Source organism: Salmo salar, chromosome ssa04 (assembly GCF_905237065.1).
Source record: "Salmo salar chromosome ssa04, Ssal_v3.1, whole genome shotgun sequence".
Lineage (NCBI taxonomy): Eukaryota > Metazoa > Chordata > Actinopteri > Salmoniformes > Salmonidae > Salmo > Salmo salar.
In genome coordinates, this window is record NC_059445.1 from 50448998 (window position 1) to 50503234 (window position 54237).

At 42.7% G+C, this 54237-nt stretch overlaps 2 protein-coding genes and 2 long non-coding RNA genes across 10 annotated transcripts; 3 read left to right on the forward strand and 1 right to left on the reverse strand.

Annotated features, from left to right (window-relative positions):
* Positions 1 to 10044: 10044 nt before the first annotated feature.
* Positions 10045 to 22006, forward strand: tagl2 (Transgelin-2). Of its 2 annotated transcripts, none has more exons than XM_014196595.2 (5): positions 10045 to 10328; positions 20473 to 20660; positions 20793 to 20964; positions 21213 to 21315; positions 21435 to 22006. In XM_014196595.2, the coding sequence occupies exons 2-5, from the start codon at positions 20481 to 20483 to the stop codon at positions 21586 to 21588; spliced, it is 609 nt and encodes a 202-aa protein (XP_014052070.1). In that variant the 5' UTR covers positions 10045 to 10328; positions 20473 to 20480; the 3' UTR covers positions 21589 to 22006.
* Positions 22007 to 35591: 13585 nt separating this feature from the next.
* Positions 35592 to 38346, forward strand: LOC106603361 (uncharacterized). Its single transcript, XR_001328407.2, has 3 exons — positions 35592 to 36486; positions 36570 to 36682; positions 37968 to 38346. It is a non-coding gene; the product is annotated as an uncharacterized lncRNA (long non-coding RNA).
* Positions 38347 to 38351: 5 nt separating this feature from the next.
* LOC106603360 (uncharacterized) lies at positions 38352 to 40585 on the reverse strand. 4 transcript variants are annotated; one of them, XR_001328404.2, is made up of 5 exons: positions 40488 to 40585; positions 39739 to 39809; positions 39334 to 39498; positions 38674 to 38737; positions 38352 to 38375 (listed from the first exon to the last, which is right to left on the reverse strand). It is a non-coding gene; the product is annotated as an uncharacterized lncRNA (long non-coding RNA). The 4 variants fall into 4 exon arrangements; XR_001328403.2 differs by lacking the exon at positions 38352 to 38375 and adding an exon at positions 38382 to 38579; XR_001328402.2 differs by lacking the exon at positions 38352 to 38375 and adding an exon at positions 38960 to 39016 and having other exon boundaries at positions 38673 to 38737.
* A 2-nt stretch (positions 40586 to 40587) lies between these two features.
* On the forward strand, positions 40588 to 48204 carry LOC106603359 (RING finger protein 214). 3 transcript variants are annotated; one of them, XM_014196933.2, is made up of 15 exons: positions 40588 to 40856; positions 40973 to 41147; positions 41242 to 41301; positions 41563 to 41703; positions 43357 to 43490; positions 43580 to 43648; positions 43759 to 43855; positions 44016 to 44104; positions 44215 to 44305; positions 44423 to 44518; positions 44635 to 44903; positions 46272 to 46389; positions 46836 to 46985; positions 47113 to 47214; positions 47431 to 48204. In XM_014196933.2, exons 1-15 carry the CDS (start codon positions 40810 to 40812, stop codon positions 47491 to 47493), a joined length of 1701 nt encoding a protein of 566 aa, XP_014052408.1. In that variant the 5' UTR covers positions 40588 to 40809; the 3' UTR covers positions 47494 to 48204. The 3 variants fall into 3 exon arrangements, with proteins under 3 accessions (XP_014052408.1, XP_014052409.1, XP_045573004.1); XM_014196934.2 differs by having other exon boundaries at positions 44423 to 44509; XM_045717048.1 differs by lacking the exon at positions 44423 to 44518.
* Positions 48205 to 54237: the final 6033 nt, after the last annotated feature.

Genomic DNA, 54237 nt, shown 5'->3' on the forward strand with positions numbered 1-54237 from the left:
TCTGTCCCTAATACCTTTACAAAGCCAGTCTGCTTCCTCTGTTATTAAGTCCCATACTGGTGCAACAAGGCTATAAAGTGAATGAGGACCTCCCCAAGACATAGTCACCCCCTGTCTATCTGAGACCTGTGCTGAGCTGAAAGATGTGAGGTGAGACACATGGAATGGTGTTTATTGTAGTTGACTGTCCTCTGTAGTATGTTGCTATGGGTGGAACATCCCTCTGGGATAGGTGATGAATGATGCTCTGCTTGCATGTGACATTCTATGTCATGTTCAGTGGGAGTGTGCTTTGGTGAATGTTCAGATCAGTTCAGAATAGTTCAATTCACTATTGTGTTATGAATGCACGTAACAATGCACTTAAAAAGAAATGCCTTTGTGTGTGAGGGTGTGTCTGTGTTGTGTTCTGTCCTCCCAGGTATCATGCTGCTGTGTGTGTTGTAGACAGGACCTACTCCTGGAACAGCCCGGGACAACACTCTGAGAGACAAAGAACACAGAGAAAGTGTCCGTACTGTATATAAGTGTTTATAATAATCTGGTTTGAGTCTCAATAAGGATGTGTGTTAGTGTGTGCAGGTGTACAGAGTGTGTGACAGACCCAGCGTCCTGTGGCTGCGGTGTGATGCAGAGACAGGTGGGGCAGCTGCAGAACTACTACTACTCTGACCCAGCTAAAGACATGCCTAGAGACAGCCCAGACTGCACTGGCTGACATTAAGGGTGAGAGTCTTATCTATGCCTGCATATCTGTGTGTTTTACAATCAGATTATTAACGATCCATGTGAAAGTAAACCCAGCACAGGACACAAAACTCCATCTGAGTTGTTTATTCTGTCAAAGCTTGAATTTAAAATAGGATCATGTACTGTAGGAGGGAAATCACCATGAAGTAAAGTTCAGTCTAAATCACAATCAAGGGAAATAAATCTGTTAGTAAAGTGCATAAAAACAATCTGAGTACAATAAGTACAAAGTGAAATGCATAAACAGTAGTGCTTTCTATTAAAAAACAAAAAGTAGATATAAATAAATACAGCTATGTACTTTTACCACCTGGCTACACATCTCTTTAGATGAGACTAGCTCCTATTGTACTTGCTCTAGTAGAAAGTAGAAACTATGAATCAACTTAACTACTTCAATAGGCATCTGACTAACTGCCATGTACTGTAGCTCCTCTAGCTACACTAATTTCACAACTCCTCTTTCCCTGTGTATCTCTGACCATCATTCCACCCCCCTACTGTGTAGATAGCCGTAAAAGCGTTCTCTGTGGCCTTGGCCCGCTGGAGTCGGTGTGTGGGTTCGGTGAGGGAGCAGATCACCGTAGCTTACTAGCACCTGTTCATCACCTTGGCAGGCCTACAATGTGTCGTCAGGGCTGTTCACCGCGCCCCGCTCTGGGGTTTACAGCCTGGCCCTGACAGTGTGGAGTGATGAAGGCTCCCCTCGGACCCTACTGGCAGGCTGCGCCAGCCTGTACCACAACACCCAGAGTGGAGTGATGCAGGCTCCCCTCGAACCCTACTGGCAGGCTGCGCCAGCCTGTACCACAACACCCAGAGTGGAGTGATGCAGGCTCCCCTCGGGCCCTTCGTCCCCAGAGTGGAGTGATGCAGGCTCCCCTCGGGCCCTACTGGCAGGCTGCGCCAGCCTGTACCACAACACCCAGAGCCTGGCCACGCTGTAGGAGAGGAACCACGAGGACCAGGAGGACATGGCCAGCACCGTGCTGTCCCCCTGCCCTCTGCCCCCTGGCTGCTTCCCCTGTGATGACCAGAGCCACTACACCACTGACTGACCGCTAGGGGCTCACTCCTCTTCATGAGTCTCTGTCTCTATCCTTCCCTCTCTCATGTAGTTCAACTAGTAATTCAACTACATTTTACAGTAGCTTGGTGGTATTTTAACTAAATGCAAATGCTGGTAGTGTTTTCAGTAGTTAATCATTTTTTGCCATTTAGCGGTGTAGCTAACTACTGAAACTACCCACTACTTTTTTGCAAATGAAATATGGGTGGTTGTCACGTTCATCATAATAATGATTGGACCAAGGCGCAGCGTGAGTAGCGTTCCACATAATTTATTAGAAAGTGAAACTTAGAAAAAATACAAAACAATAAAGGATAAACGAACCGTGACGACAATGCAACTAACTACACATAAACAATATCCCATAACCCCCAAGTGAAAAACAACCTACTTAAGTATGATCCCCAATTAGAGACAACGATTACCAGCTGCCTCTAATTGGGAATCATACAAATCAACCAAACATAGAAAAACTAAACCTGAACCCCATTTGGAAAATAATAACTAGAAAACCCCCCCAGTCACCTCCTGACCTACTCTATCATAGAAAATAAGAGCTTTCTATGGTCAGGACGTGACAGTGGTAGGCAAGTAGGCAATAATTAAATTTTTGTTTTCAGCATCAGACCTGCCTAATTCTCACTTCAAACATAGTTTTTGTGTTTAATAGGCTAAATTGCACATTATGTTAACATCACAAAGTAGTTGTGAACTAGTTTTCCAAAGTAACTTTAGTTAATCAGTGTCCCCCCGTGGGACGGTTGAGCTAACGTGTGCTAATGTGATTAGCATGACGTTGTAAGTAACAAAAAAAATCCCAGGACATAGGCATGTCTGATATGGGCAGGAAGCTTACATTCTTGTTAATCTAACTGCACTGTCCAATTTAAGGTAGCTATTACAGTGAAAAAATACCATGCTATTGTTTGAGAGTGCACAACAACAACAAAAACGTTTGATACATTCACCTCTGAAGGTAAATAATGTACTTACATTCAGTAATCTTGCTCTGATTTGTCATCCTGCGGGTCCCAGAGATAAAATGTAGCATAGTTTTGTTTGATAAAATCCATTTTTATATTCAAATGTAGGAACTGGGTTCTACAGTTTGAACTCTTGCTGTGTGTGCCGACCCACCCACAGTGGAATTGTACACCTACTGTCATGTACTGAATGTACACTGTGTGGCCATGGTTTCAACTTTCCAACAATAAATTGCAGTGATGAGAAATATCAGACTGATTGCTTCATTATTGTCTCTGTTTCACTTACAAACACTCATAATGGCAGAACCATCAATCAAATTCAATCAAATGTATTTATAAAGCCCTTCTTACATCAGCTGATGTCACAATGGCCAGAGTGATTCATTATTATCTGTAAAATGTCAGCATCAACGGTGTCAAAAATGTGTGTTTATTTCAGATAGATGTCAATGATATGCTTTTTATATTGTTCTGGGAATATGATTAAATTATGAAATACCAAGTGTTAACCACATATGTATACCTAAGACACCCGAAACCAGGCACAATATCCTGAAATTGAACCCTGAGTATGAACCAGAACTAGCCTACTTATAGACTCAAAAACACTTTCATTGCAGCATTGTGTCCTCCAAAACAACACAACCAGCCAGGTAGCAAGCATATTCAGGCCTTGTATTTTTGCCTCATATTTAGGGCTCATATTTAGTAATGGGGTGTGATCTCTCAGTTACCTGATCAGTGATCAGATATGGTAATAAGTTATTGGAAAACCACAGGACTGTGATAGAGGAATATTAACAATCTTTACTGCCTTTTTCTCAGGCTTAGATGAAGCTGATATCAAGTTGTGTTGGCGCTTTTGACCTGGGGGTTATAAAATACATCATTAGTTAAATGGATTACTGTACAGCAAGAGGACAATGGAGGAAGGAATGTTTATAAATGATCAGATTTATCATCAGTTTAGTTCCAACGGTTAACCACCCAGTTACCTACAGTACCAGTCAAAAGTTTGGATACACCTACTCATTCAAGGGTTTTTCTTTATTTTGACTATTTTCTACTCTATAGAACAACAATAGAAGACATCAAAACTATGAAATAACACAAATGGAATCATGCAGTAACCAAAAAAGTGTTAAACAAATCAAAATATGTTTTTTTTCCTTCAAAGTAGCCACCCTTTGCCTTGATGACAGCTTTGCACATTCTGGCATTCTCTTGGCATGGTTTTGATGTCTTCACTATTATTCTACAATGTACAACATAGTAAAATAAAGAAAAACCCTTGAATGAGTAGGTGTGTCCAAACTTTGGACTGGTACTGTATGTGAGCATGGATGTCTGTATTTTCTTCATAAGTGTAATGTACACTCTTCTAAAACGGTTGAGTTTAGTCAGGAGACAATTCGCCAGAATAGCAGCACTTTGCACAGTGATCATATTACATGGGAGTGTAACTCCTCCATTTCCTCCTCTCTCTCTAATATGGTTATTATGAGAGGTAGTGACTGAGGTGATTAGTGAAGATAATAACCGTTCCTCAGGTCCATCAACTCTCTGTCCTGTGTTCTCAGGGAAAGGTAGGGGGATCATAGCACAGAGAGCTTGGTGTCCATAACTTTAGCTTTCCCCCAGAAATCTTCGTTCAAGTGCAGCCTGTGCCAGCTTTCAGAAGATCCTAATCTCAGAACAATGTGCCCCTCAGAACCATTTTGATGTGAATTGGATGCGGTGACACTGATTACGACAGTGAGCTAGGATAAGATGTCAATAGATAGATTACCTGCCCAGTGCATTATTCACACAAACCATGACACCTTCACTGTCAGATTCACTACTTATGTCACCACACGAATGAACCCTGGGAATGAGTGAGTAGGACAGGAAAGGGGAAGGACAATCCCCTAAACTAGGCCCACCTTGATCAGCCATTATCAGTGTCCTATTGAAACCCAAGAACACTGGGACTGAGACACAACCAGGAGGAACCCCCTCACAGATCATAATCAACAACCTCACTGATGCTATCAGTCCACCTGCTACCAGTGACCTAATAATACTAATACACACAGACAGCTACAGTAGCTGTACACATTACACACTGCCTGATAATCTAAGTGGACCCTGCAGGTTCCTGCCTTCACACCTTGTTTGGGTGTCCTGTCCAGGGACCTGAGATTGGAAGTGTGTGTGGAAAGGGATTTAGGGGATTGTGCTGGCAGTGGGGTGTGTCAGAAAGGAAAATAACTTGCAATACTGTTTTTGCTGTGTTGTGCATGTTAAATGGATGTTGTGTTTGTAGATTTTGTACTCTATATTATAAGCAAGATTACATTGTATTCTAGGGCTATAAAAATTATGTTCTCCCCACATTATCCAGTGCCGTCTGTGTCCTTAGGGTCTCAGATGAGTGTCCACTCTGTTCCTCTTGGGGGCGCTGTATCTCAATGTGAGAGTCCAGACCTGCTTCCTGAAGGAAGCAGCAGGTAAAGCATTCATCATCATCATGCCTATGAGAGTTTATGAACTCTGGGACTTTACACTCTGTAAAACAGTACTAAAATCCCTGTATATGTTTACAAAAAAGTACAAATCAACACATTTGTTAAAGTAGCTACTTTACATCATACAACATCAGTTACAGTAGGCTACATTAATGTCTCAACCCTCCTCTCTCCCTCCATCTCGTCTCTCTCTGCTGTGGTCAGTGGCGTGGGAGGGTGCGCTGCCGTGCGGCCGCTGGGACTGTAAATGTACGTTTCAGCGCCAGTGGGGGTGCTGCTGTGCTGCGGCGCAAACTCCAAGCGGACCGCTATGTGCCTTTTACTGAGGAGTGGCTTCCGTCTGGCCACTCTACCATAAAGGCCTGATTGGTGGAGAGCTGCAGAGATGGTTGTCCTTCTGGAAGTTTCTTCCATCTCCACAGAGGAACTCTGGAGCTCTTTCAGAGTGACAATCGGGTTCTTGGTCACCTCCCGGATCAAGGCCTTTCTCCCCTGATTGCTCAGTTTGGCCAGCAGCTCTAGGAAGAGCCTTGGTGGTTCCAAACTTCTTCCATTTAAGAATGATGGAGGCCACAGTATTTTTGGGGACCTTCAATGCTGCAGAATTTTTTTGGTACTCTCCCCAGATTTCTGCCTCGACACAATCCTGTCTCGGAGCTCTACGGACAACTCCTTCGACCTCATGGCTTGGTTTTTGCTCTGACATGCACTGTCAACTGTGAGACCTTATATAGACAGGTGTGTGCCTTTCCAAATCACGTCCAATCAATTGAATTTACCACAGGTGGACTCCAATCAAGTTGTAGAAACATCTCAAGGAAGATCAATGGAAATAGGATGTACCTGAAGTCAATTTCGAGTTTCATAGCAAAGGGTCTGAATACTTATGTAAATAAGGTGTTTCTGTTTTCGCTGTGTAGATTTTTTTGTGTAGATTTTGTTTATTTAATACATTTTACTATAAGGCTGTAACGTAACAAAACGTGGAAAAAGTCAAGGGGTCTGAATCATTTCCGATGGCACTGTAAGTGCAGTTATTGTGAAGTGGAAACGTCTAGGAGCAACAACGGTTCAGCCGTGAAGTGGTAAGCCACACAGGCTGAAGCGTATAACACATAAAAATCATCTGTCCTTGGTTGCAACACTCCCTACCGAGTTCCAAACTGCATCTGGAAGCAACGGCTGCACAAGAACTGTTCATCATGAGCTTCATGTATTGAGTTTCCATGGCCAAGCAGCCACACAGAAGCCTAAGATCACCATGTACAATGTCAAACGTCGGCTGGAGCGGTGTAAAGCTCGCCACCATTGGACTCTGGAGCAGTTGAAACGCATTCTCTGGAGTGATGAATCATGCTTCACCATCGGGCAGTCCAACAGACAAATCTGGGTTTGGTGGATGCCAGGAAAACGCTACCTGCCCGAATATATAGTCCCAACTGTAAAGTTTGGTGGAAGAAGTATGATGGTCTGGGACTGTTTTTCATGGTTCAGACTAGGCCCCTTAGTTCCAGTGAAGGGAAATCTTAACACTACAGCATACAGTGACATTCTAGATCATTCTGTGCTTCTAACTTTGTGGCAACAGTTTGGGGAAGACCCTTTCCTGTTTCAGCATGGCAGTGCCCCCGTGCACAAAGCGAGGTCCATACAGATAGTGTTTATCGGGATCGGTGTGGAAAAACTTGACTGGCCTGCACAGAGCCATGACTTCAACTCCATCGAACACCTTTGAGATGAATTGGAATGCGAGCCAGGCCTAATCACCCAACATCAGTGCCAACCTCACTAATGCTCTTGTGTCTGAATGGAAGCAAGTCCCCTTAGCAATATTCCAACATCTAGTGGAAAGCTTTCCCAGAAGAGTTTAACATATAGATTTTTTTCTTCCTTTATTTAACTAGGCAAGTCAGTTAAGAACAAATTCCTATTTTCAATGATGGCCTAGGAACAGTGGGTTAACTGCCTTGTTCAGGGGCAGAACAACAGATTTGTACCTTGTCAGCTCGGGGATTTGATCTTGCAACCTTTCAGTTACTAGTCCAACGCTCCAACCACTAGGCTACGCTGCCGCCCCAAAGAGCGGAGGCTGTTAAAGTAGAAAAGGGGGGGTCCAACTCCATATTCGTGCCCATGATTCTGGAATGAGATGTTCAACAAGCAGAGGTCCATATACTTCTGGTCATGTAGTGTACACTCCCACATACAACAGTACTTCACAGTTAATACCAACATGTAAATTGCAGTCGACTGATCATACTCCTTAAAAAAACACTTTCTATGTATTATTTAGAAAAATTTAATAAAAATTATTACTGATGCAGAATCCAGCTGTTAATTTAGTTTAATTTCACATCACCAAAGCAACAAGGTTGCTGTGATTTAGCATGATATACAGTGTAAAATGGAAATCATTAAACATAGTCATTAACTTTAGCTTCAGTGCTGCTGGTTGCTAAACGTATCGACGGTCATGAATAAATACTAAATCAGCAGAAGAACTCTTCTACCACCAGCTCAGGGACTCAGGTCTCATACACACGTGGTATTTCTCATCGGTGTGCACTGAGACCATTCACAGCTTGGCTGGCCATGTTCACACACACGGTTTGCTTATATTTCCTCTACCTGTGCATTTTCCCACTTCCCCCATCCCCCTATCCCTCAATCTGTCTGTCTGTCATCCTCTGCCTTATATTGGATCATTTCAATCAATCAATCAAATGTATTCATAAAACCCTTTTTACATAAGCAGATGGTACAAAGTGCTATACAGAAACCCAGCCTAAAACCCCAAACAGAAAGAAATGCAGATGTAGAAGCACGGTGGCTAGGAAAAACTCTCTCGGAAGGCAGGATGCTAGGAAGAAACCTAAAGAGGAACCAGGCTCTGAGGGGTGGCCCGTCCTCTTCTGGCTGTGCCGGGTGGAGATTATAACAGTACATGGCCATTTAAGGACAGATTGTTCTTCAAGATGTTAAAACATTCATAGATGACCAGCAGGGTCAAATAATAATCACAGTGGTTGTAGAGGGTGCAACAGGTCAGTACCTCAGGAGTTTGGCTTCCAGAACAATGCATACAAATGTCCATCAGTAACCTTTGTTTTGCCAATGCAATAAGCTACATTCACAAATGCACTGTAAATAGATCAAGGCTATGCCCTGAGCCAACCCAGGAAAGCTGGAATATCTAATCTGAATAATTAGGGTCTTCAGTGGACCAATTCAGTTTAGGATGGGGTAAGGACTTCCATTAAACAATTTGGTAGTTTTACTAGCTCAGTAGCCCAAGGCCTGGTGGCTAAAGAGATATATTTCAGTCTGGTGCCCTTGAATGGAGAACAATAGACAATATAGACAAATCACACATGGCACCTCTACACAGAATAGCCTAGAGGCTAATGTGGCACTGATACAACATTACCCAATAACTTTCCTTGGAATGACCGTTGGGGTCAGACAGTAACTTCATACTAATGCTGACTCTTCTCAGTGATGCACTCTGTGATGTCAATGTTTAACCTAAATGGCCTCTCAAGCTATAGAATGCCCCACCAAGGCTGTTGAGGGTGTGATTGTGTGTGTCAAATCAAATTTTATTGGTCACATACACATGGTTAGCAGATGTTAATGCGAGTGTAGTGAAATTCTTGTGCTTCTAGTTCTGACAGTGCAGTAATATCAAAAGTAATCTAACAATTTCAGAACAACTACCTTATACACACAAGTGTAAAGGAATGAATAAAAATATGTACATATAAATATATGGATTCGTGATGGCCGTGCGTCCTAGGCAAGATGCAGTAGATGGTATAGAGTACAGTATATACATATGAGATGAGTAATGTAGGGTATGTAATCATTATATAAAGTGGCATTGTTTAAAGTGACTAGTGATACATTTATTACATCCAATTATTCATTATTAAAGTGGCTAGAGATTTGAGTCAGTATGTTGGCAGCAGCCACTCAATGTTAGTGATGGCTGTTTAACAGTCTGATGGCCTTGAGATAGAGGCTGTTTTTCAGTCTCTCGGTCCCAGCTCTGATGCTTTCAGTAATTAGAGTGTGTCTGTAATGCTGTCATATACCACTGGCATGGGTGTGTTTATATGTGATTGGGGTTTATGTTCTTTAGAACCAGGGAAACGTTGAAAAAAGGATAAGGAATTTAACTAAACACCCAACAAAGCAAAACAAATCAGCAGTATTTGCACTTTGACTGACAGGCTGACATTATGGTTCCTCTCATTTGCTCAAGCCCTCACTTACGTACTTATCGTACTGTACTTCTCTCATGGAACAAAAGTACATTCCATGGCTACCAGACGTTTTCTTTTACGAAAGACTTCATAAACCACAAATAACAAAATATTAATATAGAGGCAATAAAGTCAACTTCCCCCTAGAAGCGCCTCCTTCCTTATGCTCTCTAATTACGGAAAGCATCTCCCTCCCCCTGGTCCCCCTAAACCACCGTACTCTCTACTTTATTCCTCATTCATCCCTCCTTCCCTCTCTCCCTCCCTCCGTCTGTTCTCTAGACAAAGTGGTAGATGGAGATATTTGGAGAATTCCTCAAGCTGACCAAACCAACCCCTTTGGTAGCGGCCCTCTCACTCCCTGTCCTTCTCCCAAATAAGGAGGTACACTTACAGGGGTGAAAAGATAAGAGAAAATAAAAAGATGTGTCATAGAATGAAATAAGAGTACTAGAAGCTCATAGAAAAATCTAGAGAAAAAAGTCCATATCCTTTTAAGGCTGTGGTTTCCTCCTCCCCTTCTGTCCTCTCCTCCCTCTTTCTCTCTCACTCGCTTTTTCTCTTGAATGTGGTGAAGTCATTTAAGACAAACGTGTTTGTTCTTTTTAAGCCGGCACTCCCTGAGAGCAGACTCTGTACTCTGTTGCAAAGGAGAAGAGAGGAACTATTTTACACCAGCTCACAGAAACACAGGCCCAAAGCCACTTGCACGCATCAGAACAACTAAAGCTGCTCCCAACTAAACACTGTAAGTACATACCTGGCTCCTTCTTAACACATTCGTCTCTTATTCATACTGTTACATTTCCTGGTGTATCAGACATTGTCAAAATGGTGTCTAGTACTTTCTCTAGCATGCTTGGTAAGTTGCTACTGACAGCGTTCTATAGTTTTGGACAGTCTATTTTAGGATTACATGGATGAGAGAGAGGGCGAAAAGGCTGTAGACATACTCACATGGGGTACACCTTCATCTTTTTTATATTCAGCCTCTAAACACACACACACACACACACACACACACACACACACACACACACACACACACACACACACACACACACACACACACACACACACACACACACACACACACACACACACACACCAGTGGCGGTCGGTACCGTTTAAGATGAGCGAGGATTTTTCTTTTAATGAGTATGGCCTTATTTCTATTACAGCATATTGGATGACTGTCATTCATATTCCATTCACCCAGCTCAATGTAACATTGATTAGTTTAGGCTACTACATGATACTAAACTTTTCCCTAATTCCATCACGAGGTTGCTACAACCTAGCTTATGAATGAAAGTTTACAACATACAGCAGGTGCACACATTTCGAGAGAAAGATTTGAGGTGACAGACAGTGACACATTCAATACTGCCTTGTACACTCTTGCCTGCATCTAGCTTGTCTAGGGTGTAACCATTAGTCCAACAGTTGCAAACAAGAGTTTCTATTGGACAAATTCAGGTATGTTTATCCCCGTTTTTTTCCGTTTGCTTCCATTTAGAAACATTTTTCAACAGAATTAGCAGAATGAATACACCCCTGATCACATGTAAACACATATCACTTTCATGGCAGCCACGTTGTATTCCTTCTCACATCTACGCGCTCTCCTCCTCTCACCCTTTCCCTTCACCTGTGGACTTCAATGAATGTGACCAGGCGAAAAAACCTTTCCAAGACAAACCATCTCATAACCGCTACACACAGCCTACATTGTTGTCACCATATTACCTAAAGTAAAATCATAGTCAACATAGCTAATAGAACTAACGAGTTAGTAAGCCTACTACAATCATGCAGTACAGTCGGTAAGCAGATACACCAGCGGGCTGCTTCTCCTTCATTTTTGAAGGCATTAAGTTGTTCAAAACTGTTCAACTATTGTCTTTCTCTCTCTTTGAGTCAACTACTCACCACATGCTATGCACTGCAGTGCTAGCTAGCTGTAGCTTATGCTTTCAGTACTAGATTCATTCGCTGATCCTTTGATTGGATGGACAACATGTCAGTTACATTTACATTTACGTCATTTAGCAGACGCTCTTATCCAGAGCGACTTACAAATTGGGTTCATGCTGCAAGAGCTTTGATAGGTTGGAGGACGTCCCCTTGAAGTTGTCATAATTTCTGTGTAAGCCTATGGAAGGGGGTGAGAACCATGAGCCTCCTAGGTTTTGTATTGAAGTCAATGTACCCAGAGGAGGATGGAAGCTAGCTGTCCTCCGGCTACACCATGGTGCTACCCTACAGAGTGCTGTTGAGGCTACTGTAGACTTTCATTGCAAAAAAGTGTGTTTTAATCCATTATTTGGTGACGTGAATATATTTAGCATAGTTTTATCTAAAAATTATAACTTTTTAATGTTTCAATATTATTATTTTTATGAAATTCACTGAGGAAGATGGTCTTCCCTGACTCACGCACATCCTGCCCTCTCTCACTCCGTCTCTGCATGGCATGTATCTAATTAATTAATTAATTCCACAATAACAGAATGATGCTGTGACTCAGATTTTTCACTTTAAAATGAATGTCAAACAGAAACCAATGCTCACTGTTGGCCCTAGTGGCCAGTTTCCACGTCATCTCCCAACGTCCTCAGACATGGATTGACGTTGAATACTGACTTGTATCACGGGTGACCTGGCTGCACACACTAGCTACACCCCTTTTTAAAACGGGCAGCTCCATGCAAGACAAATTCATGGAATGATATAGGGGCTTTCTTTCTCATGATGTATGTACTGTATCTTTGAGATGGAGAAAGGGTTATCTATCTCAACATGCGGTCAGAGAGTGTTCTGTAATACATGGTTCCTCTTAATTTCCTGTCTATCTGCCGGTACCAGACATTAGTGTAGCTGTGGTGTGGGAGTCAAACCTTATATGTGAGGGATGTTTAAGTGTATTCCCTGAAAACACTGTGACATGACATTTACAAGTTGCTTTGGAAACATTGAATGATGGCTCTTGTGTGCAGTAACCCCAGTAGCTTTCACACTCTGTTTCACATCACTGTAATAAAGTCACCTGTAACGGCAATGAATGAGCCATGTTTGAATGAGGACACAGAACACATATTGGGTAATAGGAAGTACAAATGGCTTTACAGGCTGAGTAAGGGCAGACTGTTGTTTTGAGAAGCCTGGTCTGAGCCTGTAGCAGAAGGCTTGGCCTTGTCAGGAGCCAACAGCTCTATCCTGTCCCCCTCCTCCCACTCCATGAGTATACAATAGCAGACTATGCTAGCAGCCCTCCTCTCCTTCCTCTTTTCCCTTCCTGGGGAAAAGTGCAGTAAACAAATTTATGAACTCTCAATCACACATGGATGTATTCCGGTTCTTTGACGCAGCACACAGGTTTAACCCAAGGCTTTTCACACAGTTTATAGAACCTGATAGAAACTTTCTATAAGGTTTGAGTGAGGTTTGGGAAGGTTAGGGGTATCTGTAGTAATCTAACTGCCCCTGCCCTTAACCCATAACAGCCAATAACATCAGCCAATCAAGAGCCTCCATGTTGAGAAGGCCTGATCCAGCCAGTGATGTGTGCCTGTACGCCTGTACTAGTGATGCGTCAATCGCAAACAAGCGGTTCTTTTTGAACGTCGGGAACCGAATTGCATGAAAAGTCGTTCATTTGGCTCCCTGATTTGCATTCTGTTACTACAGCTTTTTGAGGTCCAGATAACGATTATCTGCAGATAAGTTATAAAAATATTATCTGACGAATGTCATTCCTCACTGCAGGAACAATAGATAGTGAGGAGAGAGCCTTTTTCTGGTCCAAACACATTTTTGGAGTGTGTAGAAAGAATGGCAGGCCATCTAATAATTTGGTCAGGTAAAAATGTGTATGAACTCACATCACAACCTGACATAATGGCAGGCAACTATGTAGGCTTTACATTTGCAGTTTTTTCATGGTTTCAGGTACATGTTTAAGTGCTACTGAACGAAGACCCGGTTAGGAGCCAAATTAACGTCTCTTTTTGAACGGAGACAAATGAGCCGGCTCACTGAAAATACTCGGAATGTCCATCACTACTGTACTGAGCTGAAGGCGGATCGTCTCTGGGCATGCTAAAACAGTGCTCTGAGGCAGATCATCAGATTGAGAAACAGCCCTTCAGATTGGCTAGAGCAGAATCTGGTATTTATGATGATATTTACAAGAGTTGTTGTTGTGCAATTCCATGGTAAGAGAATGACATGGAGACTCCGACTTTTCACTTTAAATTTATGCCAAACAAAAACCATTGATTGCAAAGTTAAACAAACCATACAACTCTATGCAAAAGGACAACTTTTAACAATTTCCACAGAAAATTTTCCAAAAACACATTTACTCGAAGAACAGCGCGGATGTACAGTTTGGCAACAGAGTGACGGTAAAATCTCCCTCAGTTTTTTATGTGATCACATTTTCCAAAAACTCTCTCTGAATTAAGATTCAACGATGTCTGCAGACAGAATTGGGTGTCAGCTATGATACTACACCTTGAATTTGAGAAAAATCTATTCTGGTTATTGAACTACTGTAAGTGAAGTGGATAAACACCCGTTAACAGAATGACATCATGGGTCCCTGACCTGTACTATACAGAATTATGAATGTCATTGTCTTCATGGTGATGTATCCTGAATCAAATGTTATTTATCACATGCTCCGAATGCAACGGGTGCAGACTGTACCGTGAAATGCTTGATTACAAGCCCTTCCCAACGATGCAGAGTAAAAAATAAATAAATAAGAGGAATACAATACACAAGAATGAAGCTATATACAGGGAGTACCAGATCTATGTGCAGGGGTACGAGGTATTTGTGATAGATATGTACATAAAGTCAGGTTAAAGTGACTAGGCATCAGGATAGATAATAATAAGGTATTTGAGGTAGATATGTACATGAAGTCAGGGTAAAGTGACTAGGCATCAGGATAGATAATAATAAGGTATTTGAGGCAGATATGTACATAAAGTCAGGGTAAAGTGACTAGGCATCAGGATAGATAATAATAAGGTATTTGAGGTAGATATGTACATAAAGTCAGGTTAAAGTGACTAGGCATCAGGATAGATAATAATAAGGTATTTGAGGTAGATATGTACATAAAGTCAGGGTAAAGTGACTAGGCATCAGGATATATAAAAATACGAGTAAGAATAAAGAACAGATCAGCAGCAGCATATGATGAGTGTGAAAGTGTGTATGTGTGTGTATTTGCATGTGTCGGTATGCGCGTCTGTCCATATGTAGTGTACAGTATGTGAATGTGTGTGGTTTTTGTGTGAGAGTGTCAGTGTAGTGTGTGTGAGTGAGTGTGTATACTGTATAGTGTGTATATATAGTCTTGTGAGTGTGCATATAGTCAGTGCAAGATAGAGTCAATGCAGATAGTCCGGGTAACCATTGAATTAACTACAGTGCCTTCCTAAAGTATTCACATCCCTTGACTTTTTCCACATTTTGTTGTGTTACAGCATGAATTTAAAATGGATTACATTGAGATGTTTTTGTCGCTGGCCTACACGCAATAATGTTGAAGTGGAATTATGTTTTTAGAAATGGTTTTAAATTCATTAAAAATGAAAAGCTGAAAGGTCTTGAGTCAATAAATATTCAACCCCTTTGTTATGACAAGCCTAAATAAATTCAGGAGTATAAATTTGCTTAACAAGTCACAAAATAAGTTACATGGACTCTATGTGCAATAATAGTGTTTAAAATGATTTTTGAATGACTACCTCATCTCTGTACCCCACACATGCAATTATATGTAAGGTCCCTCAGTCGAGCAGTGAATTTCAAACACAGATTCAACCACAAAGACCAGGAAGGTTTTCCAATGCCTCGCAAAGAAGGTCCCCTATTGGTAGATGGATTTTAAAAAACAGACATTGAATATCCTTTTAAGCATGGTGAAGTTATTAATGACACTTTGGATGGTGTAGCAATACACCCAGTCTCTACAAAGATACAGATGTAGAAAACTCTTAGAGACTTACCCAGAAAGACTCACAGCTGCCAAAAGTGCCTCTTCAAAGTATTGACTCAGGTGTGTGAATATTTATGTAAATTAGATATTTCTGAATTTCATGTTCAATACATTTGCAAACATTTCTAAAAACAGGTTTCCACTTTGTCATTATGGGCTATAGTGTGTAGATGGGTGAGAAAACAAATATTGAATCTATTTTGAATTCAGGCTGTAACACAAGAATGTGGAATAAGTCAAGGGGTATGAATACTTTTCGAAGGCACTGTATTTAGCAGTTTTATGTCTATTTAGCATTCTTATGGCTTGGGGTAGAAGCTATCTCTGTTGATCTGAAAGCCGATGCTCCGGTACCGTTTGCTGGACGGTAGCAGAGTGAACAGTATGGCTTAGGTGGCTGAATAAGTACACAAAGTTAGAAAAATGTAAAATAATCCGTTGCATGTTTGGGTATTATTCTACACACTGCCTAGTATTCTAATGAGCTCCGCCACCAAGCAAAACCAAACCTGAACCAATCATAGACGTCTATGTTTCACAAGTTTGGACATCACAGTAGAGCACAGTAGAGTAGAGTACAGCACAGCAAAGCATAGTACAGTACACTACAGTAAAGGTACAGTACACTACACCCCAGTCAATTATACTGCACTCTACTCTGGTGTGCTCTACTGTACTGTACTAAACTCTACTAATGTACTGATCTATACTTTACTTTTCTTTACTGTGCTGTCCAAACTTGTGAAACAGATTGGTTCAGATTTGGACTGACCAAATTTTAACTAGCACTACTTTTCAACTTCCATGGACTCCTGGTGTCGGTCGGTGCTGAGAGGGTGATTACAGTGTGGGCTGGTCACAGTAAATGGAAAGAGAGGGGGCTCATGGGTAGGTGTCAGTAAGAGCCAGGAGAGGTGATGTTAACTGCAGAGAAAGAGAGAGACAAGAGAGAATTAAAGAGGGAGGGAGGGGTTGTCCAGACTGTTTTCACACTCTTGCTTGGACCACCAGACGACAGAAAGAGACAGAAAACAGTTATGAGCTGAACATAACAGTATGCCAGTGGAAGGGAGGACAGTAGCAGGTCACCCAACTGTGGTTTGTAACTACTATGAACTTCCCTTGTAGCCATTTCAGTTGCAGTCATTCTGTTACTGATGTTTGATTTGATAACAGAATGATGTGTTTTAATCACTTAATAAATCATAAACCAAATGTTATCAGTAAAAATACTAAGGAATTAGTAGGTCTACCTATACTTGTTAATTATGTTTAACTTCATTACCCTCCCTCATCATGAGGGAGAAATATTAGAAAACATTTTAAAGACATCTGGGTTTTTGGTAACAGAATGACAAGACATTAGGCAATATTTCTTAAACTTACAGAAGGCGAAAAAATTCAGCAAAACTAAATATAATCGCTCCTCCATTTCCTGGTTGCTACAATTCTAATAGTTTACCTAATTTCAGTTTATGTGACAAAACAAGCAAGTATAGTATAGAGAATCATTGTACCATCTAAACCACTGTGAAATATATTTCCCATGACCTGAAAATATTGTATTTTCAGCTGTTTGAAGCTGGTGTACAAAACCCGAAGGTAAAAGATGCAAAAATAAACTAGAAAAAGGGAAGCATAGAAATAGAGCACATAGAACCAATCTACCGCTTCTTAGACTTGTTTTCAATGAGAATGACAGATCTAATACTCATATCGCCCCAAAAGTTACATATTACAGCTTTAAGTAACCTTTCGTCTTATCTAACCAGACCAAACGTAACATATCATACTCATTTGAGTGTCGCATCCTGTTACAAACTCTGGTTGTGACATAACTAGGCTGACAGATAAGAGAACAACAGGTCCTTCCTCTACATCCCATATAACATATGTAGTAATAACCCTACACTGCTCTGCTTTTCTCTGGGTGAGGAGAGACACTGACATGGAACTATTAGCTATTAGCTCTAATAGCTCTGGTCTGGGAGTCATTAGCTACTGGATGACAGCTAGTGAATTAGGATTAGGAAGTAATGCTTTCTCTGTGTTAGAGCTGACCAACATCAATAAATGCTAACAACTGTCACAAACAGTACGGCAGTGCACGCAACCACTCATATTGAGTAACATTGTCAAACCTCTTGTGAAAGAACCAAGATAGTTGTGGCCCGGCCAAAACAGAATTATTAACACAATGGATTGCACAAATAATATGCAAGCATGGCCAATCTGAAATTCTGTCTTGGATTCTATTTTAGACACAATCAATCTTTGTGTTTGTGTGTGTGTGTCGTTGCTAAGGCCAGAGAGATCATAGAGGATCTCTCACAGATGTTTCTCTCACTCTGCACAAAAACAGGAAGCAGAGCATTGAGGTGCTTAAGGAAGAGAATGTGCTCTCCAGTTTCACTGTAGTCTGTCTTGCCAGTGCCATTTCAAACATCACTTACAAGATCTATGAAAAAACAGACGTGTACCTGCATGCTACAGTGTCCTATTGGGCCTGTCTTCATATACAACTATGCTCCTACACACACACACTGACATTGACACATGCAGTCAAGCAGTGCCTCCACCTCCTTTCCAAACACAGTATTAAGCCAGTATTAAATTGCTTGTCCTTTTCTTTTGCACGTTGATACCCCTATACAGCACAGGAGGTTGGTGGCACCTTAATTGGGGAGGACGTACTTCTGGTAATGGCTGGAGCGGAATAAGTGGAATGGTATCAAACACGTGGTTTATATTGTATGTGTTCGCCATTCCATTTGATCCATTCTAGCCATTCTTATGAGCCGTCCCCCTCTTAGCAGCCTCCACTGCTATACAGCCACAAGACCTGATTGAATACTATTGTGATAGCATGAATCAATGTGGATTGATAACTCAACCTGAATGTTTACTTTTGAGGCAAGTAAAGAGGAGAGGGGAGGAGCATGTTGCTGTTAATTCTAGCTGCTCCTGATAATATCTCTTACTAATATCTCTTATATGTTTTACTCACCATGCAGCAACATGAGTCATCTTTTGAACAATGTCCTGTTCAGAGGGGATATTTAGTATGCCTCACTTTGAGACATACAGTAAGAGCATAAGGTAATTGTGGATGTAGACATTTAGCCCAACAATCTCATCTAGCTAGCATTATGCTCTGTGCATTTACAGACGTTGCATAGTATGGACTGGGCCATAGGGTTTGCCGCTTGCCACAGTGTCCTTTGTTGGGCACTAATACGCAGAAGAGTCAAAACACATAACAGAGTGAGCACGTCTATGAAGGTTAACTGTAACAGCTACCCCAGTGAGAAAGGAAGGAAGTGACAGAGGAGAGCCAGCTGGGAGGACTAAGCCAAACAGGATGTAGACAGCAGGGTGTGGCCGGGGAGGACAGGAAGCAGCTAGGAGCCAATGAGAGCAGCAGGCTCACAGAGAGATGACATTAACCTTTGACCCTCAGCTCTGAGATGTTCAGCGATAGTTATGATTCAAGATACCAGCACAGGCACTGAGACTTTTCGATTCTACAGTCCAAGAATTAGGTCTAGATTTGAAGTCTCCATCTTGTGGTCTGTACTATGGCCATGTTTATTTTTTATTTTATTTTTATTTAACCAGGCAAAATCAGTTAAGAACAAATCCTTATTCACAATGACAACCTACCCAATTCTGCGCCGTCCTATGGAACTCCCGATCATGGCCGGTTGTGATACAGCCCGGGATCGAACCAGGGTCTGTGGTGACGCCTCTAGCACTGAGATGCAGTGCCTTAGACCGCTGCGCCACTCAGAAGACCCCACTACTATGTGCCTCCCTAGCATAGTAGTCTTCAAGTTGGTAGGCATTTAGGCTCTCTGTTATAAGTTCTAAACTCCAGATCAGATCAGAGTGCCTGACAAATATATTTGCACACAGACACACACAGACAGAGAAAGAGATCATCAGACTCTGATTACGGACCTATTTGTGTTGGTTCAGGGCCAGTTTTGAGGGTGTCGGCAGGGCAGGGACATGAATGTGAGTGCTGTTCCATCTATTAAGTGTCCCTGTTGAGCCAAGACAAAACCAAAAATAGTTACACTGCCACTGTTACACATATAGACAACCTATCACTGTATTCATGGAATTCTCTATGTGAGGAAGTTGCTCCTCACCTACAAACATTTCTGGTTTATCATATTTACTCAGAGTATATATATTTCTTCAAGTTATTTATTTAAGAGCAAGTTGTGTTTTGTGTATGTATTTATTCAGTCACTTCCACAGTTCTACGTTTACTTGTCCACCATATCAAACCTCTACAGCAAATTGTGGTCATGTGTTTAATTATTTCTTTATTTCTAATGGCTAAGCAGTAATGATGTGGCTAACTGACACAGCTGATTTTATCCCTGGTAATTAGGTCACCTGCCATTTCAAATAGGTGTGCCCCAATTGTTTTCAGTTGGTTGTATTGTAACCCAGGTGAGCCATGGTTTTAAGCTGCCAATGTATTAGGGTTTTAACTCGTTCTGGAAATGCGTGTTTAATGTATATATGATACCTTTGAACAGTTTATACATTTTTAAAGCTGTTTAAGAAGTAAAATCTTGAACGATTGATTGATAGATGTTATTTATTATGTAGGCTGTTGTTTTGTTGTGATTGTTTGGACCCCAGGAATTAAGCAGCAGCTAATGGGGATCCTAATAAATCATACCACTATGGGTTAGAGTAAGGCCAATTATTTTACACTATGTCTTAGATACTTTGTCTTTACCTTTTATGTTAGCTTCTATATAAGTCAAGTGTATGGGATGGTCAATACCACCTACAACAAAGAAAACACACCAATGTTTGCCTGCCCTATCTGAAACAATATCTCTCCTTGCAGGAACAGTCATGGCAAACAAAGGTCCCTCCTACGGTCTGAGCCGTGAGGTGCAGAGTAAGATCGATAAGAAGTATGACCAGGATCTGGAGGAGAGGCTGACCGAGTGGATCATCGCCCAGTGTGGAGCCGGAGTGGGCCAACCTGAGGCAGGAAAGACCGGTTGGCAGAACTGGCTCAAGGACGGATGTGTGAGTGCCTCTTTCTCATACCTTGTGGGGGGAGTATATCTGTGTGTGAAGGTAGATGTCTGCTTGAATTTGTCTGCCAGTCTTGCACAGGTAGTGAATACTTTTACCCTCTCCCTGTCTCCCCCTCTCCAGGTACTGTGTGAGCTGATCAACAGCCTGTCCAGTGGGAACAAGCCCATCAGGAAGATCCAGAGCTCAGGCATGGCCTTCAAACAGATGGAGCAGATCTCCCAGTTCCTCAATGCGGCTGAGAAGTACGGCATCACCAAGACTGACATGTTCCAGACAGTCGACCTCTGGGAGGGTATGTACATCCAGCCAGCTGCCGTCAGCTGTACCCTCCCACATTACACCAAATACACAAATCACTTCTATCCTCAGTTCAACTAGCATGCTATTTAGAGCATTTAAAATACTATTGCTGCTTATTCACCATGTCTAAAGGAGCTACATTCATTGTATCATAGAATATGCTAGACAGTAGTTGCAGTCCCTCTTACTAAAGTGTCTTGATGTGTTGTATTAATGTCTACTGTGTATTCATGTCTGTAGGGAAAGACCTGGCTGCTGTCCAGAGGACCCTAATGGCCCTGGGAAACCTGGCTGTCACCAGGGACGATGGGACTTACCGTGGCGACCCCAACTGGTTCCATAAGTGAGTCAGAACCTCATTTTTGTCCTGTCATTAAACTGATCTCAAAGGGAAACATTTGCTTACAATATGAACAGTGACTATAAATGTAGTGTGGTGTACATGATGGTTTCTGTCTGCAGGAAATCAATGGAGAACAGACGTGATTTCTCAGAGGACCAGCTGAATGAAGGCAAGAGCGTCATCGGCCTGCAGATGGGCACCAATAAGGGGGCATCTCAGGCTGGCATGACAGGGTATGGGCGACCCAGGCAGATCCTAAACAACAACCCCTAAAACCATGACAATGCCCTGTCATCCCACACCTCAGTACATTCCTCCCTCTCTGGGCCAGTCACTGAAGACAGAAGCTCTCTAACTCAAACAGGAGAGACTAAACCAAAAAAATGTAAGGCCAAACTGGACTAAAACGGGGACTATAAAACATACTCCTACACACAAACCTAGTGACAAGTCTGTAAAATCATGTTTTATTGAATATGTCGACTAGACATGGCTACATAAAGAACCAGACATTTCATTTAGATACTGCTTTTAAAACTGCACTCTGATGGTAATAAGTCTAAATGTTTGGTTTGTACTGGGAAAGATGCAGTAAGATGCTGTCAATAATAAAGATGTTAGGCCACCTTTCAAGAGCTCTTTAATTCTTGTATGTTGATTCTGAAATAAAGTTCAGTTTAATTTGAAAAAATGCTTCTCATTCTTTACAACACGTTGATACCAAAGATCTACACTGCAAAATGACTACAACGACCAATATAAACTCAACATTGTAAAGTGTTGGTCCAATGTTTCATGAGCTGAAATAAAAGCTCACAGAAATTTTCAAAGCTTATTTCTTATTTTGTGCACAAATTTGTTGACAGCACTGTTAGCATTTCTACTTTGCCAAGATAATCCTTCCACCTGACAGGTGTGGCATATAAAGGAGCTGATTACACAGGTGCACCTTGTGCTGGAGACAAGGCCACTTTAAAATGTGCAGTTTTGTCACAACACAATGCCACAAGTCAAGTTTTGAGGGAGTGTGCAACTGTCATGCTGACTGCAGGAATGTCCATCAGCACCGTTGCCAGAATTTAATATTCATTTCTCTACCATGAGCTGCCTCCAATGCTGTTTTTAGAGGATTTGGCAGTATGGCCTCAAACACAGACGTGTAACCATGCCAGTCCAGAACCTCATCTGGCTTTACCTGTGGGATTGTCTGAAACAAGCCACCTGGACAGGAGTACTTCTGTCTGTAATAATGCCCTTTTGTGGGGGAAAACTCATTCTGATTGGCTGGGCCTCTGCCCAGTCATGTGAAATCCATAGATTAGGGCCTGAAGAATTTATTTCAATTGATTGATTTCCTTATGAACTGTAACTCAGTAAAATCTTTGAAATTGTTGCATGTTTTATATTTTTGTTCAGTATAGTTAGACTGGGATTTTGTGGATTATTTCTATACCAGTATATACATTGAGGTTAAAACAGTTGCTGTAGGCTACTCTCAATATGATTTGTACAGTCTGGATGATAAAGTACAGAACTAATATGCAGCATAGTAACATCTATTCTTATCCATATTTTTTTGAAACTGCACTGTTTAGGGACTCGTAAGTAAGGTCATCACCTGTTGTATTTGGCGCATGTGACGACAATTTGATAAGGCCTAGTTTAAATGAAATCCAACTCTCTTTGCCATCCTTCCCTGCTGCTGCCAGTTGGTCATTTCAGGAGAACTTTGGGATCTTTGGCAGGGCCCTTTCTCAACACTCCTGGAGATATAGGTATGTGATAAGGAAAGACTACAAAACATTTTAAATCAGACGAGTATGGTGGGAGGGTGGGAGAGGTATTGGCTGGCTGGATTCTTTAACTGCTGATACTAAGTCTTTCTGACAGGGCACACTAACCCTGACTGCCAGCACACAGCTTATTTTATAACTGACAGTGAGGCAGGGAGAGAGGAAGAGGGACAACAGGAGTGAGGGGAGGGATTCAGTGGAGGAGTATTACCCTTCTCTCTCCTGCCAAGGGTTTGTTTATACTGTGTTCAGCTTGAGTGCCGACTAAGCTGTTCAGCATGATGTTAGGAAGAAACAGGCCAGGGATAGAGAAAAGAAGGCTTGGAACAGGAAAGGTTAGGTGGGATAAGACTGGGAGAGAAAGAGAAAGAAAGGGAGATGGAAGAGATGGTGAAGAGAAGAGCGGTGCAATATATAGATATTGGAACATGAGGATACTTAGAGCATACATGGTGTCAGACAGGGAGAGTGAATGGAGATGTATAAGAGTGATAGCTCTCTACATGGTGTCAGATAGGGAGAGTGAAGGGAGATGTATAAGAGTGATAGCTCTCTACATGGTGTCAGATAGGGAGAGTGAAGGGAGATGTATAAGAGTGATAGCTCTCTCTACATTGGGGTACAGCGTCTGGAATCAGAGACCATTTCCTAAAAAGGACTGATCACAGCAGGGAGAGGTCAGAGAGAGGGACAACCTCTTTCTTTGTTTCTTAGAGATGGCATGTATACACACAGTGTGGGGAATACAGTCTCACCACCTCTGACCAGCTAAACAATATCAGCTAACCTCATCAACTCTGACCTGGCTGGAGACACACACCAACTGGATCAACACACAGTTCAAAAAGAAAGGACATTTTCCTACTGCCCCTATTCTCCTGTCAATCTAAATAAAAGGTTCACGGTGTTCTCAGAGGTTCTAGAAAAGAGGGAATATAGAAAGTGAGATGAGGTACAATGTAGAAAGGGAGGCACAGGAGGTTGGTGGCACCTTAATTGGGGAGGATGGGCTCGTGGTAATGGCTGGAGCAGAATAAGTAGAATGGTATCACATGGTTTGATGCCATTCCATTTCCTCCGTTCCAGACATTATGAGCCGTCCTCCCCTCAGCAGCCTCCACTGAAAGGAGCTGTGTGCCGAACAGTGGCGTCCACCACATCTGCTAATAATCCATGAATACAATAGCAGTAAAGGACACAGTGTGATCCACTGTAAAACCATTAAACCTCTGAGTAGCATATGATGCTATGCCCTAGTAGTAGGTGAAGAAAGCTATTATTCAGCCAAAGTACACACACTTTATCAAACATAAATATGTTTTGACATGTTACCATAGAAACAAAGTGAGGCATATAGCGGTGTGACCTATTCCCTCTAGCTGCGGTGGAAAGTAACAGTAGGTGTGAACTAACTGGTGAAGTGAGGTGAGGTGACAGAAAGGATATATGAGATGTTTCAGTTCTGTCTGATTGAGAAACACTCCAGTCATGTCAAATCAAAATCAATTTTTATTTGTCACATGCGCCAAATACAACAGATGTAGTAGACCTTACCATGAAATGCTGACATACAAACCCTTAACCAACAATGCAGTTAAGAAAAATACGTGTTAAGTAAAAAAAAAATAGATAAGTAAAAAATGAGAAATAAAAGTAACAAATGTATTAAACAGCAGCAGTAAAATAACAATAGTGAGGCTATATACATGTCCTGACTCTTTCTCTGACTGCGGTATGGTGGCAATGTTTTGAAGATTGTGTTGGTTCTCCTGGTTCTCTCTGTGATGTCATGTCAGCAACATTATACTGACCTCAACGCTCCTGCCTCACAGTGGGAGGGCAGTGCGGTGGGGAGCCTGGGAAGACATTAGTAGAGGTGGGATGGAGGCGGGGGTCCTGTACAGCTGTAACGAGGTGTTATTAGAATTTTAAAAAGTTGGGAAGACTGAAAGTGTATGTGGATAAGACTGTAACTGAAGAGGGAGGGGTCTGGGTGGAGTGTACAAAGCTTATATTATGACCCAGCCAAAGACAGTGTCTACGATATCAGAGTCACTCTCACACACCCTCGCAGCCCATGACATCAGACATGGTTTGATCACCAGGGAAACAGCAAACAACAGTAAGCAAAGCAGTCAGTGTTGGCTCCTCCTCTACATCTCCTCCTTCCTCCCCTCCTTTCTTTCTGGTGATCACTATCAGCATTTGTTTTAGCCTATCACAGCAGAACACATATGTTACCCGTGGGGTGGGCGGCTTTAGGGTCATTAAATATTGTGTGGCTGAAGGGCGGGTGGGTGGTGGGAGGGTTGAATACAGAGAAAACAATACCTTAAAAAATCCATAAATGTATAATTCATATATAAACCACATTGAGTGTTTTCTTTCATTATTTTAGGCTATCTGGCATTAGTGCTTGTGCTTAAGCTTAAGCTTTAGGGCCGAACCAAAGATATTTATAACTACCTCAATATAGACCAGAGCCTGTCGATTCCAATTGGAGCAAATCATAGTGGGAAGATCAAGCAAGGAGGTGGGCGGAGCCAAGTACGAGCTAGCGAGATCCTATTTGCGCGTTCTAGCATTTATTTGCATATTTTCATTAGGGAACGCATACTCTGAAGTGTGCATGTAGTTATTGCACATACACACTTCACAGAGTATGCGTTCCCTAATGAAAATATGCAATTTGCCCTTGCACTCCTAAACAACACAATTTTGAAAATTTGGCAAATGTACAGTACCAGTCAAAAGTTTGAACACCTACTCATTCAAGGGTTTCTCTTTATTTTTACTATTTTTTACATTGTAGAATAATAGTGAAGACATCAAAACTATGAAATAACATATGGACTCATGTAGTAACCAAAAAAAGTGTAAAACAAATCTAAATATATTTTAGATTCTTCAAAGTAGCCACCCTTTGCACAATATTGGCATTCTCTCAGCCAGCTTCATAAGGTAGTCACCTGGAATGCATTTCAATTAACAGGTGTGCCTTGTTAAAAGTTAATTTGTGGAATTTCTTTCCTTCTTAATGCGTTTGAGCCAATCAGTTGTGTTGTGACAAGGTAGGGGTGGTATAGAGAAGATTTGGAAAATAGAATAATAATGGCGGCGGAGGAGATGGCTGACCTTTTATGTTCCCTAACCAATTGTGTTAGTGTGTTTTTTCACCTTATTTGTGACTTATTTTGTACATAATGTTTCTGCCACCATCTCTTATGACCAAAAAGAGCTTCCAGATATCAGGACAGCGATTACGCACCTCGTACTGGACGAAGATTTTTTCTTTAACGAGTCGGACGCGAAGGATTTACTTCAGACGCCCGACAAGGCCCTCATCCCCGTTGTTACGAATCCCTTTGGCCCTGCAGTCTAGGGGGGATGGAGACGAGACCTTAACATAACCCATGCAAATTATAATAGTGGAAAGGAACAGTGAGAACAAGAACCACAGACAACTTAAATCTACCGTCAAACTCTTAAGGTTTATTTCTTTAAACACACGGTATTGGGGGTGTGGGAAAAGGGGCTGAGCTGGACCCAAGGAAAGAAACAATAAGATAAAAACACCCCTAAGCTAGACTAGCCTATTTCAGTAACAGCTAGCTAACTAACCAAAAATACAGTGGGTGGTCTGCCCAGTTCTAACTAGTGTATTTAGACAAAGTATTCCTACGGGTAATGTATGCCCATGGGCGACTTGTCTTGGTACCCCCTGTTCCCACCATCAAAAAAACAGTCAAACAACAAAAAACTCACAGGATAACCAGACAAATGTGACATGTAGGAGCAATACAAAAGAGAGATCAATCCAGAGAGAGATACGGACACAGAGCATGAGATTGAATTTACAGAGAGCGAGTGAGCTCCAGAGAAAACAACTGACTGGGGTTTTATACCAAGGGAAAGGGATGTGATTGGTTGAGGGAAAAGGAGCAGGTGTCTTCTGATTAGCGACTGATTGACGACTGATTGGGGAATGATGATTGTCACCTGTGAGGGGAGGAGAGAAAAGAAATACACATACAGGATACACACAGGATACCTGTATCCGTAACACCCGTCATTCGCAGAAGAAAGAGACGGGGATAACGGGGATGTAGGTCTGGGTGCCTTGTAAGGATCCGACGGCGAGTGGGTAATCTGCCTTTACCATCAGTCCTATTAGCCAATGTACAATCATTGGATAATAAAATAGACAAACTACGAGCACGTATATCCTACTAACGGGACATTAAAAACTGAAATATCTTATGTTTCGCCGAGTCGTGGCTGAATGACGTAGCTGTCTATTTACCACCACAAATCAATGCTGGCACTAGGACTGCACTCAATGAGCTGTATAAGCAAAGAGGAAAACTCTCATCCAGAGAAGGCGCTCCTAGTGGCCGGGGACTTTAATGCAGGGAAACTTAAATCCATTTTACCTTATTTCAACCAGCATGTTAAATGTGCAACCAGAGGGAAAAAAACTCTAAACCACCTTTACTCCACAGACAGAGATGCGTACAAAGCTCTGCCTCGCCCTCCATTTAGTAAATCTGACCATAATTCTATCCTCCTAATTCCTGCTTACCAGCTAAAACTAAAGCTGGTAGCACCAGTGACTCGCTCAATTCTAAAGTGGTCAGATGAGGCAGATGCTAAGCTACAGGACTGTTTTGCTAGCACAGACTGGAATGTGTTCCGGGATTCTTCCGATGGCATTGAGGAGTACATCACATCAGTCACTGGCTTCATCAATTAGTCCATCGATGACGTCGTCTCCACAGTGACTGTACGTACATACCCCAACCAGAAGCCAAGGATTATAGGCAACATCCGCACTGAGCTAAAGGGTAGAGCTGCTGCTTTCAAGAAGCGGGAACCTAGGCCATATACAGCGTTCCTTACTGAGTTCTCTGAATCCCTATCGGACCTTATGGTCATGGCAGATAATATTATAATTTTGGATGACTAATATTCACATGATAATGTCCACAGACCCACTCCAAAAGACTCAGTGGGTTTTGTCCAACATGTCTCCGGACCTACTCACTGCCATACTCTGGACCTAGTTTTGTCCCGTGGAATAAATATTGTGGATCTTAATGTTTTTCCTCATAATCCTGGACTATCGGACCACCATTTTATTACGTTTGCAATTGCAGCAAATAATCTGCTCAGACCCCAACCAAGGATCATCAAAAGCCGTGCTATAAATGCTCAGACAACCCAAAGATTCCTAGATGCCCTTCCAGACTCCCTCCACCTACCCAAGGACGTCAGAGTACAAAAATCGGTTAACCACCTAACTGAGGAACTAAAAACAAAAAAATATTTGTCATAAGAAACTAGCTCCCTGGTATACAGAAAATACCCGAGCCCTTAAGCAAGCTTCCAGAAAGTTGGAACGGAAATGGAGCCACACCAAACCGGAAGTCTTCCGATTAGCTTGGAAAGACAGTACCGTGCAGTATCAAAGAGCCCTCACTGCTACTCAATCATCCTATTTTTCCAACTTAATTGAGGAGAATAAGAACAATCCAAAATGTATTTTTGATACTGTCGCAAAGCTAACTAAAAAGCAGCATTCCCCAAGAGAGGATGGCTTTCACTTCAGCAGTGATAAATTAATGAACTTCATTAGAAAGCAAATTACGGACTCCTCTTTAAATCTGTGTATTTGTCCAAAGCTCAGTTGTCCTGAGTCTGCATGAAACTGCCAGGACCTAGGATCAAAGGAAACACTCAAGTTTTTTAATACTATATCTCTTGACACATTGATGAAAATAGTCATGGCCTCTAACCCTTCAGGCTGCATACTGGACCCTATTCCAACTAAACTACTGAAAGAGCTACTTTCTGTGCTTGACCCTCATATGTTGAACATAATACATGCCTCCCTATCCACCGGATGTGTACCAAACTCACCAAAAGTTGCAGTAATAAAGCCTCTCTTGAAAAAGCCAAACCTTGATTCTGAAAATATAAAAAACTATTGGCCTATATCGAATCTCCCATTCCTCTCAACATTTTTAGAAAAATTTGAGAGGAATGCCTTCCTCACTGCCTTCCTGTAGACAAACAACGTATACGAAACACTTCAGTCTCGTTTTAGACCCCATCATAGCACTGACTGCACTCGTGAAGGTGGTAAATTACCTTTTAATGGCGTCAGACCAAGGCTCTGCATCTGTCCTCTTGCTTCTAGACCTTAGTGCTGCTTTTGATACCATGGATCACCACATTCTTTTGGAGAGATTGGAAACCCAAATTGGTCTACATGGACAAGTTCTGGCCTGGTATCTGTCAGAAAGATATTAGTTTGTCTCTGTAGGTGGTTTGTCCTCTGACAAATCAGCTGTACATTTCGGTGTTCCTCAAGGTTCCGTTTTAGGACCACTATTGTTTTCATTATTATTTTACCTCTTGATGATGTCATTCGGAAACATAATGTTAACTTTCACTGCTATGTGGACGGTACACAGCTGTACATTTCGATGAAACATGGTGAAGCCACACAATTGCCCTCCCTGGAAGCCTGTGTTTCAGACATAAGGAAGTGGACGGCGGCAAATGTTTTACTTTTAAACTCGGACAAAACAGATAATGCTAGTTCTAGGTCCCAAGAAACAAAGAGATCTTCTGTTGGATCTGACAATTAATCTTGATGGTTGTACTGTACTGTTGTCTCAAATAAAACTGTGAAGGACCTCGGCATTACTCTCTCTTTTGACGAACATACCAAGACTGTTTCAAGGACAGCTTTTTTCCCCATCTACGTAACATTGCAAAAATCAGACATTTTCTGTCCAAAATGCTGCAGAAAATTAATCCATGCTTTTGTCACTTCTAGATTAGACTACTGGAATGCTCTTCTTTCTGGCTACCTGGATAAAGCACAAAATAAACTTCAGTTAGTGCTAAACACGGATGCTAGAATCTTGACTAGAACCAAATTTTTTTATCATATTACTCCAGTGCTAGCCTCTCTACACTGGCTTCCTGTTAAGGCTAGGGCTGATTTCAAGGTTTTACTGCAAACCTACAAAGCATTACATGGGCTTGCTCCTACCAATCTTTCCGATTTGGTCCTGCCGTACATACCTACACGTACACTACGGTCACAATATGCAGGCCCCCTTCTTGTCCCTAGAATTTCTAAGCAAACAGCTGGAGGCAGGGCTTTCTCCTATAGAGCTCAATTTTTATAGAATGGTCTGTCTATCCATGTGAGAGACACATACTCGGTCTTGACATTTAAGTCTTTATCGAAGACTCATCTCTTCAGTAGGTCCTATGATGGAGTGTAGTCTGGCCCAGGGGTGTGAAGGTGAACGGAAAGGCACTGGAGCGATGAAACGCCCTTGCTGTCTCTACCTGGCCGGTTCCCCTCTCTCCACTGGGATTCTCTGCCTCTAACCCTATTAAGGGGGCTGAGTCGCTGGCTTACTGGTGCTCTTCCATGCCGTCCCAAGGAGGGGTGCGTCACTTGAGTGGGTTGAGTCACTGACATAATCTTCCTGTCCGGGTTGGCGCCCCTCCTTGGGACGGCATGGAAGAGCACCAGTAAGCCAGTGACTCAGCCCCCTTAATAGGGTGCTGACCTGTTGCACCCTCTACAACCACTGTGATTATTATTATTTGACTCTGCTGGACATCTATGAACATTTGAACATCTTGGTCATGTACTCGTATAATCTCCAACCGGCACAGCCAGAAGAGGACTGGCCACCCCTCAGAGCATTTTTCCTCTCTAGTTTTCTTCCTAGGTTCCAGCCATTCTAGGGAGTTTTTCCTAGTCACCGTGCTTCTACATCTGCATTGCTTGCTGTTTGGGGTTTTAGGCTGAGTTTCTGTATAGCACTTTGTGACATTGGCTGATGTAGAAAGGGCTTTACAAATAAATGTGATTAATTAATTGACATCAACACCATTATCCCAGAAACCCTAGACCAACCCCAATTTGCATACAGCCTCAACAGATCCACAGATGATGCAATCTCTATTGCACTCCACACTGCCCTTTCCCATCTGGACATAAGGAACACCTATGTGAGAATGCTATTCATTGACTACAGCTCAGCGTTCAACACCATAGTGCCCTCAAAGCTCATCACTAAGCTAAGGACCCTGGGACTAAACACCTCCCTCTGCAACTGAACCCTGAACATCCTGACGGGTCACCCCCAGGTGGTAAGGTTAGGTAACAACACATCTGCCACGGTGATCCTCAACATGGGGGCCCCGCAGGTGTGCGTGCTCAGTCCCCTTCTGTACTCCCTGTTCACTCCTGACTACATATCCAAGCACAACTCCAACACCATCATTAAGTTTGCAGATGGGACAAAAGTGGTAGGCCTGATCACCGACAATGATGAGACAGCCTATAGGGAAGAGGTCAGAGACCTGGCCATGTAGTGCCAGGACAACAGCCTCTCCCTCAACGTGATCAAGACAAAGGAGATGATTGTGGACTACAGGAAAAAGAGGACCGAGCACACCCCCATTCTCATCGACGGGGCTGTAGTGGAGCAGGTTGAGCGCTTCAAGTGCCTTGGTGTCCACATCACCAACAAACCATCATGGTCCAAACACACCAGGACAGTTGTGAAGAGGGCACGACAAAGCCTATTCTCCCTCAGGAGACTGAAAAGATGTGGTGGGGTCCTCAGATCCTCAAAAAGTTTTACAGCTGCACCATCGAGAGCATCTTGACTGGTTGCATCATTGCCTGGTATGGCAACTGCTCGGCCTCCGAACGCAAGGCACTACAGAGGGTAGTGCATACGGCCCAGTACATCACTGGGGCCAAGCTTCCGGTCATCCAGGACCTCTATACCAGGCGGTGTCAGAGGAAGGCCCTAAAAATTGTCAAAGACTCCAGCCACCCTAGTCATAGACTGTTCTCTCTGCTACCGCACGGCAAGCGGTACCGGAGCGCCAAGTCTAGGTCCAAAAGGCTTCTTAACAGCTTCTATCCCCAAGCCATAAGACTCCTGAACAGCTAATCAAATGGCTATCCAGACTATTTGCATTGCCCCACCCCAACTTTTTTATGCTGCTGCTATTCTCTGGTTATTATCTATGCATAGTTACTTCAACTCTACCTACATATACAAATTACCTCAATTACCTCGACTAACCGGTGCTCCCGCTATTGTTATTTTATTGCTGCTCTTTAATTATTTGTTACTTTAATTTTACATTTTTTTTAATTATCTATTTTTTTTACTTAACACTTATTTTTCTTAAAATTGCATTGTTGGTTAAGGGCTTGTAAGTAAGCATTTCACTGTAAGATCTACACCTGTTGTATTCGGCGCATGTGACAAATACAATTGATTTGATTCGGTAAAAGACCAAGCTCAGTGCGGATGCTGCCTGTAATCCATGGCTTCTGGTTGAGGTATGTACGTACGGTCACTGTGGGGACGACGTCATCGATGCACTTATTGATGAAGCCAATGACTGATGTGGTATACTCCTCAATGCCATCGGAGGAATCCCAGAACATATTGCAGTCTGTGCTAGCAAAACAGTCCTATAGCTTAACATCTGCTTCATCTGACCACTTTTTTATTGATCTAGTCACTGGTGCTTCCTGCTTTAATTTTTAGTTGTAAGCAGGAATCAGGAGGATAGATTTATGGTCAGATTTGCCAAATGGAGGGCAAAGGAGAGCTTTGTATGCGTTTCTGTGTGTGGAGTATAGGTGGTCCAGAGTTCCTTTTCTTCTGGTTGCACATTTAACAGGATGAGGAGCACCGCCTCTGGGTGAGCGTTTTCTTGTTTGCTTATGGTGGAATACAGCTCATTCAATGCCGTCTTAGTGCCAGCCTCTGATTGTGGTGGTATGTAAACAGCTACGAAGAATACAGATGAAAACTCTCTCGGTAGGTAGTGTGGTCTACAGCTTTTAATGAGATACTCTACCTCAGGCGAGCAATAGCTCGAGACTTCCTTAGATATCGTGCACCAGATGTTATTTACAAAAATACATAGTCCACCACCCCTTGTCTTACCAGACGCCACTGTTCTATCCTGCCGGTACATCGTACATCGTATAACCAGTATGCTACTGTTGTCGTCGTTCAGCTACGACTCTGTGAAGTATAAGATGTTACAGTTTTTAATGTCCCGTTGGTAGTTTAATCTTCCGCGTAACTCGTTGATTTTATTCTCCAAGGATTGCACGTTTGCTAGCAGAATGGAGGGAAGTGGGCGTTTATTTAATTGCCTATGAATTCTCAGAAGGCAGCCCGCCCTTCGGCCCCTCTTTCTCCACCTCCTCTTCACGCAGATCACGGGGATCGGGGGCCTGTTCCCGAGGAAGCAGTATATGCTTCGCTTTTTTTCTCGTCAGAGTCGTGAAAGGAAAAAAAGGATTCTGCTAGTCCGTGGTGAGTAATCGTAGTCATGATGTCTAGAAGTTATTTTCGGTCATAAGAGACGGTAGCGTCAACATTATGTACAAAATAAGTTAAAAAAGAAGTGCGTCAACCAGGTTAGCCTACACGCCAATCGCTTTTGGGAACAGGCAGAAAAGGTTTACGTCAATCCACAAAAGCGAAAAAAATGTCAGAGTTTAATTCAAAACGAGAAAAGCAGTGAAATGGAGAGTTGTAAATAAAGAGAAGAAATGGCCAGAAAAGTAGGCTAATGTGTTTTGGAAAGATTTGGTGAAGTGGTAAAAGAGGATGATTGTGAGGTGCTATACAAATTCGAAAGTTCAGGACTTCAAATAGTGAAGTTCAAGGGAACTGGAGCAGCTTACTTTCAGATGGGTTAAATGGAAACTGAAATATTGACAATGACTGTAGGTCTATAACGTCTCACATAGCCTTAAGCATTTCTAGCCATAAAAGTATACACCAAATGTAGGAAAAATGTACTCTGAAATAGGAGTGGAGAAATATGATTTATTTATTTCAGCATCTTGAGAGAATGTGAATGCTCAGTTACGCTGAACAAAAATATAAAACGCAACATGCAACAATTAAAAAGATTTTACTGAGTTACAGTTCATATAAGGAAATCAGTCGATTGAAATAAATTCATTAGGCCCTAATCTATGGATTTCATATGACTGGGCAGGGGTGGAGCTATAGGTGGGCCTGGGACATAGGAGAGAAATAAGCTCATGAAACATTGGACCAACACTTTATATGTTGTGTTTATATTTTTGTTCAGTGTAGTCTGTAGAGGTGCTATCTTTAACATGACCATCAGATATGGCTTGGTCACCAGGGAAACAGCAAACAACAGTAAGCAAAGCAGTCATTGTCGGCTCCTCCTCTACATCTCCTTCATCTCTTCCTTCCCCTCACTGGAGAACACTATCAGCATTTATTTTAGCCTATCACAGCAGAACCCCCCCCCCAAAATGTATTTCTTCTGAAAACCATTGTATACACCCATTATGGAGTCTACCTACAATATGTCAATAATTTACATCTGATTTGTGGTCAAAAGATCTGTATTCCATGTCAATCATTGTACGCCTATATCCTAAGCATATACTGTAGGCCTATCTACCCACAGATAGTAGGTTATAACAGTGTTTTTCCCAATAATTAGTTAAGACACGGAGAATGTGAAGTAACATGAAACTAGCCAGAGAGGACGCGAGAAGTCTGTCCATGAACATATTTGTATGTAGGTCAATGACAGTGTTGAATTTGGTGAACAAAAAATATATTTGTAGAGATTATGATTTTCATAGTCTAGGTCAGGACATGAGATTAGCACTGGAATCAGGTGGTGTAAGGAGTGCCTGTCTGTCCATCAATCACTTGTTCAGGGACAGCAGTGTAAGTGTTCACTATGGTTCATTCATTTTAAGCAGAAGTCAGAAAGAAAAGAATTATTGACGATAGGTTATGCACTCTAGTGGCTGTGAGGTTTGCTAGTTTCTTTTAAGCCTGCTACGTTAGGTCAGAAAGGGAGAGGCGAAGCGAGACGTTTTACTCAGCCCAAAATCTGTCCACGAAAATAAGTCCATGAAGTGAGGATTTTTTATATGTAGTTCAATCAGTGTCGAATGTGGTAATTTCCTACATGAGGCCTATTTGATTAAATATACATTTCATAATGGTTTGGTTGTTACGAATGCACTGATATAAGTGGATGCACGTGGCATTTTGGCAACTGTATTGTTGTCATAGAGAAGATAGAGGGCTCATACTGGATATAAACCGCTTTAGTATGGACATTGCCATTGAGAGCTTCCACAATTTTTAAGTAGTCTACTTGGTGGGTATTCTTATGAGTTGGGAGCAATCAGCCAATGAAAAAGAAAATGTATTATTTGAAAATTGAGAGGGCCTCAATGGCGCTGCCTATGCCGTCACAGACGCTATAGTATAATGGCACAGATACAAAGTTGTATGTATCTCTATGGCCTGTTTGTTCACAGGTGTATCTGCCCTCTCATTGGCTAGAATGGTCCCACCTGATCTATCCTCCTCCTGCCTGCCTTCCATCTTTGAGGACATGTATTTCCATTGTTAGTGTGGTCACTTGACTATCTTGTCAATAGACAATATTTGGTTAGGTTAGCTGTCGATATGCCATGTTCACACGCAGGTTGAAACTATGAGACGCAGACATTTCCGACTTGCTGATTCGTTGAACGTGACACGTGTATAATGACAACTAGTTAGCAAGTCGAACATTTCAGAGTTTCCTTGTTCTGACTAGCACTTGAACGCGGAATTAGATACTAGATTTAGTGTTGTAGTCATCAAGGGCCCTGTTTCAGAAAGCGGGTTTAGTGAAAACTCAAGAGTTAGTTGACTCGGAGTTGAAGGAAACTCTGGGTTTTCTGTTTCACAAAGCCAGTTCAGCTTAACTCTGAGTCAGTTACTATGGCAACATACTCTGTGAAGCTAACCTGCTCCCTGGAAGGTTTTCAACAAACCCCGAGTTTCTCCTCCTCTTTAGCTAAAGCCTGCGGGTGTCAGACATGGCGTGTCCTTTCCTTGAAGAGCTAGTTGATACTGAAACACAAACACTGCAGAAATCTCCATCGGGAGAGGGTGATCAGACCCTGCTTGAATGTTTTATCATTCACTGATGATTATCTGTTTGAGTGTTTCTGTACAATCGATCATTCTTCTGAACAATATTCTCAGCCCTCATGTCGTTAATTTGACACATCGTGGACATGCTCTCAGTTCTGAACAAATTCTTTGTGTTGCACTTTATTTTTTTGCCGACTGGAGTTTGCTATATGACGTCGGTGACGCTGAGCATATTTCCAAGGCAACCGTCTGTCAGGCTGTCACAAATGTGACTCTTGCACTGAAACGTTTACTGTACACTTTTGTGGTGTTCACAAGTCACAGACCCAGAAGACTCATCAAAGAAGGATTCTTCAGAATTGCAGGTATCAGTCTAAGCAATAATTCATTTACTTAGTATGAAGCTTTGAGACATGAAGCACTAATCAGTTAATTTGATATATTTTAGGGTTTCCAGGTGTGATTGGCTGCATAGATGGCACTCATATTCCTATCACAGCTCCTTCAGTAAATGAAGGAGATTATTTGAATAGGAAGTCTTTCCACAGCATTAATGTGCAGGTAGGCCTAAATAGTAGTCTTTAGCATTTCAAATGAAAGATACTTCACAATACAGCTAATTACTGTTCTGCACTGTGAAGATCATATGTGATGCAGCCCACATCATCAGCAACGTGGAAGCAAAGTGGCCTGGGTCTGTGCATGACTCGCAAATTGTTCATGAGTGTACACGGAGTTATATTTGCCCGTGGTGAGTTATACACTGCTCAAAAAAATAAAGGGAACACTTAAACAACACATCCTAGATCTGAATGAAATAAATAATCTTATTAAATACTTTTTTCTTTACATAGTTGAATGTGCTGACAACAAAATCACACAAAAATAATCAATGGAAATCCAATTTATCAACCCATGGAGGTCTGGATTTGGAGTCACACTCAAAATTAAAGTGGAAAACCACACTACAGGCTGATCCAACTTTGATGTAATGTCCTTAAAACAAGTCAAAATGAGGCTCAGTAGTGTGTGTGGCCTCCACGTGCCTGTATGACCTCCCTACAACGCCTGGGCATGCTCCTGATGAGGTGGCGGATGGTCTCCTGAGGGATCTCCTCCCAGACCTGGACTAAAGCATCCGCCAACTCCTGGACAGTCTGTGGTGCAACGTGGCGTTGGTGGATGGAGCGAGACATAATGTCCCAGATGCTCAATTGGATACCTCCAATTGGCTACCTCCGCCTTGCACAAAGGCGGAGGTAGCGGTCCTGCTGCTGGGTTGTTGCCCTCCTACGGCCTCCTCCACGTCTCCTGATGTACTGGCCTGTCTCCTGGTAGCGCCTCCATGCTCTGGACACTGCGCTGACAGACACAGCAAACCTTCTTGCCACAGCTCGCATTGATGTGCCATCCTGGATGAGCTGCACTACCTGAGCCACTTGTGTGGGTTGTAGACTCCTTCTCATGCTACCACTAGAGTGAAAGCACCGCCAGCATTCAAAAGTGACCAAAACATCAGCCAGGAAGCATAGGAACTGAGAAGTGGTCTGTGGTCCCCACCTGCAGAACCACTCCTTTATTGGGGGTGTCTTGCTAATTGCCTATAATTTCCACCTGTGGTCTATTCCATTTGCACAACAGCATGTGAAATGTATTGTAAATCAGTGTTGCTTCCTAAGTGGACAGTTTGATTTCACAGAAGTGTGATTGACTTGGAGTTACATTGTGTTGTTTAAGTGTTCCCTTTATTTTTTTGAGCAGTGTATATAGCTATATCCTATTATAATCAATATTTTGTTTCTTTCTATTGCAACTAAAAATTAACTGTATCCTCATATTATCATAGGAGAGTTCAATGGTTACCTGTTGGTTGACAGAGGGTACCCCTGCCAACCCTGATCCTGAGCCCGGCCCACAGCAACGTTAGAACTTGGCTCACTGCAGGACACGAGCCAGGGTAGAGATGACCATTGGGATGCTCAAGGCCCGGTTTCAGTGCCTTCATAGGCTCAGGATCACCCCAGAAAGGACATGTGACCTCATGTGTGATTCTCCACAATTAGAGGAGAACAATGTCCTACTCAACCAGTGAACGATCCTGATAACGATCCTGATAACCATCCTGACCACCCCACTGACACAAGAGAGACAGTCAGAGACACAATACGCTACCATCATTTCTGATTGACCCATCACCTCCCCAGTGTCAAATAAAGACAATATGCCTTTCTTTTTATGAAGTCTTCTTTATTTCCTGCAAGTACAAATGCAGTACAGTAGTTATTTTTTATGTTGTTCAAACAAGTCAAATCATCCACCTCTCCCACAAAAACTGATGTTCCAGCAGTTGTATTTCTATTTTTATCTTTTGCATCTGTAGCCTTATGTGGTCAATATCTAAATTACATTTTTCAATTTGTTTCTCTAAGTACACCTTGTACAGCTGCTTCACAGGGAGCTATAGGAACACAAAAAAATGACATTGAAATTCACAGTGCCAGGTCTACTTAGTTTCATTCTAAGTAATGGGCCAATGCTGAACAACATCTTACTGAGGTAAGTTGTGCTGTGGAAGTGGATGGACTCCCCTCTTCCTCATTGTAAATTCCAGCATTGCTGTTAGAGAAAAAGAAGGTACCACGTTTTATTATGGTACAAAACTATCATCAACTGTTAGATGTTATTGTTAAGGTGTGAACTTCAATAGGCCTCCCTGTATCTTCCCTCTCTGTGGCAGCTGACAAAGGTGTCTCCATCATCCTCCTGTAATGAAAATTAACCATTTTGGTTCTACTCTAACCTATTATGACAAATCTGTGGAGTATTAAGTGTACTTACAACTAAATGGAGGTCTTATGGCTTAAGGCTTCACCAGACAGATTACACCATCAGTAACTGGTAGAAGATGAAGATTAGACAGTTAAATAATAACTATACCCAGAAAAGTGCCCCACCTAATTTGAATTTTGTTTTTACAACAGTGTGTAGGCCACATCAATTTTTCGAATGTATAACTGAGTCACCTTAAAATAGATTATGATGTCTGAAGGACAACTAAGAAACTGAAAAAGTAACAGTAGTCAATTACAAAGAATTGTACCGCTTCAAGAAAATCAGTGTGCCACGTTGTGTCTAAGATGGATGGGTGGGTGTCACTGAGGTAACACTGTCAAAAATATGAATGTACATATATCATTAATTTGAATAACTACTCGCTTATGTAGGCCCTTGTCCTGGGGGGGTGGTTGGGTCAGATGAGCTTCCTCCAGAGATGCCTTCAGCAATAGGTCACCCACTGTTTTGACTGAGGGCCATCTACTCAGCCTTTGAGTGGTGGTCCCCCACCTGTTTTTCATCCCTCAGACTTTTTCTTTTGGCTATAATGGAGGTCAAATTTGAACATGTCCAGTAAGCACACATTTGGAGACATGCAAAAAGGCATTTAGGTGTTACTTTCCAATAGACAATATGAAATACTGGCAGTGTTGGGATGGCTGAAAAATGTACTTTTTTTGCTTAGGCAATTTCACTAACTACTTAAATATATCACATGTTGTTTAATTAGGTAGGGTAGGCTAAACAACATCACAATTGCTTGTAATGAAATAATACCTTACCTGTTTGAAGTATATTTTTATATTTCATCTTCAGTTGCTGCCAAGTACGTTTTGTGCCTGTTTGGTTGCACCTGCATAAATATTAAAACACACACACATACACACACACACACACACACAAATGTTGAATAAGTGGAGCACTCGAGATAAAACTTTTTTTTTTTTTCAATTAATACTCACGCATTGACTCGGTCAGCAATTTTCTGCCATGCCAGCTCATATTCCTTTGCTGCTGCTACTGTATTGCTTTTTTTCTTAAATATAAACTCATTCTGCATACACATTCATTAATATTTCTAACTCCACTGTAAGAAGCAGGAGGTTCAAGCCCTTTTTTCTGCTGTTGCTATGATCAATCATGTTATCTGTGTTCCATTGATGAGGGCTTTTTACCTCCTCGTGCACATGCTTTATTCAGGTTTAACTTAACAATTAGTTCAATCAACTCTGAGTTATCACCTGTTCTGAAACTGAAATCTCTGAGTTTGACAGCTCAGAGTTAGTCAACCCAGAGTTCAGGTTTAAACTCAGAGTTTGTTAAACCTGCTTTCTGAAACAGGGCCCAGGATATGGATTCCACCAGTGGTCTACCAACTACCAATAAATACATTAAATGCATCCCATGACATTTTCACATGCAGGCCTAACACTTTTTACTATGACACTTCTGTAGTGGTCATGTAGGAATTACAATTGACATAATTTGAAGCTACATTATTTGTCTACCAATTATACCATATTTTGCATACCTTCACGACAAACTCGCCTCTCTCTGGACAACATGAATCACAAGCATGTCAAACATAATGAATAAACTCATTTGGACGGCGCCCGCGCAAGCGTAGCAATGATCTGCGTGTGTTTACCCGGAAGTTCACGTCATCAAACGTGCAATGTTTATAATTTTCCAATGTGGGATGAGGAAACAGACAATTCAAAATATGAATTGGCCGTTTTTCATGACTACTAAAATGTACATTGTCATTTAAGTTTAAGTTTCCTAACAAGCTTACGGCTGTTTCATTTTCATTTGTAGTCGAAGAAACAAACTAACTACCTAGCTAGCTAACGATGGACGACATCGACTGGGGATTGGCGCTGGAGGAGGACATGGCGCGGTAAGTGCGGTGACTGTTATCGTAGGGGCTGTTGTTTATGAGGAGTGGGTGATGACATGCTGGTATATCAAGAGCGGAGTACCTCACGAAATATTTACCCTAGCTCTGTCTCCCAGCGAAACCTCCGCCACGGGAAACCCTGAGCAGCAATACAACCCCTGGTCCAACCAGTCCAACCCTTGGTCCGAGCCTGGCTACACCTCGGAATCTGTAGGGGAGCTGGACAAGCTGGCCTCGGGGGATGGACTCCATGTCACCCACAAGAAGAAGCAGGAGGGGCAAGACGTTCAGGTAGTATACGTTGGTATAGGACATAAGTAATTTCCGAAAGTGAATCGTGAACATATGTGACAGCAAGTAATCCTAAGTATTTGGTATCTTGCAGACAGACGCCTGGACAGCAGACAAAGATGTTAATACAGATCTGGATTGGGAGTCACTGATGGTAATGTGTTAACTCTGGGTGCATGCATGGGGTTATTATTGTGGTAACACACACACAACTTCTGTGTGTCACAGACGTTGACAACCTCTTTCATTTTTACTCTCCTTACATGTCTCCTCTCTCTTTCTCCTCTTTCCTCCCTCGCTCACTCTCTTTTTCCTATCTTTCCTCCCTTCCTATTTTTCTCAACCCTCTCTCTCCCTCATGCTCTTTCTCCTTGCTTTTCTCTCTCTCTCTCTCTCTCTCTCTCTCTCTCTGCAGCGGTCAGTGGATGAGTACAGCACCCACCTGGCCATGCAGTATGAGGAGCTGATGAAGCACCAGGAGGAGGATGAGGCTGATCATGGCAGCCAAGTAGACAGCCTGGTGCAGAAGAAGGATGAAGGGGTCCACCAGCAGCAGGTCTGTTCACACGCACGTCTCTGTGCTGTAGGCTACATACAGTGCATTCGGAAAGTATTCAGACCCCTTGACTTTTTCCACATTTTGTGTTACAGCCTTATTCTTAAATGTATTAAATAAATACAAATTATCAATTTATACACGGTACCCCATAATGACAAAGCGATAACAGGTTTTCAGAAATGTTTGCAAATGTATTAAAAATAAAAAACAGAACTTATTTACATAAATATTCAGACCATTTGCGTTGACACTCAAAATTTAGCACAGGTGCATCCTGTTTCCATTGATCATCATTGAGATGTTTCTACAACTTGATTGGAGTCCACTTGTGGTAAATTCAATTGATTGGACATGATTTGGAAAGGCATACACCTGTCTATATTAAGTCCCACAGTTGACAGTGCATGTCAGAGCAAAAACCAAGCCATGAGGTCGAAGGAATTGTCTGTTGCGCGCCGAGACAGGATTGTGTCAAAGCACAGATCTGAGGAATGGTACCAAAAAAGGTCTGCAGCATTGAAGGTCCCCAAGAACACAGTGGCCTCCATCATTCTTAAATAGAAGAAGTTTGGAACCACCAAGACTCTTCCTAGAGCTGGCTGTCCAGCCAAAATGAGCAATCGGGGGAGAAGGGTCTTGGTCAGGGAGGTGACCAAGGACCCAATGGTCACTCTGCAGAGCTCCAGAGTTTCTCTGTGGAGATAGGAGAACCTTCCAGAAGGACATCCATCTCTGCAGCTCTCCACCAATCAGGCCTTATGATAGACGGAAGCCACTCCTCAGTAAAAGGTACATGACAGCCCGCTTGGAGTTTGCCAAAAGGCACCTGAAGAATCTCAAATCATAAGAAACAAGATGCTCTGGTCTGATGAAACCAAGATTGAACTTTTTGCCCTGAATGCCAAGTGTCACGTCTGGAGGAAACCTGGCACCATCCCTAAGGTGAAGCATGGTGGTGGCAGCATCATGCTGTGGAGATGTTTTTCAGGGACTGGGAGACTAGTTAGGATTGAGGAAAAGATTAACGGAGCAAAGTATAGAGAGATCCTTGATGTAAAGCGCTCAGGACCTCAGACTGGGGCGAAGGTTCACCTTCCAACAAGACAACACAGGAATGGCTTCTGGACAAGTCTCAATGTCCTTGAGTGGCCCAGCCAGAGCCCGGACTTGAACCCGATCGAACATCTCTGGAGAGACCTGAAAATAGCTGTGCAGCGATGCTCCCCATCCAACCTGACAGAGCTTGAGAGGATCTGCAGAGAAGAATGGGTGAACCTCCCTAAATACAGGTGTGCCAAGGTTGTAGCGTCATACCCAAGAAAACTAGAGGCTGTAATCGCTGCCAAAGGTGCTTCAACAAAGTACTGAGTAAAGAGTCTGAATACTTATGTAAATGTGATATTTAATTATTTTTTTATATATATAAATGTACAAACATTTAAACTGTTTTTGCTTTGTCATTATGGGGTATTGTGTGAAGATTGGTTAGGGGATAAAACAATTGAATCCATTTTAGAATAAGGCTGTAACACAACAAAATGTGGAAAAAGTAAAGAGGTCTGAACACTTTCCGAATGCACTGTATAAGCCTAATTGTGTCATTACGTCTTTGGGCTTTTAACCTGTGAGTGAAAACATTAATATTTTTAGGTGCTGCTGGACAAAATTGAGTCCCTGCATGTGAAGCTTCAGCTGAACTGCTGCAAGACCACCCGCAAGAACTTTGCTGTCAAGAAGCAGGAGCTCAGCGTGGAGAAAAGCAAAATGGAGGAGGAGAGGAACAGGTAAAGGAGAGAAAGTGAGAAGGTGGAAAAAGACAAAACTGTGACATTATGTCCTGTCAGCCATGTTCCTCTGTCTGTGCCTTTACCAGACTGTCTCAGGAGCTGGAGGAGACCACCAGGAAGCTGGCTTTGCTCATAGAAGAGCAGAACCAGGAGAAGTAAGACACTGAGCCACGCTCCTAACCCTACACTTATAACCTAACTATAGACAACACATACTAGTCCACATTATATAGCTATACAATACACCTACTGTGATCATCTCCAGGCTGATGTGGGAGCGGGAGCTAGCAGACCTGAACACTGAGATGGAGCGTCTACAGAAAGAGTCAGAGGAGACCACACAGAGAGCTCTACTGGAGGAGGTCAGTCTGTACATATTTATTAACTCAATAAGTCAACCATCACAACCCTATGACCCTGAACGTTCACTCTCATTCACCTAGCCACACTTGTCTCCATGGAGTTGGATTTAAAGACAATCAGGGATTAACCCTGATTTGTTTTCTGATTTATGTTCAACAGATTGCAGCTCTGGAAATGCAGAGAGATGTGACCATGTCTGAGGTGGACGACTGGCTGAAAGAGGCTGACCAATACATAAACTCACTTGGGTACTGTACTGAGCATGACCTTATGACCAAAGCTGGATATAGTCTGTATATTGTAACTTCTCCCATAAAGGCTGTGCTTCAGTGATTGGTTGTGTTCCCTCTGTCTGCAGATTAGACCCCTCCCAACAGCAGAACATGCACCACAGGCTGGAGTGGGAGAATAATGTGGCTGTGGTTCACAGCAGTTTGGCGGGACTACAGGTGAGCGACAAGAAAGTGGCAATACTGTGTTAAGAACTCGACTAGGGGGTTGAACTTCCCCTAGACAACTAGGGGACTTGATTGACTGTCCCCTCGTCCTTTCTTTCTCTCTCCCAGAGTCAGTTCAAGGATTACCTTCATTTGCTGCAACAGGGCCAACCAATGGAAAGCCTCCCTGGAATCACATTACCACCCTTACCCCAGGTCCCCATGGTGTGTGTGTGTGTGTGTGTGTGTTGCAATTGATTCTGACAAAGACAGTCAATGCCAGGTGGACTTGTTGATGAGTCTGATGATATGCACCCTGCCCCCTTTTTCAACATTTCCAGATGGGTCCTCCTAAAGCCATGGGGATGACCTTCACACCCCAGCAGCACCACCGTGCTGCTTTCAGAGCCCCAGCCAGAGTAACCCCCCCACCTGCCCCCTCCACTCCCCCTGCCTCCGCTCCAGCCCAACACCCAGCCGCTCCACCTGTCTCCCAGTCCACCACTACCATAGCCTCCGCCCAGTCCCTACCCTCCAATAATCCCCCCGCTGCTGGCAAACTGGACAATTTGCTGAAGAGACTGGGGGACAGATTTCCACAGTGCAACAGGTGAGATCAAAGTCAGTCACTTACTCTGAATGTACTGGTCAGTAAAAGATCTTGCAGACTATAATCAATACGGAGTGGCTGCGGTTCCAGTTTTCCGGAACCTGACTTGCCGTGGCTATTGATACAGAGATTACGTAGCTGATGCGCACTCTGCTTCTGCTCGATTTCAGGTTATTTTTTCAGGAGGTGTGTTAGGCTACATGCAGCTATCATGTTGTACACGGAATACATGAGCGACATGTTCGTACAAACCTTTTTGTCTGTTGTATATGTAGGCAAGCGTATCAAACAGACGCAAGACATACAGGCAGTCAAAATAGTGATTATTTTCTCATTATCATTGCAAACATTGGCTAGTTCTTTTTTTCAGCAACTCTCGCTACGATAAGGCAGCATAACTATGAAGATAATCATCAGAAATAGTAGGCAGTCTAAAGCGGTAGTTAGGAATAATAGCGTGCTGGGCGACGCTAAACGAACTCACCCGTTGTCAGACTCTGGTTTCCGGTCCGGATACACATGCTCGGGTTGCCTAGAATGTTCTGCGGCCCAGAGGTGGAACAGATAGGTACATGCATGATCATTGAGAAGCGAAGTAGCAGTTAGTAGGGACTGTGGTTAAAACACAGATCATTTTTTGGCCCCAATGCAAAACTAAAGTGGGAAGTTACATTGTTTTTCCAGGAACTCTGGCTAGTGGCTACGATATGGCAGCAACTATAAAAATGTTCCTACATTATCACACACAACACTGATTGTTTCTGCTCCGTTGCAATGTGTCGGGACTAGGGCTGACCTCAATTAGTTGACTAGTCACTAGTCAATGTGTCGGGACTAGGGCTGACCTCAATTAGTTGACTAGTCACTAGTCAATGTGTCGGGACTAGGGCTGACCTCAATTAGTTGACTAGTCGATTGTTTGGTCGTTAGGCTGTTCGTCGACCAAGATTTTTTTCCGTTGAGCAGTAGCAAATATATATATATTTTCTATGGCCCACGAGACACCTGTCTTATTCGCGCCCATCTCAGTGAACTAATCCATTGCGGAGGCAGAGTCTGCGGGGATGGCACAGTCAAAGAAGGGGAGTGTGGCTGCACAATGCACATCTCTCTCCAGAATGCATGCTCTCCCACCAATTTCTGCACATTCATTGTTTCATAACTTCATTGTATGAATTGTTTGCATTTGATTGTTAGTGTATATCATTTCCCCATTACATATATCACCAGTAGTACATTTACCGCTAATTCCTATAACACGTGATCCGGATCCTTAGCTTTGACAAAGGTTTCCGGGAGTGGGCGAAAACTCGCTATTGGTAGCCATGGTCTCATTCTTTCAGTTTACCTCCCTCTCTCTCCCTCCAGAACCCAGCTTATGTCAGTTCTGCAGCAGATTAAGAATTCTCGGGGCACCATGGCTGGCATGTCTATTGATGACGTCACAAAGCAGGTGGCACAGAGACTGGCACAAAATGAGAAACCGGTAGGACAGTCATTAACACTCACACTGAGACATACACACTTAGGGCGCACACACCAACACAGTCTAAACCAGGGTTCTCCAACAGGGTTCCCCAACAGGCCTCCACACATAATACTGTCTTTTTTTTGTTGGTGCATTTTCATTGTTGGACATTTATTTATATATATAGCTCCAAGAGAAACATTTTGTAAATCTGTTCCAGAGTATTCCCACACATAATAGAGATACTGTATGTGATCATATACAAATGTAAGCAAGGTTTGAAATGAATGTTTTAATTCAAATATTACATTTGTTTGGGCTTCTTGCGGTCAATCTGCAGTCACAAATTATTTACAATTATGGTCCGGCCCCCTTACCCATCCGCTGAAGAAAAAATTGGTCCGCAGCTGAATCTAGTCGATGATCCCTGGTCTAAACCTTAACCTAACCCTTATCCTCCATAGGCTCCAGGGCCTATCAGGCCTCCCTCTGCAGACGGGGGCATTCCTGGCCACCCAGGCCCAATCCAGCACCCTCCAGGCCCCATCCAGAGACCCACACATCCCCCTCAGAGACCTGCAGTGGCCCAGGTCTTCCAGACAAGGCCCCCACAGGTACAAACCACTACCAACCTGCAGAGGGCACTAACAACCATAGTTTGAGAATTTTAGACTTGGGTGACGAGATGTACATAACTCATGTATGTTTGCCTATTGATGTACTACTTGTCTCTCTCACCAGCCTGTGGCTGTCAGTAATCGTAAGCTGTGCTTGATGTGCCAGAAACACTTGGAAGCAGACAGCCAGCACCCCTTGAGCTGCACCCACACTGTACATAAGGATGTAAGTCCTACACTAAAAAAACACTTGTATTACTGCAAACTACACAGTGTTGAGGAGGTGAGGCCTACCCTAAGACTTCCTCATATGTACACAATACTGTCCACAATAAGATGATGCTTCCTTTTACATTGCTATAACCCTGACTCTACATTCTTAAACTAGTGAGGCACTTTTAGCTGATGGAAAGCTGATGATTTGCCTCTGTCTGTGTTTCAGTGCATCAGTGTATGGCTGCAGTCGAGCAAGTACAATGCCTGTCCCTTCTGTCCAGCCAAGTGAAAGGAGTAGCAGATAAGACCGAACGGAGAACACAACAGAAGACCTGAAGGGAGAGGAACACTGATAACGGTCTGGTCAGCTTCACAGAACTGAAGTGGGAGATGGTGACATGTGATTCTCACCTACACAGAGCAGTCCTGGTGACGTATTACTATTCACCTATGTGACACAATAAACAGAAGTCATTCATATTATTCATCCCTATATCCATAGTTGACTTTATGTAGATCATTTAGTACATCTTGTTAAAACAACTGCAGTGATAATCTGGCAACGACCAGAACTTTATTTTTAACATTGCTGATTTAACCCATAGGGATATCATGTTTGTTATGTATGCCCTTTTGAACAAGCAGTGTGTTTCTTGTCAAATATACCTCTGATACCCTTTGACATAATTATATCAACTGTTACATGTATGTTATTTTACCAGTATGTTATTTCTAACTTCCAAGCATTTTCTATGTTTATAATGTTTCTAACTTCCACGATTCTGTGTAAAATGTTTTTTTTCTATGTCTAAAAATACACTAAAGTGTTATGTTAATAAGTGCCTTACTAAAAGTCACATATGAATTATGAGTCCTTGAACTTAACTTGTTTGAATGAGCAGGAAATACTTTAGTGGAAGGGAAATGGCAATAACTATTTGGACTTGTTTAATTAACATATGTGATGAAAGAGAACGATAAAAGAAAAATACTGGTGTAATGGTTTGGAGACCTTTTGTATTTCATTGACAAGATGTCATCTCTGGAGTAGAGATCCAAGAGAAATATTTTATCAGGTACACCAAGTTTCTTTCATCAAGCAACTGTAAGCATGACACTGACACAGGCCATGTTCATGTGGATGGAATCACACTGTGAAGGTGCACATTACGTGGAGACAATCTACAGATAGTGTGTGCGAGTCTCAGCACTTCTTGTTGTGAGGAGTGTGTGTGTGTGTTACACAGTTGAGGGGAGGGGAAATCCTATCTCACCAGGATCTGAGGTTTTTATGCCTTCATGGCCGTGGAGACGGTATCATAGAAGGTCATGAACCTGCTCTTCAGGTCCTGGAAGTGGTCTTCCTGGCGGTCTCCTTCACCTGAGTGAGGTACTCTATGGTGGCTGCCTTGATGTGCTCCATCTGGGTGGGGGCACCATTCTGCAGGGCCTGGTGGGCGAACAACCACATGACAGACCCAGACTTTAGCTATAGTGCTCAGGCCTCCACACAAGACTGTACTATGTTATATAACATTAGAGCTCATACTGACCTACTGCCAACAAGGGAGTCGGTGCAAGAGTGACGAACTTCATGGTGAAGGGCTGAGAACGGGAGAGAAGGGGAGGGGCAGATAAAACATGTGAGAAGCAACAACTTAACATTCAATGTTTCACACAACCAAAAATATTTTCAATCCACCAAACATTCAAACTCAAACTTCAGAGTACAAAAAGCAAGTTGCTTTTTATGCATATGATCCATATTTCAAATTGTAACACATTTCTTTCCAAGCACCGAAGTTAAAAAATAATATCTGATGTCTTTCAGCAACTTTCATCTGTCTAATATTGGTCCTTCAATTCCTCATATTGTATTCCTTTTCTCCTATGTTGGCTGTCTCCCATGCTTCCCATAAACCCCATACCTCCCTCTGAGTGTCCCAGTGAGGCTAGTATTTTCTTACCATGGTGCTTGCCTACGGAGCTGTGAGGGGAACGGCACCTCCGTACCTTCAGGCTCTGATCAGGCCCTACACCCAAACAAGGGCACTGCGTTCATTCACCTCTGGCCTGCTCGCCTCCCTACCTCTGTGGAAGCACAGTTCCCGCTCAGCCCAGTCAAAACTGTTCGCTGCTCTGGCAACCCAATGGTGGAACAAGCTCCCTCATGACGCCAGGACAGCGGAGTCAATCACCACCTTCCGGAGACACCTGAAACCCCACCTCTTTAAGGAATACCTGGGTTAGGATTAAGTAATCCTTCTACCCCCCCCCCACAAAAAAATATATAGATGCACTATTGTAAAGTGGTTGTTCCACTGGATATCATAAGGTGAATGCACCAATTTGTAAGTCGCTCTGGATAAGAGCGTCTGCTAAATGACGTAAATGTAAATGGGTATGGTCCCTGATCAGATGTGTGTGTGTGCTGTTTCGGGCATGGACCTCAGCCCCTCAATCCAACTGTAGGAGCACATCTAAGGGGCAGAAACTAAGATGGAAGAGGAGGGAGAGATGTTTTTTTTACAAAGTACACTTTTATGAGCAAACAGACAAACATGTACATGTGTGGGTTACTGGGTTTACCTAATGTTACCACCATACGGTGCAGGAACTGAGGTTACTATCAGTCATCTGAATGTTGAAGTCTTTTTCTGGAAAGACTTCGACAATGTGTTTCTGGCACGGCCAATCTAAGTACATCAATTGTAAACATTAATAATGACATACTTTAAATATATAACTGGATATATTCAATATCCCTATATGCCCCAATGTTGAACATCACACCAGTCATCATAAAGAATATTTGTTAGATCCATATATAGCATGTTTAAGTAATCCAACTGGATAGGAAACTTGTCATATAATTTGATATTTGCATCATCCTATTGACAATGAGACCAGAAGTAGCCACTAGTGGCTATCTGTCCACTGTGGCCTTTTCATTTTATTTTTATTTCACCTTTATTTAACCAGGTAGGCAAGTTGAGAACAAGTTCTCATTTACAACTGCGACCTGGCCAAGATAAAGCAAAGCAGTTCGACACATATAACAACACAGAGTTACACATGGAGTAAAACAAACATACAGTCAATAATACAGTAGAAAAATAAGTCTATATACAATGTGAGCAAATGAGGTGAGATAAGGGAGGTAAAGGCAATAAATAGGCCATGGTGGCGAAGTAAATACAATATAGCAATTAAAACACTGGAATGGTAGATTTGACAGTAGATGAGTGTGCAAAGTAGAAATACTGGGGTGCAAAGGAGCAAAATAAATACAGTAGGGGAAGAGGTAGTTGTTCGGGCTATTTATAGATGGGCTATGTACAGGTGCAGTGATCTGTGAGCTGCTCTGACAGCTGGTGCTTAAAGCTAGTGAGGGAGTTAAGTGTTTCCAATTTCAGAGATTTTTGTAGTTCCTTCCAGTCATTGGCAGCAGAGAACTGGAAGGAGAGGCGGCCAAAGGAGGAATTGGCTTTGGGGGTGACAAGTGAGATATACCTGCTGGAACGCGTGCTACGAGTGGGTGCTGCTATGGTGACCAGCGAGCAGAGATAAGGCGGGACTTTACCTAGCAGGTTCTTGTAGATGACCTGGAGCCAGTGGGTTTGGCGACGAGTATGAAGCGAGGGCCAGCCAACGAGAGAGTACAGGTCGCAGTGGTGGGTAGTATATTGGGCTTTGGTGAAAAAAACGGATGGCACTGTTATAGACTGCATCCAGTTTGTTGAGTAGGGTGTTGGAGACTATTTTGTAAATTACATCGCCAAAGTTGAGGATCGGTAAGATGGTCAGTTTTACGAGGGTATGTTTGGCAGCATGAGTGAACGATGCTTTGTTGCGAAATAGGAAGCCAATTCTAGATTTAACTTTGGATTGGAGATGTTTTATGTGAGTCTGGAAGGAGAGTTTACAGTCTAACCAGGCACCTAGGTATTTGTAGTTGTCCACATATTCTAAGTCAGAGCCATCCAGAGTAGTGATGCTGGACGGGCTGGCAGGTGCAGGCAGCGATCGGTTGAAGAGCATGCATTTAGTTTTACTTGTATTTAAGAGCAGTTGTAGGCCACGGAAGGAGAGTTGTATGGCATTGAAGCTCATCTGGAGGGTTGTTAACACCGTGTCCAAAGATGGGCCAGAAGTATACAGAATGGTGTCGTCTGCGTAGAGGTGGATCAGAGACTCACCAGCAGCAAGAGCGACATCATTGATATATACAGAGAAGAGAGTCGGCCCAAGAATTGAACCCTGTGGCACCCCCATAGAGACTGCCAGAGGCCCGGACAACAGGCCCTCAGATTTGACACACTGAACTCTGTCGGAGAAGTAGTTGGTGAATCAGTCGAGGCATTCATTTGAGAAACCAAGGCTGTTGAGTCTGCCGATGAGAATGTGGTGATTGACAGAGTCAAAAGCCTTGGCCAGGTCAATGAATACGGCTGCACAGTACTGTTTCTTATCGATGGCGGTTAAGATATAATTTAGGACCTTGAGCGTGGCTGAGGTACACCCATGACCAGCTCTGAAACCAGATTGCATAGCGGAGAAGGTACGGTGGGATTCGAAATGGTCGGTGATCTGTTTGTTAACTTGGCTTTCGAAGACCTTAGAAAGGCAGGGTAGGATAGATATAGGTCTGTAGCAGTTTGGGTCAAGAGTATCCCCCTGAAGAGGGGGATGACCGCAGCTGCTTTCCAATCTGGGAATCTCAGACAACACGAAAGAGAGGTTGAACAGGCTAGTAATAGGGGTTGCAACAATTTCGGCAGATAATTTTAGAAAGAAAGGGTCCAGATTGTCTAGCCCGGCTGATTTGTGGGGGTCCGGACTTTGCAGCTCTTTCAGAATATCAGCTGACTGGATTTGGGAGAAGGAGAAATGAGGAAGGCTTGGGTGAGTTGCTGTGGGGGGTGCAGTGCTGTTGACCGGGGTTGGGGTGGCCAGGTGGAACGCATGGCCAGCCGTAGTAAAATGCTTATTGAAATTCTCAATTATAGTGGATTTATCGGTGTTGACAGAGTTTCCTATCCTCAGTGCAATGGGCAGCTGGGAGGAGGTGCTCTTATTCTCCATGGACTTTACAATGTCCCAGAACTTTTTGGAGTTTGTGTTGCAGGAAGCAAATTTCTCCTTGAAAAAGCTAGCCTTGGCTTTTCTAACTGCCTGTGTATATTGGTTTCTAACTTCTCTAAAAAGTTGCATTTCACAGGGGCTGTTCGATGCAAATGCAGAACGCCACAGGATGTTTTTGTGTTGGTTAAGGGCAGTCAGGTCTGGAGAGAACCAAGGGAACCAGGGAACCAGGTCTGGAGAGAACCATCTGTTCCTGGTTCTAAATTTCTTGAATGGGGCATGCTTATTTAAGATGGTGAGGAAGGCATTTAAAAAAAATAACCGGGCATCCTCTACTGACGGGATGAGGTCGATATCCTTCCAGGATACCCGGGCCAGGTCGATTAGAAAGGCCTGCTCGCTGTAGTGTTTCAGGGAGCGTTTGATAGTGATGAGTGGAGGTTGTTTGACCGCTGACCCATGACGGATGCAGGCAATGAGGCAGTGATCTCTGAGATCTTGGTTGAAAACAGCAGGTGTATTTAGAGGGCAAGTTGGTTAGGATGATATCTATGAGGGTGCCCGTGTTTACGGATTTGGGGTTGTACCTGGTGGGTCCATTGATAATTTGTGTGAGATTGAGGGCATCAAGCTTAGATTGTAGGAAGGCCGGGGTGTTAAGTATGTCACAGTTTAGGTCACCTAGCAGCACGAGCTCTGAAGATAGATGGGGGGCAATCAGTTCACATATGGTGTCCAGAGCACAGCTGGGGGCAGAGGGTGGTCTATAGCAGGCGGCAACAGTGAGTGACTTGTTTTTAGAGAGGTGGATTTTTAAAAGTAGAAGTTCAAATTGTTTGGGTGCAGACCTGGATAGTAGAACAGAACTCTGCAGGCTATCTCTGCAGTAGATTGCAACACCGTGTGATTGTGATTGCTACTGTGTGTGTCACCCATAAAGCCATCATAGGGCCATTAGATCATTGACTCTAAAACCCTAAGGCGTAAAAGAAACGCCTGAGCTTCGTTTCTTCTTTCTGTTCCTGACGAGAGAAAAGGTTTTGGGTGAGATTCTCTTCTGCACTGTTCAGCCAATCCAGTAAATGTGGAGGAGGAGTTAAGATGGACTGTCGCCTTGTTAACAGTGAGGTATACGTTATCGTCCATAAGCAGAAGTCTTGTCACAAATAAAACGAGAGCATCCTGTTTTTTACGACCCTGCTGAGGGTAGTCCAACTCTATTGATTGTATAAACCTATTGGCCACTACACCATGTGGACTGGCTCTACCCCCAGTTTGCTCTCAGTAAAGCTGTGTGTGTGTGTGTGTGTGTGTGTGTGTGTGTGTGTGTGTGTGTGTGTGTGTGTGTGTGTGTGTGTGTGTGTGTGTGTGTGTGTGTGTGTGTGTGAATGCGTGCGAGCATGTGTGTGTCCAGTCATTGATGATGCCTCACAATGTGTGTGTGTGTGTGTGTGCAGTCATAGACTAGGAGTGTGTGATAAGACAGTTCTACTGTAGCAGATAAGATATTGCTGCGCTGGCACAGGACATACAGCTAACTATACGTCCCCATAAGCAGTAAACTGGAGGCATGCTGTAACTCAGCCAGAGCAGTGCATCCCTTATCCCACATAGCAACATGTTGCAAACCTTGTCCCTCCTGTCCTATAAACAGTCATCTTTCCTTTTGGGTCAATGGGTTTTCTTTCTGGTGGGTTGATGAGTACCGGCATGCATTCAGTTGGCACATTCATTCTTTGCCATTTCAGTTCATGGTAGTCTCTCTTGACAGCCTAATCGAATAGCTAGCCAGTGTGCACACAATATTTATTTCCAGGGGCCACTGCCGATAAGTTCATACAGTGGGGTCTGGAATTATTGGATCTCTTGATAAAGATAAACAAAAAAGACCGTATGAAATGAATATTACAAATACTGAGCTATATTGTATTCTATAAAATAAATGGAA

What these genes read in the sequence shown, in the direction of transcription:
- LOC106603359 (XM_014196933.2), top strand. Translation starts at nt 40,810, where the DNA reads ATGGACGACATCGACTGGGGATTGGCGCTGGAGGAGGACATGGCGCG. An exon ending in ATGGAGGAGGAGAGGAACAG is followed by an intron (nt 43,491 to 43,579) that starts GTAAAGGAGAGA and finishes TGCCTTTACCAG; the next exon opens with ACTGTCTCAGGAGCTGGAGG. An exon ending in AGAGAGCTCTACTGGAGGAG is followed by an intron (nt 43,856 to 44,015) that starts GTCAGTCTGTAC and finishes TATGTTCAACAG; the next exon opens with ATTGCAGCTCTGGAAATGCA.
- tagl2 (XM_014196595.2), top strand. Translation starts at nt 20,481, where the DNA reads ATGGCAAACAAAGGTCCCTCCTACGGTCTGAGCCGTGAGGTGCAGAGT. An exon ending in GACAGTCGACCTCTGGGAGG is followed by an intron (nt 20,965 to 21,212) that starts GTATGTACATCC and finishes TCATGTCTGTAG; the next exon opens with GGAAAGACCTGGCTGCTGTC. An exon ending in GACCCCAACTGGTTCCATAA is followed by an intron (nt 21,316 to 21,434) that starts GTGAGTCAGAAC and finishes TTCTGTCTGCAG; the next exon opens with GAAATCAATGGAGAACAGAC.